Here is a 70,745-nt window from a genome sequence, read left to right as displayed (position 1 = left end):
ACTGCACTCCAGCCTGGGTGATGGAGCGAGACTCTGTCTCAAAAAAAAAAAAAAAAAGCTGGAGAGTATTTTAGGCTTTGTGGGACACTTGTGGTCTCTGTCACATAGTTGCCTTCTTTTTCTTTCTCCCACAACTCTTTAAAAATGTAAAACCATTCTTAGCTCATGGGTCATTAAAAGCAGGTGGTCAGATTTGACCTGCAGGCAATAGTTTATTAACCTCTGAGTTAGAGAACTGGACACAACCAGTATTTCAGAGCCCTTCCAGCAAGCCTCTTCCATCAGCCCAGCTCTAGCTCTACCTTTGTCTAAACACTAGGGTTCTATTTAAGAGAATTCTGCTGCTAAGAAGACAAAAAGCGGAACACTGGCCTACATAGCCTTGAAGAATCCTGCCAGTCTAACCAGATGTGTGATCCAGGAAAAGGCAAAAACTGTTCTGGAGAGGGCTTCCATTTGTACTCCTTCTGGATTCCCACCCTCTTTGGGAAGCTCTCAGGAACTTTGCTCCCTGGCAACTTACCTGTACTACCTTCCACCAGGGGTAGCCAGCTCTTAACCATACTGTCCACCTCCCAGCCAGAAGCCCCTTCTTTGATTTGATATATGCCTTGTGGAGAGAGCACTGGGCTGGGAGTGTGTAGACCAAGGTTCAAGACACAGCTCTGTTGCCTCCCAGCTGGGAGACTTTAGGTAAAACACATCACCTCTGTCTTATTTTTTTTTAATGGGCAAATTTTATTATTTTATTTTATTTTTATTAGAGATGGAGTCTCATTATGTTGCCCAGGCTGGTCTTGAACTCCTGGGCTCAAGTGATCCTCCCACCTCAGCTTCCCAGAGTGCTGGGATTATAGGTGGGAACCACAGCGCCTGGCCTATTTTTTAAAATTTTATTCTTATTTTTATTTTTGAGACAGGGTCTCCCTCTGTTGCCCACGCTGGAGTGCAGTGGCATGATCATAGCTCACTGTAGCCTCAACCTCCACGGCTCAAGTGATCCTCCCACCTCAGCTTCCCAAGTAGCTGGACTACAGGCGTGTGCCACCACACTCGGCTAATTTGTAAATTTTTTTGTAGAGACAGGGTATCCCTATGTTGCCCGGGCTGCTCTTGAACTCCTGGTCTCAAATGATTCTCCTGCCTCGGTGCCCCAAAGTGCTTGGATTATAGGTGTGAGCTATAATCTCACAACAACCTATGAGTTAGACAGTGTTAATTACTGCGCCCAACTCACAGATGAGAAAAATTGAGGCCAAGAGAGGTTAAGTAACTTGTCCAAAGTCACATAGCTGGTAAGTGGATAGGCTGGGATTCAAATCCAGGCCTTCCTCTGTCCTGGAGCAGCACCAGCCTTCCTAGTGAGGCTTTATAAAGCATTAAGTACAATGCACATGTGTGGGGTAGGATGACTACATCCCCAGCTGCTGGATAAAACAGGAGGTTTTCAACAAACATTGATGTAGAAGAGAAAACTAAGGCCGGTCTCTCCCCGAGCCTCCTGTCCCTCTGGACAAGGGACCTACCTGAGGATGCTGTGGGCTCCATGATGCTAGGGTCGGTGCTGCTGCTGGGCTGGGCAGAGTCAGGGCTGGGGCAGAGGGTGGAGGTAGAGGGGAGAGGCTCCTCGGAAGGACTGTCCAGCTCCTGTACCTCCTCTGGGCACAGGTAGACTTCGATGGGCCCTTGGGTGCTCTTGAGATATATCTGCAGGTTGTCCTGGAGGAGGAAGAGAAGCCAGGTCATTGCTCCGGGCAGCTGGACACTTACTTAGTGTGTATGGACAGACGCACGTGGCTGCTGCCATCCATGGGTGCAAATGCAAACCCTGGGCTGGCACTGAGACCAACCCCATCTGGCCTAAGGTGAACTTCCGCTGTTTCTGCTGTCTGGCCCCGAAGCCCACTTATTTTAGGGGGAACACCTTGATTTTCCTGTGGGAAATCACTCTTCCCCCCACTCTCAGGTCATCTAGTTTTGGGGCGGGGGGGGGCAGCACCATTCCCCAATGCCAGTGGGTGAGCTTGTGACGCAGCCAGGAAAGTTAGTGTGACATGATTGGTTCAGGATGGCCCATGGCTCAGGTGGATCCAAGCAGCACTAGGCCCAGGACTTTTGCTGGACTTGTGGGAAATGAAAGCCCCCTTCCCACTGGGGTTGCTGAGCTGGTATCATAAAATCTACCTCTGCCACCACAAGGAAAGAGCCCATCTGGGAATGGAGTCAGCACAGAGAAAAGCAGAGAGACGAAAAGCATGAGACAGACCTGAAGTCATAGTTTGAGCCTTGAAGTCATCCAGCCTTGCCCACAATCTCTGAATCTCCCCCGGGACTTGTCATTTGGTTCCCACCCCTACCCATACCTCCCGCTGAAGCCAGTTGGACTTGGCTTTCTGTTACTTGTAACCAAGAGTCCTAGTATTTGATCTTCCCACCCTGTCTCTTCCCTACCACATAACCGCAACTTAAGCCACAACTGATGACATGCATGCCATCCAGGCACATGTCCAGGTCTCCATGCCTATACTCACACAGAACTGCACCTAGCAAAAACCCTATTCATTCTTTAAGACCTAGTTTAACTGTCCCCACCTGGGATACCCCCTCGAACTACCCTTTCTCTATGCTCTCAAAGCACATCTTCAGTCTATAAATGACAGCGTCTTTTTCCCACTAAGTCCTGAACTCCTCCAAGGGTGGGGGCGGGACCTTAATTGTCTCTGCAGCCCCAGTTCTTCCTTTAAATAAATTATTTCTTGAGTCCTTATAATATGCCAGGCTCTGGGCAAGGGATACAAGGTGAGCAGAACATTCTCTTGTGAAGCTTACACACTAATAGATGAAGCAGAATGCAATCGTGTAATCATGCCAAATATACCTCAGCAAATGGAGATTAAAGGCAGTGGAAAAGCACAGGTGTTTATGAAGTCTGGAGGTAATCAGAGAAGGCTTCCTTGAGGAAGTGACATTTGAGTTGAGACCTGTAGGATGAATAGCAGTAAATCAGGCAGAGAGGGAAGAGCATTTCAGCTCGAGGGGAAGAGCATGTATGAGGGTCTTGCACGGCTAGGTGCGGTGGTTCATGCCTATAATCCCAGCACTTTGGGAGACCAAGGCGGGCAAATCACTTCTATGCCGGAGTTCGAGACCAGCCTGGACAACATGGCAAAACCTCATCTCTACAAAAAAAACAAAAAATTTGCTAGGCATGGTGGCATGCACCTGTGGTCCCAGCTACTCAGGAGGGTGAGGTGGGAGGATGGCTTGAGCCCGGGAGGCAGAGGTTGCAGTGAGCTGAGATCACGCCACTGCACTCCAGCCTGGGTGACAGAGCAAGACCCTGTCTTAAAAAAAATCAAATAGGTTGAGTGTGGTGGCTCATGCCTGTAATCCCAGCACTTTGGGAGGCCAAGGCAGGTGGATCATGAGGTCAGGAGTTCAAGACCAGCCTGACCAACATGGTGAAACCCCATCTCTACTAAAAAAAAATACAAAACTTAGCCGGACGTAGTGGCGGGCGCCTGTAATCCCAGCTACTTGGGAGGCTGAGGCAGGAGAATCGCTTGAACCCGGGAGGTGGAGGTTGCAGTGAGCCAAGATCGTGCCACTGCACTCCAGCCTGGGCGACAGAGTGAGACTCTGTCTCAAAAATAAATAAATAAATAAATAAATAAATAAATAAAACAAAACAGAAGATCTCATACTAGGAATGAGCTTAGTGCAATGGGGAAACTGCAGACAGGTCAGTGTGGCCAAAACAAAGACAGATGGGGCAGCAGGGAAAAGGAGGTTGGCGAGGTCAACTGGGGCCTCAGAGCACCGAAGCCTCATAGGGAGTGTCAGGAATTTTGGTCTTTAACCTGGGAAAGCACGGTCAGCGTGAAAGGATATTCATGAGTACTGACACCGTCATATGTGGGCATGAGTGTGCATGTGTGCAGGAACCCAGGGCTGGTGGGATGCAGAAAGAAACTAGGAACAGAGATTTTCTCAGGCCACTACTCAGTCTCCGTTGCCCTTTCCAGCTTCTGCCATTTCTACCCAAGCTTGAAGGCCACCAATATTGCCATGGACACCAGAATGGGCCTGCAAAGCATGGGGCTAGGCAGTGCCAGGGACAGAATCTGCAGAGCCACCTGGAACCCTCCCTGGCAGGGTCTCAACCCTGCTCTCCACCAAATATTTCCCCTCTCACCTCAGTCCTGTCAGGCACTTCCAGTCTCGTCTGCGGAGGGGCCTTGACGGCAATCACTGTCTGCTCCTTAAAGTTGCCGACAGCACGGATATCCTGGTAAGTCACATAGGCCAGCGTAGGGCAGGAGAGTCAAGAAAAGTGACTGTCTGGTCAAAATTCAAACCCCAAACCTGCCAGGAAGCACCTTCACCCGCCTCTCCTAAGCTTCTGAACATTACTTTCTCACTCCTTGTACAACTTAGAAATAATACAGTCTGTAACCTGTTAATATCATAAGCTACCTTGGATCCCTTTGGAAAGCAAATGGGGATATAAATCATAAAAAATGTTGCCTTACATTATAAATCATATAATGTTGCCTTACGTTATAAATCATAAAAAATGTTGCCTTATGTAAAGGCTTCATCTCTCAAACTAGATCATTAGCTCTGAGAAGGCAGGAAGACGTGTTTTATTTCTTTATATTTCTCACAATGCCCAGTATCCTTCCAAAAATACAAGGTCAGATCCAAAACCAATTAGATATGAAATGATTTTGGAAAATGTATGAAAGAGCCTTAGCAAAGTCCATGCTCTTTGACCTCATCATTTCAATCCTAGGGATCTGACCTAGGAAACAAGTAAAAATATGGGAAAGCATTCTATGTATAAAGATATTCGGCCGAACGCAGCGGCTCATGCCTGTAATCCTAGCACTTTGGGAGGCCGAGGCGGGTGGATAACTTGAGGTCAGGAGTTCAAGACCAGCCTGGCCAACGTGGTGAAACCCCATCTCCACTAAAAATACAAAAATTAGCTGGGTGTGAAGGCCAGGTGCGGTAGCTCACTCCTGTAATACTAGCACTTACGAAGGCTGGGGCGGGTGATCACCTGAGGTCAGGAGTTCGAGACCAGCCTGACCAACATGGTGAAACCCCATCTCTACTTAAAATACAAAAATTAGCCGGGTGTGGTGGCAGGCGCCTGTAATCTCAGCTACTCGGGAGGCTGAGGCAGGAGAATCGCTTGAACCCAGGAGGCAGAGGTTGTGGTGAGCCAAGATCATGGCACTGCACTCCAGCCTGGGCAACAAGAGCGAGACTCCATCTCAAAAAAAAAAAAAAAAATTAGCTGGGCATGGTGGCGGGCATCTGTAATCCCAGCTACTTAGGAGGCCGAGGCAGGAGAATCGCTAAAACCCGGGAGGTGGAGGTTGCAGCGAGCCGAGATTGTGCCACTGCACTCCATCCTGGGCAAGAGTGAGACTCTGTCTCAAAAAAAAAAGCTATGTTCAGCAGGCACACAACTACATTACAACTATATTGAAATAAAACACATTCTGTGTGCAGTTCAGGAACAATGGCTATGTTAAGGTGGCAGCTTGTCATTCTTTTTCTCCATTTTCCAGATTTAAAGAAATGTACTTGGCTTATTTTCAATAATGAAAAAATACCTTTAATAAACTTGAGGCCAGGCACAGTGACTCATGCCTGTAATCTCAGCACTTTGGGAGACTGAGGCGGGAGGATCGACTGAAGCCAAGAGTTAGAGACCAGCCTGGGCAACAAAGCGAGACCCTGACTATACAAAAAATAAAAAATTAGCCAGGCATGGTGGCACATGACTGTAGTTCCAGCTATTCAGAAGGCTGCGGTGGGAGGATCACTTGAACCCAGCAGTGTGAAGCTATAGTGAGCTATGATCATGCCATTGTACTACAGCCTGGATGACAGAATGAGTCCTTGTCTCTAAAAAAATAAATAAATAATTTAAAAAATAGACTTGAGAAGAAAAGCCACCCAGGAAGGACGAAACAGATGCCAGACCCTTAAGGTAAGTTACTGAATCAACTCAGGATAGATATAAACATGCAACAGGTTCCTGCTCCCTGACGCCTTCCCCCAACCAAGGAGGATATCTCTTGTTGGCCTTGTCCTCAGTCAGGTGCTTGAAGCTCAGAGAACAGCTCTGGATGAGCTGGTCCAAGGCCTGCTCCGTGTTCATCAGCTCCTTCAGCTCCTGCCCCAGCTGTTGCTGCTTCCCAGGTCTGGTGGGGTCTTCAAACATTCCCCTGCCTCTGGGAACAGAGCAGCCCCCCAGTGTCAGTCTGTGGGTGAAACTCCAGAACAAGGCCATTCAAAAAATAGTCTGTGAGGGTGCTTCCCTGGGTTGTGCAAATCAGTGGTCATGCCTGTCTCTCAGGGAGCTACCAGGGATTGGAACTAGAGGTTTGGGGGTTGGGCTTGGGAGAACAAACAAGTCAAGGCCTGAACCCCACTTCTGAGGGGCTCTCGACTCTGTTCATCCCTATGCCCCAGCCTCCTCCAACTGGAGTAGCCTCAGTCCTGACTCCCCTGCCTGGGTTCTCTTAGGATTTATGCCAAGGGCTATAGGTCAGCTCTTTAAACCCTGTAGAAATGGAGAGAGGAGGCTGGAGTACTCCTATCCCAGATCTGGAAGGAGTCCGGGATTCCCCTACTCAGCTCCCAGGGGACTGCCCTAAGCTAGAAGAAGTGGATAATGGGATCTCTGACTCAAGAGGAAGAATCTGGGGTTCCCTTTGGCCTTTACACCTTCCAGATGTCATTCTCCACTCTGCCCCGCATCATGTTCTCCGACTATTTCAGCAGGTACACGGCGCTCTTCCTCACCATTCATTGGCTCTACCCCCAGCAATAAGCCTATTGGATGTTGCTCTTGGTCCCCCTCAGCCCTTGTGCCCATTGGATGTTGCTCTCAGCCCAGCCCCTGCCACTCACACCCACTGGCCATTGCCTCTGGCTCCACCCACAGCACAAGTACCCATTGGAGGGTACCACTGGCCACCCAGGCACTCACACCCACTGGATGTTGTTCTTGGCCTTCTTGCGGATGAGCTGGATGCCTTCCAGCACGTTGGTGATGTCATAGATGCGCCGCTTCTGCACGTCCAGCACCTCAGCGGCCCAGTTCAAGTCCAGGACCCCATCCTCTGACTCGCTCAGGAGGTAAATGAACTTCTTGGTGAGCAGCCCCAGCGAGGTGTCATACCGAGTCTTCTCCCCGGGGGATTTGGGGGCTGAGGAAGAAAGGGACCCAGTCACAGCTCGGGAGGGGAGGGGGAGGGGGAGGGGGAGGGGGAGGGCCCGCCCAGGACCCTCGTCCATTGACCTAGGCTCATTAAGTACCATCTTTCACCACCCACTTTCCAGTTTACAAAGCACTGTGAGCCAGGGCATCCATCACCATCACTGTCCAGACAGGGAACCTGATATCTAAGAGGGAAGGTGACTTGCTTAAGGTCTCACAGCCAGTGGGCAGTGTTGGAAGCCTAGTGTCCTGACTCCTGGTTAAATGCACATTTCCACCACAGCTTAGGGCTGCCAGACCACCACCCACAACTACTGTCACTGTTCTAAGTGCTTTCCATATACGAACACATTTAAGCCCTCCAACACCCTGTAAGGTTGCTGTACAATCATCCCCATTTTATAGATGAGAATACTGAGGCACAGTTTAAGTAATTTGCTCAGCTCACTCAGCCAGAAAGTGGCAAAGCTGGAATTCAAATCCAGGCAGTCTGACTCCAGAGTTTTCCTTCTTAACCATTACCCTATCCTGCCACTTAAATGTCTGGAGTTTGGAATTAGAATAGGGTAGAAATGATAAGCCTGGATTTAAGAGCATTTTTATAGACACATACTTGCTTTTTCTTCCCATGTGAATCACAATGATTATCTGAGAAAAATCGGTCCCGTAACATCAAGTCGGGGAGATTCATGAAAAAGGTCCCTTTCTCAATGAGGTTGATGTTGCAAGACCACATCTCAGCTGCAGCATCTTAAACCACGAGGGGACGTTTGTAATCGAGTGACTTCCAAGTCATATAGCAAGCTAGTGGCCAATCTAGTAATTCTGGAACCTGAGTTTTACAGTCTTAGGTTCCTCTGGAGGAGGACCAGTTATCATGAGCCTCAGGATCCTTTAAGACAGTGCTTTGGGCAGCCTTGACCAATCAAATGTAGAGGAAACTTTCTTGCCATTCCTGATCTAGCTGTGTCTTACAGGAGACAACTAAGGTTCATAGGAGTGACCTGTCAGGTCGGGGCAGAGGCCTACCTGGACCCCCAAAACTAGTGTTCCTCCGAAACACAGTTGCTTAAACTCCTGCTTTAACAAGGATTTTTTGTTTTTTTGGAGATGGAGTCACTCTCTCTCCCAGGCTGGAGTGGAGTGCAGTGGCACGATCTTGGCTCACTGCAACCTGCCTCCGAGGTTCGAGCGATTCTCCTGCCTCAGCCTCCTGAATAGCTGGGATTACAGGCATGTGCCACCACACCCGGCTAATTTTTGTATTTTTAGTATAGACGGGGTTTCACCACGTTGGCCAGGCTGGTCTGGAACGCCTGACCTCAGGTTATCTGCCCACCTTGGCCTCCCAAAGTGCTGGGATTATAGGTGTGAGCCACCGCGCTCAGCCTATCTAGGATATTGACTGCAAATATCAAGAGGCAGCAACCCCCTCCAACTTAGCTTTAGGAAGGCACCACCTGGGCAGCCTCTGGATCTTAAAAACCTCTGGGGTGGCAGAGACTGGATAATCTGTGCTTCCCTTCCCTTTGAATCACTTATTCAGCTCCTTGTCTGCATGTGGGAGAAAGACCCTGGTTAGCCCCTGCTCCTCTGATTTAGAAAAATTTACATTGACCTAAACATTAAAACTTTTTAAAAATAATAAATTTCCAAATAAAACACTGGTCATTGCGTTTAGATCATGAGAGCAGTACATGGTGTGGTAGAAGTAGTGTGAGACTGGCCGGGCATGGTGGCTCACGCCTGTAATCCCAGCACTTTGGGAGGCCGAGGCGGGTGGATCATTTGAGGTCAGGAGTTCGAGACCAGCCTGGCCAATATGGTGAAACTTTGTCTCTACTAAATATACAAAAATTAGCCAGGGATGGTGGCATGCACCTGTAGTCCCAGCTACTTGGGAGGCTGAGGTGAGAGAGTTGCTTGAACCCCAGAGGTGGAGGTTGCAGGGAGCCAAGATGGCACCACTGCAATCCACGCTTGGTGACAGAGCGAGACCTGTCTCACAACAACAACAACAAAAAAACAAAAACAAAAACAAAAAACATAGAAGTAGCGCAAGATTTACATGTCCAGGCTCTAGTCCTGACTCCACTCTGAGACTATGGGCAAGTCACTCAAGCTCTCTGAGTCTCAAGTTGTCTGATTAGTAAAGAGAGAGAAGCCTACCTACCTGGCGGGATCAAATAATAAAATGCACGGGAAGCTTTTGTAAACTGGAAAGTGATCCAAATATGACTACCAGTGATTGGGCAGGGCACTGCCCTCTGCCCCTGCCCCACCCCACCCCAGAGGCCCCATCAGCACGGCTTACTTTTGGGGCTGGGGAGGCCATCCACTCTGATGCACTTCCCCTTGGGGGTTGGGAACTCAGGGACGGCGGGCCTCCCAATCCCCTCCAGATCCAGCTTCCTTTTGGCCTTGGAGAGAAGGGGGAGAAAGAGGCAGAGTTTGAGAATCATTCCTCCTTTAGCCTTTCCCTAATGTGGGGCCAAAGCGATGAAGCCACTTAGCAGCCACCTCTGTGCCTCAGTTTACCGCCAGTCCTGGTGAAGCACTGCTGTACTTGATAGGAAAACATCAGTGACCTAAGAAGTGACCTTTCAGGGGAAGTCTTGTTTTCTGAAGGGCAAATAAAACTCCCATCCTCTGAGGCCCAGGCACTTGAGACCCTACCAAAGCCAGTCTGGCCAAGGGCTCAGAGTTCCTTAACCACCGGCCCTAAGCCAGCTCCTATACCCGCTCCTCACCCCACCACACCCAGAGGATGATACCAGGAGGAAGTAGTGGGTGGGGCCTAAACCACATCAGGGTGGGGAAAGGGCCCCCCTACAGAAGCAGCTGGCCCAGCCAGACTGAGTGCCCATCACAGTCCCACAGCTGGTCCTTATCAGGGCGGGGCTGGGCATCCGCCCAGACCCAGGGGACTTCCTGGCTCAGTGCCACAATCGACAGAGGTGCCCACAGTGGGAAGCAGTGCAAACATCCCCACCCCCATGTTTGGGCTCCAGCTTGAGGGCCCCAGGGCCTCCTGAATAGACTGCATTTGCCATTCTTTCTTTGCCGAGAGGGGCAGACAATGAATCCTTCCCGTGTCTTAAGGACAAGCAGCTGAGGCCACCCCCCCCCCACCCCAGCTCCCCCTCTCTGTTCCCGCCAAGCTTGGGAAACACCTGCTAGGGAAATCAAACCACAGACCCATCTGCTCCTCTCCACCCTGTTGCCACCCGGGCCCCAATTAGGCCCAGAGCTGTACTGGCCCGGAAAGGGCCTCTCTCCTGGTTAGGGCTGGGCATGGGCAGGGCAGGAGCAGGGCTGGGGCACTGGGACACTGGGACATAGGTCAGAGACCCATGCTTGAATCTCCAGCTCCTTCGCAGGCTCACTGTACGAGTTGGGGGAAATATTACACATCTAGGAGCCTCAGTTTCTTCCTCTGTAAATGGGGTAAAAATGCCTACCTCAAGGGGCTATTGTAAGGATTCAAGGAAGGCACCACCTGGGCAGCCTCTGCATCTTAAAAACCCTGGAACAGGCTGAATTAATCCCTGCGTCGCTTCCCTTTGAAGCACTTATTTAGCTCCCTGTCTGCATGCGGAAGAAAGACCCTGGTTAGCTCCTGCTCCTTTAACTTCTGTAAAGTTCTCAGCCTGTGTCTCAGCACACAGTAGGTGTTCAGGAAACACAGAGTCCCTTCCCTAAAATCTAATCTCGACCTCTTCCTTCATACATCCTTCTGGGGGTCATTGAGCCCATTTCTTTCCTCTTTCCAACTCTGGATCCCCCAGACACCCCTACCCTGGCTTGGAGAGAGAGGCCTATTTTAACATTTGGTGGCGAGGTCATGCTCAGCAGGGCTGACTTCTAACTGCTGCTGAGCACAGCTGGGCTGACAGGTGTTGGAGGTGGTGACAACTCTTCCTGCTGTCAGTTCCCCTCCCCCCACTCCTGCCCCCTCCAGGAAGTCTTCCTGGGCTGATTTGAGGAGCCCTGCTCCTTGGTTTGAGGAGCCTGGATATAACACTCTTGCTCTCCACCACTACCCAGACCTGGAAACCATCCAAACACTTTACTGCTCATTATTGAATGAGTCTCTTGAATATTCCTTTTCTACTTTCCTAACTGGTGAAGTCCTATATTCTAGAGATTTAGCCCCACGCTGTCACTAAAGAAAGGGCCAGTTACTGGCTGAGACCTTCCACATGCCCTGAACCACGCCCCAACATTCATCACTTCACTGAATCTTCCCACACCACTAATCCCCATTGTACAGCTGAAGTAATTGAGGCTTGGGGAGCTCTGAGGCCTCCATCAATCCTGCCCAAGGCTGCACATCCTAGTATTCGTCATATATCCCCCAGCAGGAGCACCAAGGGCAGGGAGAGGAAGGGAAGCTCAGGTGGAGTTCTACCTGAGGCAGAGGTGGGGCAGCCCAGAGCCTCCCCAGCCACACTTGCCTCCCCCGCCAGAACACACCAGGAAGAACCCCGGGAAGACCTTAAACAGAATATCTATGCTGAGCCTGTTACATGCTCATAACAGTCCTACCACATCAGTATTGGCACTGGCTCTTGGAAGCCAAGAAATGGAGACTTACAGAGGGTAAGCACATGCCCAAGGTCACGCAAAGGCCGGAGCCAGGGTTTGAACCCAGGCCTGTCTGACTCCAAAGCCATGTACCAGGCTGCCTCAGCTACATCCCACACACGCTGCCCCAGGATTTGCTAGAATTTGGGCCAAGGCCTGGGCTACGCCCACCTGCCCCCATCACTGCATGCACGTGCGTGCACACACACATACACACACACACACACACACACACACAGCCTTCTCTCTTTTCTTCTTCACCCTTATTCTGCACTCCTAGGGTCCCAATGCGGCAAGTGTCCCCCTAAGGATACCTCCCTGACACCTTTGGGCAGTGCCCAGAGGAAAGTCAGCCTATGGCTTGGGCTGAACCTGCAGAACACAGGTGGCAGAGGACAAGCCCAGGAGGATCAGGATCAAGGTGAGGCTGAGCACAGGTCTTGGAGTCAGACTGACCTGGCTTTGCATCTAGGCCTTCCCCTTCTTAGATGGGAAATCAGTTGACCTCAAGTCACCTATAAAATGGGCATCATTGTCTCCACCTATGCTGAGGATTCAGTGAGATAGTGCAGCAAAGTGCTTTGCCCATAAGGAGTGCCTCCACCGGGGAGCTGCTAGCACTGATGTATGGGAGCACCAGTGGGAAAAGGGGAAAGTTCAAGGGTGAGCTGAAAAGAGACTGCGATGAGGGGAGGAGAGCAAAGGCTATGGCCACAGCCAGAGGCCAGCTTAGCTCTATCCTGGACGCTCTTAGGCAGCCCCTTTGGCTGGATCTTCAAGGCCTGGTCAGGACTCAAGCCTACCCTGCCAACCCCTATGGAGAAGAGTACAGCTCCTTCCTCAGGCAGCTGCAGAAGTGCAGAGGGTCAGAGATCACCAGGCACAACCCCCTTACGGGCACCATGGTGAGGAAACTGGGACTTGGGGAAGAGGAAGTGACTTGCCCAAGGTCACGCAGAGTGGAGCCTGGTCTCTCCTAAGCCCTAAGTTAGATGGTAGGGGTAGGAGCAAATGTAAGGGGTCGAACCTCGCTTTCAGATCCCAGCTCTGCCACTTGGTAGATGGGCAGCCTGGGATTCACTGTCTTGCCTCTCTGAGCCTACATCTCCTCACCTGACCTGCCTTGTAGAGTTGTGTGTTAAAATGTTTATTTTCTTTCATGCCTCACAAGAGGAAATTTGGAAAATGTAGACAAATTAAAAGAAAAGGAGGACTGGGAGTGGTGGCTCACGCTTGTAATCCCAGCACTTTGGGAGGCCAACGCGGGTGGATCACCTGAGGTCACGAGTTCGAGACTAGCCTGGCCAACATGGTGAAACCCCATCTCTACTAAAAATACAAAAATTAGCCCGGCATGGTGGCAGGCGCCTGTAACCCCAGCTACTTGGGAGGCTGAGGCAGGAGAATCATTTGAACCTGGGAGGCGGAGTTTGCAGTCAGCAGAGATGGCGCTATTGCACGCCAGCCTGGGCAGAGCTTCCTGCAGGGATGAAAGAGAATGATGCCATGCGCCTGGCCAGAGGAGGCATGCGATAAAGGGGCATTCCCTGAGCCTTCCTCAGAGGACTTGGAAAGAGCTCTGGACAGGAAGCCAGGAGATCTGGGTTCTGGCCTTCATTCTGCCATTGAACTTGGTTGCCATCCTTGGACAGTGCCTGAGGTCCCTTTAAACAGAAGCTCCCCAACAAATCCTGCTCACCCTGCACTTTGCAGCCTGGCCACAAAGCAAGCGGCCACACCCAGGGTTGGGTTTGGAGCTGTTCCAGGTCACACCCTCGTAAAATGAGTAAGCAGAGGGCAGGCCTGCCCACGGGGCTGGGCCCCGGGCATCTGGGGATTGACAGGAGCGGGAGCTCTGGGCCTGGCAGGCCCTTAGGGTGGTCTGCTGCAAGGAGACTCCCCTGCTTCTTTGCTTGTGACCCAGGCAAGTGACTTCCTTTCTTTGCTCAGTTTCCTTATCTGCAAGATGCCTCATTCTGGACATCCTGACCAAGATAATGAACGTGAAGAGTGCCAAGCAGTGTCTGGCACACGAGAGGCACTCAGTAAAAGAGAGACCTTCTTGCTAAGATCACTGAGCCCTTCTGGGAGGGAGGTACAGACAGATGTACTTGGGCTCCTCTGGGAGGGTCAAAGCAGTGTAAAACCACAGCTGTTACTGAAACTTCCAGTCTGAAAACAGCTGGCCAGAGGAGAGTAGGCCTGCCGCAAAGCTCCCTTCCCTGGGGGGAACTCAGCTCCTAAGTCAGGCAGTATTAAAGAAAGTCAAGGCTACATAGAGAAGAGCCTGCTGCCTGACCAGGTGCAGTAGAGTAGCTCATGCCTGTAATCCCAGCACTTTGGGAGGCTGAGGCAAGAGGATTGCTTGAGCCCAGGAGTTTGAGACCAGCCTGGGGAACATAGGGAGACCCCTGTCTCTACAAAAAATAAAAAATAAAAGACAGAAGAGCCGACTGCCTTGTGAGTCCCATTACTCTACCCCATCCCCATCTCTGACCTTAGGTCACATCCCGTCTCTGAGCCTCAGTTTCCCCCTGTAACATGGAGCTATTGATGCCATCTATTTCACAAACCACAAAGATGCTTTAGGCTATAAAACACTGAACACAAGATACCCAATCCCAGTTATCCTCGGTTGCTTAACCTGTAAAATGGGGATAATACCATTCCTGCCCACTGCCCTCCTAGTTGGAAATCATGTGCAGGAAGGGTCTCCAGGAAGGTTAACGTTTTGAACATGGGCAAAGCCTGAGTCCACTGGCAGGGAGTGGTGGCTCTGCCTGCATCCAGAGCTGGCTGGGCATCCTTGCTTGCTGACTAGCACAGGTCTGACCAGATGCCTCTGGGGCAGTGGGGGGTGGTCTTATCCCTGTACCCGAACTTATTCACCACACTCACAACTAAGCAAACCTACAACACCCTCTTCCTCTCCCTGGAGCCTGCTTCCAAAACCCAGGACCTGGAGCTGAATGTGGCTGAGAAGAGCTAGCCCCACAGCCACCCTGTGCACACAAGCATTGTGAAGGGGAGGACACTGAGGCCCGGACTGGGGCCAAGACTTGTCCAAGGACACACAGAGAATTAGTGGCAGAGTCACACCAGAAACCAGGCTCCTCAACCACCACCACCTCCACTCCCCCATGCTTTTCCCACTCCACCCCCTACCCTAAAGTTGTTTTGATTCACACGGGCTCCAGGAATTCCACTCCCACAAAACACACCCTGAGCCCAGATCGGCAGGCAGCCTGGTGCCACTACACTTTGGGCCCTCTCTGGCAACGAGCCTGGGAGCTTGAGGAGAGAGCAACCAATCTGAACAGAACCCAAGGGGGCTGCCCACATTTGTATCTGCTTCAGGCTGTCTGGGAGGGAAGACTGGGCCTGGGGGAGGACCTAGGGCAGATACTTGGGGCTATACCAGGAGCTGGCTGGACAATTTGGAGTCTGTCCATGGCAGATTGGACGTGAGAGACCCACTAGACCTATCCCTCTGTCTTACCAAAGTCCCACAGTGTCCCCAGGTCATACTCTTTGCCTGGACAATAGCAGGCACCCAGTACTGGTTTCTGGCCAAACAATGAAGTAATGAATGAATGGCGGCAACGTTGGCTGCATGGACTTCCCCAAGGTCACACAGTGCACTGGGAGTAGTGAGTTGGGTCTCCTCCAGACTCGCAATCCAGTGCTCATTCCACTCCACTAGAATGGATGAGATTATTTCATCCAAAGTCTGAAAATGAAGGGGTCTTCTACTCAGATATTGGGGGCACTGGGTCCTGGAAACTGAAAGCTCATCTTCCCTCTTCCCAAAACTCTACCTGCTCCACTCAAACTGGATCTCAGGCACCCCTCCCTCCTTTCCCACACCTGGAAAAGCATAGGGGGAAGCGGTGGGGGCCCCCAGCATTACCGGCAGCCGGCCTGCCGGCAGGCATCGCACAACTTGGCCCTCGGGTCTGTGAGGAGTGGCGTCGAGACAGGTGCCTGGCGCCGCTGCGGGAGGCGCCGTCTGCGGGTACAGCGGTGTGTAGTAGGTAGCAGTAGCCGGGCAGAGCTGGGGGCTGCTGAGGCCGGATGGCCACAGCTCTGTGGGGCTCATCGCAGGCACCACCTTCGGGGTCTGCCCAGCGGCCGAAGCCAAGGCCCGGGGCCCTTGCAGCATAGCGAGTAAGGCGCCCCCTACCCAAAAGGGCTTGGCGCGCCCGCGGACACCTGCGGGTTTCGGTGCTGCTGCCTTTCACACGGCCCGCGGCATGGCGCTGAGGCCGGGGAAAGCCGCCAATGGACGCCTGCGGGGCAAGGCCGGACCCTCCCCTCCTGGCCCGCGGCCGAGCAGAGCAGCGCTTGGAGATCGCCGCTTGGAGATCTCCCGGCGGCTGCGGTGGTGGCACTGCCACGGGCTGTCTCGTCCCGAGGGCACCGCGACCCGGGACGCCCCGCGCTCCCCAAGGCCTCGGCACCTGGGGTCCGGCCGGCTCTGGGGAGGGGTCCCCGGCGTGCCCTCAAGCTCGGCGGAGATGCGATGCGCTGGGATGGAGAGGGGGGTTTCGACTGCCCCGACTTCCTTGCGGCTCGCTCTCTAGTCCCTGAGTCTTTCTCTGCCTCTTTTTTTTCTTCTTTTTTTTTTTTTTTTAGCGCCAAACGCCGTGCCGCGAAATTCGGATCTCCCGCGGAAAATGCCGCGCTCCGGTTGGCTGCTGCAACAGTACAGTCTCCACCCCCCGGAAAGAACCCGTCCTCGAGGCGGCGATTGCAACACTGGCTTCGCTGCTTAAAGGGGCAGCCACACCTGCTGTCGGTGCCGCCAGCCGCCGGCCGCGCTAGCTAGCAGCCGGCGAGACGGAGACAGAGGGTGGTTCCGGGATGCACAGTGCAGAGGCGGCCAGAGCAGTGCACAGCGCCCCGAGAAATGGGCCCGGATTCCCTGGGATTGAAGGGAAACATTTTGGTGCGGGGTCCCGGCCTGAGTCCAGACCCAGCAGTGTATTCCCCAGGCCACAGGCCCTTTTGTTAGTTTGCATTGTTGCTTAGCTAGCACATGGGCATTCATATCCCCTTTCCTGCTAAAATGAAGGCCAGGAACCTGTTCCCTTTAATGGCAGAGGGGTGAGGGACGGAGGCAAACTAGTCTACTTCTTTGTAGGGAAAACTAACATCTATTCGGTGCCTACAGGATGCCAAGCACCATGCTAGATCCTTACAAGCGTTGTTTTAGTTAATTTATTCCAACAATCCTGGGAAGAGGAATAATGATCCCCATGATAAAGACTGACAGTCTGAAAAGCTGGGTAACTTGCCCAAGGTCATACAGAGAGATTCCCTGATTTGAGAGCTGGCAATAGAATCTGGGACAGGTCCCAGCTCTGGAGCCCTTGTTTTTCCAGTTAAGGGGTTCTTTTACCCTCCCAAGCTGCCTGGGGGCACAGCAGGGTCAGAGTCCCACTGCAGAGCTTTGTCTTGTTCACAGTTGTATTCTTAGGACCCAACACTCAGTAAATGTTTGAACATCTCTAGGTTTCTTTTAAACAATCCTTTTGTCACAAGAGCCTCTCTGCCTCATTCAAAAACCTTCATTGCTGATAATACATTCCTCATCACTCCGGTTTAGAGAGGCTCGGAGAAGCAACCTTGGGTAGTGAGTGGTAAAAAGCTGCTAGAAGCCGCTGCTAGATTTCAGGTCTGATTTCTTGCCTGGTGCTGTATGATTTTTATGCAAGTCTGAGCCTTGGCATTCAAAGCCCTCCAGAGACAGTCCACAGCTTAATTCCTCATTAGATGGTTGAGGCCAAGGTGGCAATAACCCATGATGATTAAGAGCCCAGGCTTCGTAGCCAACACCCCCGAGTGCAAATCCAGGCCCAGACACTTTATTCATTGTGTGACCAAGGCAAATTTTGTAAATTCTCTGATCCTTGATCCTTGATTTTCTCATCCTAATAGCACTTACGTCATATGATCATGAGGAAATCTCATGAGATGATGGACATAAAGCTTTCAGCACAGAACCTGGATCATAAGGAGCCTCAAGAATTGGCAGCTGTTGTTATATCTCTGACTTATTTTTTTTTAGACAGAGTCTCACTCTGTCACCAGGTTGGAGTTCAGCGGTGCAATTCTCCTGCCTTAGGTTCAAGTGAGTCTCCTGCCTCAGCCTCCCGAGTAGCTGGGATTACAGGCGCCAGCCACCATGCCTGGCTAATTTTTGTATTTTCAGTAGAGACAGGGTTTCACCGTGTTGGCCACGCTGGTCTCGAACTCCTGACCTCAGGCGATCCGCCCTACTCAGCCTCCCAAAGTGCTGGGATTACAGGTGTGAGTCACCGCTCCCAGTCACATCTCTGACCTTATCTCCAGTGCATAAGACCCTTTTACTCTAGTCTACTTGTCTCATTGGTCCTTTGAGGGCCAGCTTAAATCTCACCTCCTCCAAGAAGCCTCCCCTGCCTGCTTCCTCTCAGCCAGAATGGCTCTTACCCTCTTGGGACCCTTAGTGTGTTCTACCTCAACAAAACAAGGCATTGTTTTCATACCTTGTTTATCAGTTAGGTTCTATGCTCCTTCAAGAATCTAGGTCAGATCTCTCTAGAATGCCCCTTAGCATCTAGGGCCTGGCTTGGAGTGCAGAAGGCAGGTAATAAATACTGATTATGATTCACTCATCTGCCTGGCTGCAAAGAATAGGAGAAGTTAATGAGATCTGAAGTCAGAAAGTCAGGAGGCCCAGATTAAGTAAGTCCCGCTCTCTACTTCCTAGTTAAGTGACACTGGACAGCTGCTGCTTCACTTCTCTTAACCACAATTTCCTCAACCATCAAATGTGGATAATGCTATCACTCAGTCAATTTCACATTACTTCAGAGACACTACTTAAATGACAGTGGTGGTGATGATCACTGATTTTTATTGAGAACCTACTATACACTGGGCTCTAAGCACCTCGAGCCCCTCCTCTGATCCTCACAACACTGCTCTGAGACGGACACTATTATTATCCCCATTTTACAGATGAGGGAACCTGGAAGGAATTGTGGCAGAGCAGGTTTGGGGAAGGAGCTGGGCCCCAGGGCCAGGGAGGGAAATGGGGGTGGCAGGGTGGAGCTGGGAGAAAAGAAGGGAGCCAGTGAGGGGCTGAGAGCCAGCTCTCTGTGGTTGAGTTTCGGGCAGCTGGGGCTGGCTTTAGAGTTTCACTGTCTGGGAACTAGCTAATTCTTGCAAGAGGTGTGGGGCACAGATCTGAAATCTGCCTCCCTGAGCTTGAATTCCTGCCCCATTCATTCCTAGCATTGTGATCATGGTCAGGTCGCTGGACTATTCTGAGTCTCAGTTTCCTCATCTTTGAAATGGAGGCGGCACAAGTGACCTCTCCATTTACTGTAAGGACTTAGTAAGGTGTTGGTTATAAAGTCCTTAGAGAAATGTCGGGTGCATGGTAGGTACTTAATATATTTTGGCTAAGGTTTATGTGAAATGGACCTGAAGAGGCCCTCACATGGAACCAGACTAAATGCTTGCAGTTTCAGGCCGGGCACAGTGGTTCATGCCTGTAAACCCAGCACTTTGGGAGGCCAAGGTGGACAGATCTCTTGAGCCCAGGAGTTCGAGACCAGCCTGGGCAACATGGCAAAACTCTGTCTCTCCAAAATATAGAAAAATTAGCTGGGCATGGTGGCAAATGCCTATAATCCCAGCTGCTCGGGAGGCTGAGGTGGGCGGATCACCTGAGCCCAGGGAGGTCAAGGCTGCAGTGAGCCATGATCATGTCACTGCACTCCAGCCTGGGCAACACAGTAAGACTGTCTCAAAATAAACGAACAGGCCGGGCGCGGTGGCTCATGCCTGTAATCCCAGCACTTTGGGAGGCCGAGGTGGGTGGATCACTTGAGGCCAGGAGCTCGAGATCAGCCTGGCCAACATGGCAAAAACCTGTCTCTACTAAAAATACAAAAAAAAAAAAAAAATTAGCCAGGCGTGGTGGTGTGTGCTTGTAATCCCAGCTACTCGGGAGGCTGAGGCAGGAGAATAGCTTGAACCCAGGAGGTGGAGGTTGCAATGAGCCAAGATCGTGCCACTGCACTCCAGCCTGGGCCACAGAGCGAGACCCTGTCTCAGAAAAACACACACACACACACACACACACACACAAACCCTCAGAGTTTCTGCCGTATATGCCCTACACTTTCCCATCTCCCAGGCTTTGCTTACCTGGCTCCATATCCTTCTCTTCTCCAGGCCCCTCCTCCCCTCCAGGCCCCGCCTCCCCTCCATCCCCATGTGCCCAAATCTGACTCATCCTTCCAGGTCCAACTCAAATGGAGTGGAAGGAGCAAAGAATCTGAAGTCAGACATCCCTGGGTTCAAACCCAGGCCCTGACACTTTATTAGCTGTGTGACCCAGGCAAATTTCCTAAATTCTCTTATCTTTGATCCTTGATTTTCTAATCCTAATAGCACTTACCTCATAGGATTGTGAGGAAATCTCATGGGATAATGCATATAAAGCTTTCAGCACAGAACCTGGTTCATAAGGAGCCTCAAGAATTGGCAGTTTTCTTACGTCTCTGATCCTATCTCCAGTGCATAAGACCCTTTTACTCTAATCTACCTATCAACAAATCTTCAAACTCCTTGGGGGCAGGACCCAGGCTTTGTTTTCACTTTTGTGCTTTCCTCCCCGGAGATGCCAGGCACAAAGTAGGCCTGAAATAAATGATAATAGTTCACATTTCCTGAGAACTTCCCAGGCGTAAACACCCAGCTAGGTATTTTACATACATTATTTTGTTGAAACCTCCCAACTACACTGTAACACAGGTACATTTTGGACAGATGAGGAAATTGAGGCTGAAATATGTAAAGGAACTTGACAACCATTTAAAGATGAAATCAGGATCTGAACTCAGATCTCTCTCCCAAGGCACTGCGCTGTTGTGAACAATGAATTCAGCCCCAAAACCCCATGTGAAGGAGGGTACATTCTGCTAATGAACCAGGGGTTCCAGTGCTGCACACATTGCTGGAAGTGGAAAGACTGTGTCCCACAACTGGATGAGTTGGGGATGCTTAGTACTATCTTCCAGATGAGGAAGCCATGACTTGCGTGAGGCCACAGAGCAGGTAAGTAAGGAAGTTCCTGTTCCAGGCAACCCCAGATAGTCCTGGAAAAATCCCCAAACTAAAGCAAACTTCCATTCCAGCTGGTGTATCTTCTCCTGAAAAATTCTGCAGATTCCCTGTGCTCAAAGTCCTATTAATCAGAATACAAACTGCTTAACAGACACTTCCTGAAGGTACATATCCCCTGTCCCGGGCTCCTCAGCACATCACCTGTTCACACAAATCCCAAATCACAGAGAAACCAGATTGGAGCTATGGGAAACAAGGGAGAAAAATCCCTGCTCCATCTTCTTTGTGCTTCTCCTATTCTACAATAAACATGTATTACTTTGGTGATTGGAGAAAAACAAGTTATTTTTTAAAAAGAGAAACAAGGTGTTTAAGGAAGTTCTGCTAGTGGTAACCTTTTAACTGGAACATTGTTGGAAGATGGGTTCATGGGCTTTTCTAACAGTAACTGGCATGTAGTAAACACTATATGAATGTTTGTTAAATACAAAAAATTCTAGGTGCAGGCCGGGCACAGTGGCTCACACCTGTAATCCCAGCACTTTGGGAGGCCGAGGCGGGTGGATCACGAGGTCAGGAGATCGAGACCATCCTGGCTAACACGGTGAAACCCCGTCTCTACTAAAAATACAAAAAATTAGCTGGGTGAGGTGGCGGGCACCTGTAGTCCCAGCTACTCGGGAGGCTGAGGCAGGAGAATGGCGTGAACCCAGGAGCAGAGCCTGCAGTAAGACGAGATCTCGCCACTGCACTCCAGCCTGGGCGACAGCGAGACTCCATCTCAAAAAAAAAAAAAAAGAAAAAAATTCTAGGTGCAGTGGTTCATGCCTGTAATCCCAACACTTTGGGAGCCTGAGGTGGGTGGATCAGTTGAGGCCAGGAGTTTGACACCAGCCTGGCCAACATGCAAAACCCTGTCTCTACTAAAAATATAAAAATTAGCCAGGTGTGGTGGCGCACACCTGTAATTCCAGCTACTCGGAAGGCTAAGGCAGGAGAATCGCTTGAACCCAGGAAGCGGAGGTTGCAGTGAGCCAAGATTGCACCACTGCACTCCAGCTTGGGCGACAGAGTGAGAACCCGTCTCAAAAAAATAAAAATAAAGAAAAATAAATTAAAAACCATAAAATTCTAAATCTTGGCACTCTATAAACTATATGCTCTTGGACATATCATTGCATTACTCTGGGCCTCTGTTCCTTCATCTGATAAACAGGGCTAATCACAGCTGTCTCAGGTTTATTGCGTTGAAGTAAATCTGGGATGGGATGTGAATGTGCTGTGTGTGTGTGTGTGTGTGTGTGTGTGTGTGTGTGTGTGTGTGTGTGTGTGTGTGTATACCAAAATTTATTAAGAAGGCAAACAATTTGGCTGGACAACTCTTCAAAAAAAATATACAGAGGCCAGGCCGGGCACAGTGGCTCACACACTTGTAATCCCAGCACTTTGGGAGCCTGAGGCAGGTGGATCACCTGAGGTCAGGCATTCGAGACCAGCCTGGCTAACATGGTGAAACCCTGACTCTACTAAAAATACAAAAATTAGCTGGGCGTGATGGCGGGCGCCTGTAATAACAGCTACTCGGGAGGCTGATGCAGGAGAATCGCTTGAACCCAGGAGGCAAAGGTTGCAGTGGGCTGAGATTGTGCTATTGCACTCCAGCCTGGGAGACAAGAGCCAAAGTCCGTCTCAAAGAAAACAGGAAATATACAGAGGCCAATAAGCACGTGAAAAGATGCTCAACATCATTAGTCATTAGGGAAATGCAAATCAAAACTACAATGAGATGACACTTCACTAACCCACTAGAATGGTTATAATAGAAAAGAGAGATAATAACAAGTGTTGTCCAGGATGTGGAGAACTCTCATACATTGGAACCCTCATTCATTGCTGGTGGGATTGTAAATGGGTATAACTGCTTTGGAAAATAGTTCAGCGGTTTTTAAAAAAGTTATACAGAGTTAACCACGTGACTCAGCAATTCTACTCCCATATACCCAAGAGAATTGAAAACATATGTTCACACAAAAATGTGTACACAGATGTTCATAGCAGCATTATCCATAATAACCAGAAAGCAGAAACAACCCAAATGCCCATTAACTGATGATTGGATAAACAAAATGTGGAGTCCAGGCACAGTGGCACATGCCTGTAATCCCAGCACTTTGGGAGACCAAGGTGGGTGCATCAGTTGAGCCCAAAAGTTTGAGACCAGCTTGGGTAACATAGTGAGACCCCATCTCTACAAAAAAATACAAAAATCAGCTGGGTGTGGTGGCGTGCACCTGTAGTTCCAGCTACTTGGGAGGCTGAAGTGGGAGAATTGCTTGAACCTGGGAGACGGAAGTCATGCCACTGCATCCCAGCCTGGACGACAGAGCAAGACCCTGACTCAAAAAAAAAGTGGTATATTTATATAATAGAATATTATTCAGCCAAAAAAAGGAATACAATTTTTTTTTTTTGGGACGGAGTCTCGCTGTGTCATCCAGGCTGGAGTGCAGTGGTGCGATCTCGGCTCACTGCAAGCTCCGCCTCCCAGGTTCACACCATTCTCCTGCCTCAGCCTCCCAAGTAGCTGGGACTACAGGTGCATGCCACCACGCCCAGCGAATTTTTGTATTTTTGGTAGAGACAGGGTTTCACCATGCTGGCCAGGCTGGTCTCAAACCCCTGACCTCAGGTGATGGTGATCCACCCACCTTGGCCTCCCAAAGTGCTGGGATTACAGGTGTGAGCCACTGTGCCCAGCCTTCTTTTTTTTCTTAATAGTGGTAGGGGGTCTCACTATATCCCGTGGTCTGGTCTTGGACTCCTGGGCTCAAGTAATCCTCCTGCCTCAGCTTCCCAAAGCGTTGGGATTATAGGCATGAGCCACCACGCCTGGCCCCATAAAAAGTAATGAGGTACTGATACATGCTACGACATGGAAGACTCTTCAAGACATTATGCTAAGTGAAAGAAACCAGACACAAAAGGCCATGTTTGTATGATCCCATTTAGTGAAATATCTAGAATAGATAAATCTTTTTTTTTTTTTTTTTTTTTTCTGAGACAGAGTCTTGCTCTGTCACCCAGGCTAGAGTGCAGTGGCATGATTTTGGCTCACTGCAACCTTCACCTCCCAGGTTCAAGGGATTCTCCTGCCTCAGGCTCCCAAGTAGCTGGGACTACAGTTATGCACTACCATGCCTGACTAATTTTTGTATTTTTAGTAGAGATGGGGTTTCACCCTGTTGGCCAGGCTGGTCTTGAACTCTTGACCTCAAGTGATCCGCCCACCTCGGCCTCCCAGAGTACTGGGATTACAGGCTAGAATAGATAAATCTATAGAAACAAAAAGTAGATTAGTGGGGCTGGGCGTGGTGGTTGACACCTGTAATCCCAGCCCTTTGGGAGGCCAAGGCGGGCGGATCACCTAAGGTCAGGAGTTTGAGACTAGCCTGGCCAACATGGTGAAACTCCGTCTCTACTAAAAATACAAAAATTAGCTGGGCGTGGTGGCAGGCACCTGTAATCCCAGCACTTTGGGAGGCTGAGGCAGGAGAATCGCTTGAACCGGGAGGCAGAGGTTGCAGTGAGCCGAGATTGTGCTACTGCACTCCAGCCTGGGTGACAGAGTGAGACTTTGTCTCAAAAAAAAAAAAAAAAAAGAAAAAGGCCAAGCACGGTGGCTCACGCCTGTAATCCCAGCACCTTGGAAGGCTGAGGTGGATGGATCACTTGAGGTCAAGAGTTCGAGACCAGCCTAGCCAACATGGTGAAACCATGTCTCTACTAAAAATACAATAATTAGCCAGGCATGGTAGCACATGCCTGTAATCCCAGCTACTTGGGAGGCTGAGGCAGGAGAATTGTATGAACCCGGGAAGTAGAGGTTGCAGTGAGCCGAGATCATGCCACTGTACTCCAGCCTGGGTGACAGAGCAAGACTCTGTCTCAGAAAAAAAAAAAAAAGTAGATAAGTGATTGCTAGGAATGGGTCAGTCTGCACAGATGACGAACATGAAGCTCAGAGAAGCCAATTGCCACCCATCTGTGTGACTTTGGACCAGTGACTTCACGTCTCTGAGCTGTGACATGGAGAGAATGACATGTGCCCGAGAGGGTGGCTGTGCAGCTCAGTAAATGTGCCTGCGGCGCCTGGTGGGTCCCCCTGCGTCTTCATTAGTTCCTTTTCCTTCTCTCAGACCTTTGGCTGGAAGCTGGTGGGGCTGATAGGTGAAGGCTGCCACCTAGAGGTAAACTCTGGCACCTGCCAAAGCCTGCGAGGCGTCTTATCTTCTCATCAACAAGGTAACTCACCCGCTATGGGCTTCGGGAGGAGAAACAGGATGTGAAAGATGCAGCCCCGCTGAGAAGGACAGGGCTACCAGACTGGCCAGATTATTTCCAGATGTTTATAGGCCCTGGGAATGTTTTTCCCAGATGTTGGGTCCCGTGGAGGTGATCCCATGCGGGAAGAGGGACATCCCATGCGGGAGTCAGGTCCCAGCAGAGCTGCTCAGCGCCTTTTGGGGAAATGCCACCTATAATTCCTTTTTTTTTTTTTTTTTTTTGAGACGGAGTCTCGTTCTGTCGCCCAGGCTGGAGTCCCGTGGCACGATCTCCGCTCACTGCAAGCTCCGCCTCCCGGGTTCACGCCATTCTCCTGCCTCAGCCTCCCGAGTAGCTGGGGCTACAGGCGCCCGCCACCACGCCTGGCTAATTTTTTTGCATTTTTAGTAGAGACAGGGTTTCACCATGTTAGCCAGGATGGTCTCGATCTCCCGACCTCGTGATCCGCCCCTATAATTCCTGTAATTGTCAGTTTATTCCCTCCTTTTCCTGAAGGATCTCTTTAACACACACACCTGACCTTGTCTCTCTCTAGCTCAAGGTCTGGCAAGTAGCTCCCCACCACGGCCCAGCCACCCCCACCACCAGGTCCCTCTGATCTTTAGACCCTTCACACGTGGGCCTTAGGTTGGTTTTCTCGTTTGTTTATTTGTTTGTTTGAGACAGGCTCTCACCCTCTCACCCCGGCTGGAGTGCAGTGGCGCAATCTCTGCTCATTGCAACCTCTGCCTCCCAGGCTCAAGCGATTCTCCTGCCTCAGCCTCCCAAGTAGCTGGGATTACAGGCATGCACCACTACTGCCCAGCTAATTTTATATTTTTAGTAGAGACGAGCTTTTACCATGTTGGCCAGCCTGGTCTCAAACTCCTGACCTCAAATTAGCCACCCGCCTTGGCCTCTCAAAGTGCTGGGATTACAGGTGTGAGCCACGGCACCCGGCTCTCTTACGTTCTAATCCAACACACTCTTCCTAACTCCCCCTCTGACCTCTCAGCTCTCCCTATTGCCCATGCTGTTCTCCCTGCTTGACATGTCTCTCTCCATCTCTTCCACCAGAAAAAACTGTTCTGCTCTCAGATAGAAGTTTCTTCCTTCTTTTCTTTCTTAAACCAGATAAATACATCATTGAGAATGCTGTGTAGCCCCATATCCCCCAGGTGATCTTAAACAGCACTCAATTTTAAAAGGGTGCATTTTTAACTCCTCAGGCTAAGAGAACAGAAACCTGGGACAAAATTAGGAATCCAGCTCACATGCCTGTAATCCTAGCACTTTGGGAGGCCGAGGCAGGCGGATCACGAGGTCAGGAGATCGAGACCATCCTGGCTAACACGGTGAAACCCCGTCTCTACTAAAAATACAAAAAATTAGCTGGGCGTGGTAGCGGGCGCCTGTAGTCCCAGCTACGCGGGAGGCTGAGGCAGGAGAATGGCGTGAACCCGGGAGGTGGAGCTTGCAGTGAGCCGAGATTGTGCCACTGCACTCCAGCCTGGGCGACAGAGCCGGACTCCGTCTCAAAAAAAAAAAAAAAAAAAAAAAAGAAGCCAGCTCAATTGCTAACATTGAAAAATGACTCAGAACTCTTTTTTTTTTTTGAGATGGCGTCTCACTCTGTAGCCCAGGCTGGAGTGCAGCAGTGGCGCGATCTCGGCTCGCTGCAAGCTCTGCCTCCCGGGTTCACTCCATTCTCCTGCCTCAGCCTCCCGAGTAGCTGGGACTACAGGTGCCTGCCACCATGCCCGGCTATTTTTTTTTATTTTTATTTTTTAGTAGAGACGGGGTTTCACTGTGTTAGCCAGGCTGGTCTCGAACTCCTGACCTCAAATGATCCACCCGCCTCGGCCTCCCAAAGTGCTGGGATTACAGGCGTGAGCCACCGGGCACGGCCAGAACTCTTTTTTTTTTTTTTTTTTTTTTTTTTGAGACAGGGTCTTGCTCTGTCGCCCAGGCTGGAATGCAGTGGCATGATCTTGGCTCACTGCAACCCCCACCTGCTGGGTTCAAGCAATTCTCGTGCCTCAGCCTCCCGAGTAGCTGGGACTACAGGCATCCACCACCAGGCCCAGCTAATTTTTGTGTTTTTGTTTTTGTTTTGTTTCTTTTTAGTAGAAACAGGGTTTCACCATGTTGGCCAGGCTGGTCTTGAACTCCTGACCTTAAGTGATCCACCTGCCTCAACCTCCCAACATGCTGAGATTACAGGCGTGAGCCACCACACCCAGCCCAGATCTCTTTTGAAATAAGCAAGACATTCAGTTTTGAAATCGAGGTGGTTTTGGTGTTGGCCACAGTGGGGTGGTGGTAGATTATGCCAGCCATCTTTTGAAGCTGACCCTGAGCCCTGCACCCCACCTCTTGTTAGGAATCTCAATCTATCATCATTTTTGTTTGTATGTTTGTTTGTTTGAGGCAGAGTCTCGCTCTGTCGCCCAGGCTTGAGTGCAGTGGCGTGATCTCAGTTCACTGCAAGCTCCGCCTCCCGGGTTCACGCCATTCTCCTGCCTCAGCCTCCCGAGTAGCTGGGACTACAGGCACCCGCCACCACGCCTGGCTATTTTTTTTGTATTTTTAGTACAGACAGGGTTTCACCGTGTTAGCCAGGATGGTCTCGATCTCCTGAACTCGTGATCTGCCCTCCTCAGCCTCCCAAAGTGCTGGGATTACAGGTGTGAGACACCGCGCCCGGCCTGTTTGTTTTTGTAGAGAAGGGGTTTCACCATGTTGCCCAGACTGGTCTTGAACTCCTGGAATCAAGTGATCTGCCTTGGCCTCCCAAGGCGCTGGGATTACAGGGGTGAGCCACCACGCCGTCTCTCTGTCATCATTTTGCAATTGTAATTACAGTTGTTTTAATGTTCTTCCTCCCCACCCCACCCCCAGATTTAAGCTTCCCCTTGCCTTTTTAATTTTCACACCCCAATATCCAGCATAGTACCCACTGCAGAGTACAAGCACAAGAATTGCTTATTGAACTAAACTCAACAAAAGGTTTTTTTGTTTGTTTTGAGATGGAGTCTTGCTCTGTCGCCCAGACTGGAATGCAATGGCCCAATCTTGGCTCACTGCAACCTCCGCCTCCCACAGGTTCAAGTGATTCTCCTGCTGCAGCCTCCCGAGTAGCTGGGATTACAGTCACGCACCACCACACCTGGCTAATTTTGTATTTTTAGTAGAGATGGGGTTTCTCCATGTTGGTCAGGCTAGTCTCAAACTCCTGATCTCAGGTGATCTGCCCACCTCGGCCTCCCAAAGTGCTGGGATTACAGGCATGAGCCACTGCGCCGGGCTAATTTGTATTTTTAGTAGAGACAGTTTCACCACTTTGGCCAGGCTGGTCTCGAACTCCTGACTTCAGGTGATCCGCCTGCCTCGGCCTTCCAAAGTGCTGGGATTACAGGCGTGAGCCATGCGGCCCGGCCAATGAAAGGTTTTTTGGAATAGGTGCAAGATCACTCACAATCCCTTTCCAAGAGACTTTCCAAGAAGGTCTCTGGCCACTGTCAGAGTCCCTCTGTAACTCTGTTTGGGGGGAAATGGTGAGTTGGGGGCCTTGTGAGGCCAAAGAGGTAGTCACAGGAGCCAGAATTCTCATGTACCTCCTCCAGGATCATGGAGAGAGACATGACTCACTATTTTCCTCCCACTGCCTCCCCCCATCTCTCCCTATTCTCTCTCTTTCCTTTATTTCTCTTTTTTTAGAGATAGAGTCTTGCTATGTTGTCCAGGCTGGTCTCGAACTCCTACATTCAAGCAATCCTCCCACCTCAGCCTCCCAAAATGCTGGGATTACAAGAGTGAGCCACCATACCTAGCCTATAATTCACTTTCTAACCCACCTCCCCGCCCACTGCTCTCCCCCACCCCCTGCCCCGTACACTACCCCACCCCTGTGATTATTCCTCCCCAAACAAGCAGATCAAAAATGATGCTAAGAAGTCGGGCACAGCGGCTCACTCCTATAATCGCTGCACTTTGAGAGGCCAAGGCGGGAGGATGGCTTGAGTCCAGGAGTTCAAGACCAGCCTGGACTACATAGTGAGACTCTGTCTTCACAAAAATATTTAAAAATTAGCTGGGCGTGGTGGTATATGCCTGTAGTCACAGCTCCTCAAGAGGCTGAGACTGGAGGATCTCTTGAGCCCAGGAGGTCACGGCTGCAATGAGCTGTGATTGTGTCACTGCATTCCAGCCTGGATGACAGAGGGAAACCCTGTAAAAAAAAAAAAAAAAAAAAAAGCTAATAGTTGCAAAGCAAGCACATTCATGCCCGATCTGCTTAATTATCACAACAGCCCTATGAGGAAGCCACCATTAGCCCCACAGAACAGATGAAGGAACTGAGCCCAGGAGTAGTTCAATGATTAGGCCTCAAGGACAGCTTGCGTGTCAGGGCCCTGAATTTTTACTATGTGTGGGTCACCTTTCTGAAGGCTCATAAACTTTCACGCATATGATCTTCATATCATCCCCATGAGATGTGTAATATCATCACTCCCATTTTATAGATGAAGAAACTGAGACCCTGAGCATTTACGTAACTTGCCCAAGGCCACAGGGCTGGTGACAGTAGAGGTGGTTTTGAGCCAGGGCTGTCCACGTTCACCCTCTCAACCACTTTGTCATCCTTCCTCTGGATATTCTCTGGACACCTTGGCTTCAGCATGTGCAAGTAGCACAAGAAGACCCCCCCTCACTGAGAGGTGGTAAGGATTAGATGTAATATGTGTGGGTATCTGGACCACAGTAAATACCCAGGAAAAGAGGTCATCATTTTTGTTCCTCTCTGACAATTGCAGCAACTGGCCGCCAGAGGGGAGTCATGCACTGAAGACCTAAGCCCTTCCCAGGTGACTGGTTGACCATTCAATGGTTAAGAATTGTGCTGGGCCCTTTTTTTCTCTGTGCCCAAATGTGGGATCAAGGACATATCTCACCAGTACGGAACTACAAGGATCTTTTGACTCTTGCAAAAGAAATACAGCTTAGGCCTTAAACCCATCTAAGGCCCCTTTACCAACACCAATTCTGGGACTGGGAGGGTGGGGGAGATCCCTGTGGAGGGAGGCCCAGCTGTGTCCCATTTGGTGGTGGCAGTGCTGGGGGAGCAGCAATTATCAGTAATTCCTCTCCTGCTGGAGGCTGGGCTCCTGGAGCCACAGCTGCAGGGTGGGAGGTGGCAAGGAGGGTTTTGGAATTGTCTCCCTAAGGGGTTTCCATGGTTACAGACGGATACAGGCAGCCCACTAGGCTGGGTCCTTTCTCCATATTGTCTCCTGGGGAGACAATGGGCTTTGGGGATGGGGCAGCATGCCATGCAGATCATTGCTAGAGCAGGGGCCATGAGTGCCTGCTCTGTGAACCCCTGGACCCCAGCTGCTGGGACAGAGGGAGTTGGGCACAGGGATCAGCCTTGGTAACCGACTCCTTGCTTTGGGGTACAACACTACTGCTACAGAAACTCAGAGAGGCTGTCCGCTGAGCCACTCAAGCAAATCTGAGGCTCCAAAACAGCCAAACTGCAGAGGCCTCCAGGTATTTAAAAAGCATGCATTTTGGAGTCAGATAGTCATGTCATGATTCTGTCCCTTGCTAGCTGTGTGACTTGGGCAACTTATTTTACCTTCCTGAGTCCCCGTGTCCTTATCGCGAAAGTGGGACAACACCCACTTTATAAAATTGGTGTGAGGAAGCAATGAGCACAAAGCCTAGTGCCAAGAAGGTGCTCAGAGAGTTCCTAAGCTCAGGTGGGTTGATGGGGTCCTGGGATGTGGGACTGGCTCTGTACCCACTCTGTGGCCTTAGACAAGGCCCTTCTTATTTCTGGGTCTCAGCTGCTCCATTTATGACTTGGAGACTTTGAAAGGCTTATAAAGGATGAAAGCTACTCAAGAGGCTGAGGTGGGAGGATCCCTTGAGTCCTGGATTCAAGACCTGCTTGGGCAACATAGTGAGACCCGCCCTGCCTCGAAAGAAAAGGAAGTACCTGGCCAGGCGCGGTGGCTCACGTCTGTAATCCCAGCACTTTGGGAGACCGAGGTGGGCAGATCACGAGGTCAAGAGTTCGAGACCAGCCTGGCCAATGTGGTGAAACCCCGTCTAACTAAAAATACAAAAAACATTACCGGGCATGGCCAGGCGTGGTGGCTCACACCTGTAATCCCAGCACCTTGGGAGGCCAAGGCAGGCAGATCACAAGGTCAGGAGATCGAGACCATCCTGGCTAACACGGTGAAACCCCATCTCTACTAAAAATACAAAAAAAATAGCCAGGCGTGGTGGCGGGTGCCTGTAGTCCCAGCTACTCGGGAGGCTGAGGCAGGAGAATGGTGTGAACCCGGAAGGCAGAGCTTGCAGTGAGCTGAGATCCCACCACTACACTCCAGCCTAGGTAACAGAGAGAGACTCCGTTTAAAAAATAAATAAATAAATTTCCTGGGCGTAGTGGCAGGTGCCTGTAGTCCCAGCTACTCTGGAAGCTGAGGCAGGAGAATTGCTTGAACCTGGGAGGTAGAGGTTGGAGTGAGCTGAGATCACGCCACTGCAGTCTAGCCTGGATAACAGAGCAAGACTCTGTCTCAAAAAAAAAGTACTTGGCCAAGCACAGTGGCTCATACCTGTAATCCAAGCACTGTAGGAGGCTGAGGCAGGAGGATCATAAGGTCAGGAGCTCAAGACCAGCCTGAGTAACACAGCAAGACCTCCCAATCTCTACAAATTTTTTTAAAAAGTAGCTGGGTGTGGTGGTGTGCACCTGCAGTCTCAGACTTAGGAGGCTGAGGTGGGAGGATCTCTTGAGCGCAGGGGTTTGAAGCTACAATAAGCTATGATTGCACCACTGCACTCCAGCCTGGGTGACAGATTGAGACCCTGTCTCAGAAAGAAAAGAGGGGAGGGAAAGGGAGGTGAGGGGAGAAAAGAAAAGAGCGAGCTTGGGAAAACAGAAATCAAAACACTAACACAACAACCCCATCTTCCAGGACTTAAATCCAGTTGGAATATGCAACATGTGATCACAGGGACATGTGGTATTTGTGTAAGTAGACTCTGTGCTGTGGCAATTAAGGGAGATTTTTCTCAGGGAGGCAGGACTTACGCTAGGCCTTTGAGAGTCTCAGAATCAGGAAAATATTCCAGAAAAATCTCCCACGCTATGCCAAGGAGAAACAGAATCCCAGAGGGGCGAAGGGACTCAGCTCTCTGCCACTCAGTTTCAAATCCTTCCTAGTCACTGCCTTTTCCCCAAGGAAGGGTGTGTGTACGTGGGGAGGAAAGGAAGGAGTAAGCAAAAACCATTGTCATTTATGTCCAATTTATGGGATACCTTTACATGAGTCAAATCAATCATTAGCCCCATTTTATAGATAAGTAAACTAAGGATTGCTCTAATTTTTATCCAACTGATTTGGCGAAACAATGTACATGGCCCAAGAATAAACTTTGTCTCCAGTATGGAATACAAAACTTCCCCAAGGGAAATGTAAAACAATTCCTTCATGTTTAAATCAGCAGCAGAGAAAATCAAATCGTTTACATGTCTATTACTTGTCCTTCTATTAAGAGGCACTTAGCATAGAGCCTCGAACATGGTAAGTGTTCAGTAAATGAAAGTTGTTGTCACCGTCACTGCTATTATTAAATGTATTACTACATATTCAATACTGGGGATACAGAGGTCAATAAAACTCTCTCCCTGTAGTCCCAGCTACTCTGGAGGCTGACACGAGAGGGTCAACTGAGCCCTGTTGGTGGAGGTTGCGGTGAGCCGAGATGGTGTCACTGCACTCCAGCCAGAGCGAGACCCTGTCTTAAAAATAATAATAATAATAATAATAATAATAATAATAATAATAACTCCCTTCTGTCTTTGAGAAATTCAGCCTAGTGAGAGAAAAGGGGCTGCAAAAAAAATGATCTCTTACTTCCTGGACACACATATACCATCTCGTTAAATTCTCCAAACAACCTTGTGAGGAAGGTTTTTTCTTTCTCATTTTAGAAATAAGGAAACTGAGGTTCAGTGGGCTTCATTGACTTGCCCAGACATTGTAAAATATGAATAAAATATGAAATAAAATAGTGTTAGGAGACAAACACCTTTATTGGATTAACAGATACATCAAAAAGCAATAAAGTCTATTAATTATGTAAGGCACATACACCATAGCCCCATTTTATTTATTATTATTATTATTTTTTGAGACAGACTCTCACTCTGTCACCCAGGCTGGAGTGCAGTGGTGCTATCTTGGCTCACTGCAAGCTCCGCCTCCTCGGTTCACGCCATTCTCCTGCTTCAGCCTCCCAAGTAGCTGGGACTACAGGTGCCCGCCACCACACCCGGCTAAATTTTTTGTATTTTTTTTTAGTAGAGACGGGGTTTCACCATGTTATCCAGGATGGTCTCGATCTCCTGACCTCGTGATCCACCCGCCTCGGCCTCCCAAAGTGCTGGGATTACAGGCGTGAGCCACCACGCCCGGCCAGCCCCATTTTATTAAAGACTATAAAAGGTAGCTTTTATTGGGCTAAAAAATGAGCCAGACTATTGAGAGCTCTCATTTATGGAGCAACAACGAAGTTCCAGGCACTTTCCATGTGTCTGTCAAATCCTCATAACCCTGAAAGATAGGAACAGTTAGCTCCCTTTCACAAATGACAAAGCTGGGGCTCAGAGAGGTGAAGTTACATGGCCAGGGTTGCACGCAAAGGAGGGCATTGAGCCAGTGCTGGGACCCAGGCTCTGACACTTGGGCTAAGAGCTGGAGCCAGGCCTTTCTCCCAAGTCAGGTTTGCTAAGAGCTATGCTGCTGCTGTGAGCCAATCACCCTTTCCTGCCTCACTCCACGGAGCGTGATGAGTGGGCGGGAGAGGGGACAGGCGGTTCTTCAGGGCAAGAGGACTTGTTTCAGCCCATTTGGGACGCAGCCCGGCGTAGCATGACCTTCTCAAAGTGTGTGTGTCTGCATGCATGTGTGCTCATGCATGCACATATGTGACTGTGTGTGATGTTGGCTGGGTGCCGGGTCTCACAAAGCCATGTGATAAAAATCTGGTACATCTTTCTGAAATGTCCGTTTTACTCAAAAAATAAAAATAAAAGAGAGACATCACAATTTTATATTAAAATACAGATGGCTATAGAATGTAAGAGAACACAAGCTTCACATGGTATATTAAGATAATGAATGACAACTAGCATTTGGGGGCTGTGGTTCTTATTATGTGCCAGGCACTAATCTAAGAATTTTGTATGGTAACTAAGCCTCACAACAACCATCTGTGTAGGGACTGTTAGCAGACACGGAGAAGAGAAGTTAAGTCACTTGTCCAAGTTCACACAGCTAGTACGTGGAAGAGCCTGGGAACACAAAGCATTTCATCAGACAAATCTTAGAACGTCTCTATTATCCATTGTTTGTTCAATTAAAAGTTTGTAACAAGGGTCAGGCGCAGTGGCTCATACTCCTGTAATTCCAGCACTTTGGGAGACCAAGGTGGGTGGATCACTTGAGGTCAGGAGTTCAAGACCAGCCTGGCCAACATGGAGAAACCCTGTCTCTATTAAAAATACAAAACCCCATCTCTACTAAAAATACAAATCATGGTGATGGGTGCCTGTAATCCCAGCTACTTGGGAGGCTGAGGCAGGAGAATTGCTTGAACCTCGGAGGTGGAGGTTGCAGTGAGCCGAGATCGCGCCACTGCACTTCAGCCTGGGCGACAGAGCAAGACACCACCTCAAAAAGAAAAAAAAAGTTTACAAGGACAAGCGAGGTGGCTCATACCTGTAATCCTAGCACTTTGGGAGGCCAAGGCAAGTGGATTGCTTCAGCCCAGGAGTTAGAGACCAGCCTGGGCAATATGGCAAAACCTTGTCTCCATCAAAAATACAAAAATTAGCCGGGTATGATGATGGGTACCTGTAGTCCCAGCTACTTGGGAGGCTGAGGTGGGAGAATCACTTGAGCCTAGAAGGCTGAGGCTGCAGTGAGTTGTGATCATGCCACTGCATTCCAGCCTGGAGGACAGAGAGAGACCCTGTCTCAAATATAAAAAATAAAAATAAAACAAAAAATTGTTTAAAAGTTTACAACAAGATTTATACACAAGAATGAGGATAAGTAGTAGCTGGCTCCAGCCAGGCACGGTGGCTCACACCCATAATCCCAGCACTTTGGGAGGCCGAGGCAGGTGGCTCACGCCTGTAATCCCAGCACTTTGGGAGGCCGAGGCAGGTGGATCACTTGAGGTCAGGAGTTCAAGACCAGCCTGGCCAACATGGTGAAACCCCGTCTCTACTAAAAATACAAAAATTAGCCTGGCATGGTGGTGTCCACCTGTAATCCCAGCTATTCAGGAGGCTTAAGCACAATACTCGCTTGAACCCGGGAGGCAGAGGTTGCAGCAAGCTGAGATCGCACTACCACCCTCCAGCCTGAGTGACAGAAAGAGGCTCTGTCTCAAAAAAAAAAAAAAAAAAAAAAAAAAGGTAGCTGGCTCCCCTTTTGCTTCCTCTTCGTGAAATTTTAAGGGCTGCCAGTTGGGAGCAGGTACTCTACCTCTGTTGTCTTATTTAATTCCTACAACAGCCCTATGGGAGAGGTACCATTGAAAGTTTACAGATGAAAACCTGAGGCTCAGGGAGATGGTGTCATGTAGCTGGTCACACAGCTAAGAAGTGGCAGAGAAGAATTTAAATGCAGGTCTGGCTGATCATGAAGCTGCTGCTCTTACCTACACAGTTACACCAACCCTGGCCTCCAGGTTCTCTGGCCTCTGGGTTATGTTCTTCCTCCCCGCAACTCCTGTTCTCTTCAAGAGAGGGTAGTTTCATGAGTGAGCTGGTTCTGGGTCAGGCTCAGCCAGGGGAGGCTCACAACCTCTGAAGCTGTCCCTCCAGCAGCCAAAAGCACACTTGTCACAAAATAATTACAAATTCCAAGAATGAGAAAGTAGTAATTAGGCACTGACTGGAAGCTTGAAGATCTGGATTTTTATCCCCAGTTCTGTGAGGGAATCTTTGCCTGAGTCACTTTCCCACTCTCGGACTCAGTTTCTCCATGTGTGAAATGAATCTAGTAATGCTTCTTGAGTGCCTGCCACATCCTGGCAGGCTTTTAGGTGCTTTACATTCAGTATATCGGCACACAACTGTGGACAGGGTTCTTACAGTATTACAGGGAGGAGACTGAGGCTCAAAGAGGGGAAGGAGCTTGTCCAGGGTGGCAGAGCTTGGGAGTAGATGTGCTGGACCAGAGCTTTGCTTTTAGTCTCTGCACTGTTTATATTTATTCCTCAAGCCACTGGGCTTCGACGCTGATCAGATGCTGCCAGGCTGAGTGAAAGGGCTCTGCATATAGAGCGCCAATGCTGGACAGGAGTCCTGGGGTACTGTGACTGGGTTATGCCAACCACATTGCCACTCTGGAAAGAAGAAGAAGGAATAAGGCTAGGAATCTGACACCAAGCCCAGCAAACTCTGTGGTGGGGGTCATCTGGAGCCTACCAAGTACCAGATGCTTTACATATGTCATGTAATTTAATCATCAATTCAACCATGTGAGGCTCAGAGATGATAAATAACTTACCTGTGGCCCGGTTTGGTGGTTCAGACCTGTAATCCCAGCACTTTGGGAAGCCAATGTGGGAGGACTGCTTGGGCCCAGGAGTTTCAGACCAGCCTAGGCAACATACAAAAAAAAAAAAAAAAAAAAATTAGCCAGGCATGCTGGCACACACCTGTAGTTCCAGTTACTCAGGAGGCTGAGGTGGAAGGATCACCCGAGCCCGGGAGGTCAGGGCTGCAGTAAGAGCAGCGATCATGCCACTGCACTCCTGCATGGGTAACAGATTAAGACCCTGTCTCAAAAAAACAAAAAGTAAACAAAAAACTTACCTGTGATAGCACAGCTGGTAAATGACAAAGCTGAAGTTTCAACCAGTGTCTGTGTGTTTCCCAGATTCAGAGAGAGAATGTAACAGGATTACTGCTGTGGCTGGAAGAGGCCAATTCTGCAGCACCCATCGGTTTGCATGAAGTTTCAAAACAGCTGCAGACATCCAAAGCACTGGGTAAGGAGGCCATCCTGTAGACTGTGGCTCTGACAGTTACTCCAGGGTGACCTTTAGCAGGTCCCCTAACACCTATGAGCCCTGAGGGAAGTGAAATGGAAGCACCCCTCAACCAGTCCACATTACCACATACACTGTAAAATGCTGCCCACTAGTGAATGGCCTCTTTTGAAACACTTTCTTGCCGCTCTCTTTGTCTATGGAGTTGAACCCGCAGTGGAAAATGTGATTGACAGGGATTAACATCTAGGCCCCTTGAGGCCCACCTGGATGTACCCTCAGTGGAAGCTGGGATCATGAACAGTGGATATGGAACCACTGTAAGATCAGGTGGCCCCTGGCCCTGATGAAGAGAGTCAGGGTGTGTGTGGGGTGGGGAATGGAGCAATATGGTTGTCTGTCCTGATGGTCCTCAATCTCTCATCTCTTCCCTGCATAACCTACAGTGGCATGTCTTGAAATCCTTTTTTTTTTTTTTTTGGAGATGGAATCTCACTCTGTTGCCCAGATGCTCGGCTCACGGTAACCTCCGCCTCCTGGGTTCAAGTGATTCTCCTGCCTCAGCCTTCCCAGTAGCTGGGATTGCAGGCACGTGCCACCATGCCCAGCTAATTTTTGTATTTTTAGTAGAGACGAGGTTTATCATGTTGGCCAGGCTCGTCTTGAACTCCTGACCTCAGGTGATGTGCCCCCCCTTGGCCTCCCAAAGTGCTGGGATTAGGGGTGTGAGCCACCGCGCCCGGCCTTGAAACCCTTTTTTTGATGCTAGAAATGACATAGGCATAGGAGGCCGGGCGCAGTGGCTCACACCTGTAATCCCACCTCTTTGGGAGGCCGAGGCAGGCGGATCACGAGGTCAGGAGATCGAGATCATCCTGGCTAACACGGCGAAACCCTGTCTCTACTAAAAATACAAAAAAAATAGCCAGGCGTGGTGGTGGGTGCCTGTAGTCTCAGCTACTCGGGAGGCTGAGGCAGGAGAATAGCGTGAACCAGGGAGGCGGAGGTTGCAGTGAGCTGAGATCGCGCCACTGCACTACAGCCTGGGCGACAGTACGAGACTCCGTTAAAAAAAAAAAAGAAGAAAAAAAGAAATGACACTGGCATAGGAAACAAAACAATATTCAGAAATAACTTGGATCAGTGAGTGGGGAGGTTATTCTGGGGAGTCTGCCGTGCCTTGGGTACCCTCAGCACCACACAAGGCACATTTTTAGCCCCAAAGGGACCAACTGCCAGCTGGCCAGCGACCACCTCAACTCCGGGTAATGAGTTCCATATGTTTCCATAAGAGCCCAGCTAAGCTTTTCCCCAGCAGTTCTTACAGTGTTCTCTCCCTCCCCGCCTCATCTCGACGCTTGGCCACCCTTGTTCCATTTGCTCCTAACGAAGGTGGCAGGGAGGGGGCTGGGGCAATGCCAAGAGACAATGCTTTGGGAAGTCACCCTTCCCTGACTTCATTTTTGCAGATCCTCAAGCTAAGAGGCAGGCTCTCAGCCTCTCCAGGCTTCTGCTGCCCCATCTCTAAAGTGGGAAAAACAACCCCTACTCAGGGTAGGGAGAGCATCACGAAAAGAGCCCTGGATAGGAAAGTGGGAGGCTGGTGTTCCAATCCCGACTTGAACACTAACTTGCTGTGTGTCCCTGAGCAGGTTCCTGCCCCTCTCTGGGCTACATTTGTGACCTCTAAGGGCCCTTCCTTCCATCCCTGACAGGCTTCAGAATTGTAACAAATGACTCAGACAGCAAGGAAGAACATCAGCTTTCCTGGGTGGCTCCAGTGTAGGGGTCCCCAGGAAGCCTAAGGCCTCCCCACCCTGGCCACCCTCACTCTAAGCCCAGGCTCCCTTTGACAAGTCTGGCCCGGTGAGAGCTTCTGCCTGCAGCATCGGGCACAAAGTAGAAGCAGGGTAGCAGTGAGGAGAGGCGTCCCCCGATGGAAGCACAGCTCCACAGCTCAGAAGGCGGAGGCCGGGGGGCGCCTATGGTCAGCCCCCAGCCACGGCGGGAGGTGAATATGAGTTCAGGGGACTTCAGAGAACTCCTCCCTCCTTAATCTGGTTTGTCAAAGGCAACCCCCAAGTCCCGGTCTCAAGGTGTCTCACTACCCTGATCCCGACTGCCCACCGACCGTACCCAAACACAGACTCACTAACCTTGGCTTCTGACACTGCCTACAGACGGACCCCCACAGCCTGACTACCCACATTTATCCCTAAAGCCCGCCCCAGGCTGGCGAAACCCCAAATCCGGCCACCCTCTGTCCCCTGATCTCAGCCACAAAGAGACTCCGTGACCTTGCCACTGACTGACCCCTAACAGGAGAACTAATCAGAGAACAATTAAATTGCTCGACTCTGAGCGAAGCACCTCATGGAACAGAGGAGCGGAGATAGGTAAGGAGAGTCGAGAGGGCAGAGGCTTCCCGCAGGAGCCCAGCGGGCCTGGGGCCACACTCGGAAGGCCGGGAAGGCCCTGTGCAGGGCACGTCGCAGGCGCTCGAGGAATGCGAGTTGCCTGAAAGAACGAAGGAAGGAAGGAACCGGGTGCGATTCAGGGCGGCCTCGCGGCCGGGGCAGGAAGCGGGTGGGGGTGCGCCGAGGCTGCAGCGGCCCGAGCGCAGCTGGGGGCAGCGGGAGAGGAGTGGGGTCAGCGACTCCGCTGGGTGGGGGGGGCCCCCCAGGCCGCGAGGCTGGGAACCGGGAGGCCGCGCTGCTGGCAGAGCGGCGGGGGCGCCGCGAGGCTCCGGATGGGCTGCGAGCCCCGCCCGCAGGCTGCGGAGGGAGCCGGAGCCAGAGCGGAGCCAGAGCTCAGACATCCGGGCGCCAGCGAACACCTGCGAGCGGCCCCCAGGGCCCGCGGGGGGAGCGTGGGGCGCCGAGAGGGGCGGGGCGGGGCGGAGGCGGGGCCGGCTCGGCTCCGCCCTGCCGGGCTCCGGGCCACGTGGGCCGAGGCTCTGCCCCGGCCCGGGCGCCGCAGCGCCGCTGGTGGGGAGCGGCTGTCTCCAGGGAGGTCCGGGAGTGGGCAGAGGGGAACCTTTGGAAGCAGCGCTGCGGGAAAGAGCGCGGCAGGAGGTTTTCAGGTTTAGCCTGGGGCATGGGGAAGAGTGGTGGCCACGAGGGGTGATGAGGCCGGGAAGACAGATAATTGAAGGTTGTCCGGCGCGTCCACAGCTAGAGAGCTATAACTGGCTTTCTGAAAAGGGCACCATTTCTGGTGTCACAGACATGAGTTTGAATTGTGGCTTCGTTACTTAGAAGCCGTGTGGCCACCGGCAAGTTACTTCGCCTGTTCTGAGCTAGTTTACAAAATAAAGACACCTTTATTTACAAAATAAAGACACCTCCCAAATGTCTGTATTTCACAGCCGATGCGATCAGCTCTGAATCTGATCGCATGCGACAATTTGCACAAGACACTCAGCAGTGAATCTTGTAGTTAAGGAAGCCTCGTGGATACTTTATGCGCCTTATAGTTTATCCGAACAACACACATGGAAGGGAGGTACCGACATCCCCCTTTCACAGATGAGGGGGAGTCCTAGGTCTTTCATTCCACAAGCACTCCCTGGGACAAGCGCTCCCTGGGACAAGCACTCCCTGGGGACCAAGCATGTGCCAGGCTCTGGGAATGGCGAGGGAAAAGAGCCAATCCGAAGAGAAGGCAAGAACATGAGCTTTGAAGCTAGAGGAAGCTGGGGTTCCTAAGAAACCCTGCACTGCCACTTTCTTGCTGTGTGACCTGTTTCTTGCTGTGTGCCACTTTCTTGCTGTGTGATCAAGTTATTCAGCCTGAGTCTTTTTTCTATAAACCAGGGAATGTTACCCATCATGGTGGTTTGTGAGGATTAGAACAAAAATGAAGATAAAAGTCTGGAACCTGGCAGGTACTTCCATAGGTGATTATGACAGAAGACACTATCCTCTCTCTGGGAGTTTTCTGACCTAGGGCCAAATTGCTTTCACTCTCTAATGACTAATGGATTGGCATGCTGGTCTATCTTTTGTCCTGGCCACCTGAACAGCTCAGTCCTGGGAGTCCTGACAGGCAATTTCCTTGGAATTAGCTTAATAATACCTCGTAGGTGTGTGATGCATTTCAAAGAACTTTCCCACCATTATCTTCTGTCCTGGGAGGCAGCAGGGCACAGAAGGAGCATGGCTCAGAGAGGTGGAATGCTTGCTCAAGGTCACTCGGCAGATGACCACCGCAGCCCTTTTTAGCCTTCCAGGGTACCGAAACTTCCGGCAAGCAGGAGGCAACATGCTGTGGCAGAAAAGGGTATAAGACGTTGAGCTCAGTGCCTGGCTCTACTGCAGTTCATGGTGTAATGTGGGGCCTAGGACCTCAGAACCGCTGCCTCAGAATCAGCTTCCTTTACAGATGCAGAAACTGGGGCTCAAGAGAGGCAAAGTCCCTAGCCTGAAGTTATACAGGTAAGAGGTGACAGAGCAGGGATTTATGCCCTTGTATGGCCGTCTCTGAAGCGAGCACAGCACACCTAAAAAACAAGTCAAGATAGACCCAACCCAGGCCTTGTACTTGGTTTGGGGCAAGGGTTCCTCACATGAGGATTGAAGTCTGCTATTGCTGTGCACTGTGTGTCTATCTTTTGAAGAGTGTTCATATCTTCCTTCAGATCAGAGTGACCAGGACACAGAACAGGTTAAGAACCACTGATCAGGCTGGGAGTGTGGTTGGCAATGCCAGAGGTTATCCTCCTCCCCCATGCCCCTGTCCACCCCAGCAAGCTCACCAGGGTTAAAGCACTAAAGGTGATGACGTGACCTGTTTGTTATGAAATATTGAAGTAATTCATGCCAGGGACCAACACACAGATGAGATCATACCATAAACAGGAATCTCTAGTAAGGCCAGGCACCTGGTGAAGCCCACCTGGGGAGCCACCAGGAGTGTGGGGGAAGGCATGGGTTGGGATCTTGCTTTCTGCCCCACTTGCAGGCCTGGCCTCGAGGAATGGCCAGTCCCCAGCCCTGCTCCTGTTCACCACAATCAAGTCACTGAAGTTACGGTTCAAATCCCATCTCTACCTCTCAAGGGTTGTGAAAACCTGGTTCAGAAGCATTACCCACAGAGGTTCCCTTTCCCCATTTCTGAAATAGGGACAGGGATGCTTACAGAATAGGTTCCCAATGGAGGTGGTGTAGAAATACCAGCAGAAATTAGGACTGTGGAGTCTCTGCCTCACATTCCTTGTTCAGGGTTGAACTCTACAACCACCTAGCATTAGAGAAGGTATTAGTATCAGTACTTCCCAACCAGCATCCAAATCTTTATCCATTTCAGGAGACTCTTTTTTTTCCAACTTTGGAAGCCCACAAGGAAGCCAGCCCAGAGAGCAAGAAGGAAGTGAAATCAAGCCCAGTTATCAGTTTATTCATTTTTGGAATTGGTCTATCAACCACTACCCATGTCTGGGCAGCAGGTGAAGCAAACTTGAGGCTCTCCTCTTACCACAATCCCCTGCTAGAAAGGCATAGTCAATAGTAACAATAAAGAGAAAAGCTGCTGCTAGATCTCAAGGGACATGAAAACTCAGTTCTCAAGTTGCCTGAGCCACCAACTTGCTGGGCAAGCTTGCACCAGTCTCTCTGGTTTCTTCATCCGTGAAATAACGGGGCAGAGCCCAGATTTTTTCTCTGCACCCATTCCTCAATGGACATAAGACTCCCATCATGAACCCTTCTCTCTCCACCCCATCCCCTCTCAACTGGGCAGTTTTTCATTTCTCTCTCGTGGGAATAAACAAGTTAACTTTTCCAAAGTTCCCTAAATTCGGCCATGTGCGAGAAAGCATCATTACTACTTAGTGGAGACGGATGTCATCATATACACAAGTGTTTAAAAATTGTTTATTATGCAAAATGTTAACTTTTATAAAAAGTTTAATATACATCGCATTGTTACAGAAAGTCACCTTCCTGTAAAAAAGGTACAAAACCTATATACTCTATTATAGAGTTCATAAATCAGGGCAACAGAACCTTTCTCCAAGAAGACCAGAAGACCAGCTCTGCCGCCGCCTTGCTATAGTTTGGAGAGCAGCCACTCCTTCCACACCTCCACGCTCTGAAAAGACCTTAGAACTTGAGGGTGGGGTGGGGGCAGAGTGACGTCGCCCAGCTGGTGGCCAGAGCTAGCTCTGGCTCTTCCGGCCACAAGTTCACAGTCCTTCGCTCCTGAGCACCAGGTTCAGCCTCCAGGAAGGGGTTTGGTGAAGTCAAGTGGGCAGGGCGAAGTTGGGGCCCATCCCTGCCGTCCGGCTTCCGGCAGGAGAGGTTCCCGGGGTCCCAGGCAGAACGGGCGCCAGCACCTGCGTTCTGGGCGGGGGAGGAAACAAGACCAAGGAGCAGTCAGTTTCCGCCGAGCGCGCCGAGGCGGGGGCCGTCCGCAGACTGGCCGGCGCCAGGGAGGAAACTTGGTCTCTACCTCCAGCTGATAACTCCGCGCCCCACGCTGCCCCCACCCAGTTGGCGCCAAAGACCACAGGCGGAGCTTGCGCTACCCCTCCCACTTGGAACTGACAGTAGCTGGGAGGGGGCTGCCGAAGACACAGCTCCCTATACAACATGGAACAGAAAGACTTGTATTTAGTCGGACCCGTGTCTACTCTCCCAGACCCTCGGCCACTGCGGGAGGGCAGGGGCCACGCGCATTTAAGGCTGAAATGCACATCACAGGGAAACTGACTCTGCCATTCATTTGATGCAACCATGGGCAAGTCACTCGTCCCTCTCTGGCCTGTTTCCCTAAACCGAGGGAGTCGCAATCTTTCAAAACGTCTGCCAACTCCAGGACTTGCCGTTTAAACCTCCCTCTCCAAGAGAGAGGACACTCACCTGGAGGTGTCAGGACACGGCCAGGTCAGTGGCAAAAGCTCCTTTTGTCGTTGGAGATGACAAGTTCCGGAGAGAGCTCGGTTGTCTGGGAAAAGAGGGAAGAGTTACGCGAGGCAATCGGGAGCTCTGAGGGTCCCGCAGCATCCTTGCCTGGGTGTTCAGCCCTGCCCCGACTTTGAGGCTTACCTGGATGGGGAGGTGGGGGCCGTCAGGGGGTCCAGGGGCTGGCTCAGCCAGGACCACCTGCAGGTCGAGAATGTAGTCGATGACGCGCTGGAGGATTTCCACCTGGCTAAGCTGAGTGCCTCTCGGGACTCCGGGTACCAGTTCCCGCAAGCGGGAGTAGCAGTGGTTCATGTCGTCCAGCAAGCTCAGCGGCTCCTCAGCTGCGGGGCCCTTCCCTCGGCCCCGGGCGATGGCCAGACTGCGTTCTGACAGGCAGCACACCGCCTCGTAGCAGCCGCGCACCGGGCTCAGCGCCTTCATGCTGGGGAGTGAGTCCAAACGTGCCCCAAAGAGAAAGAAAACCCAAAAAAGTCCTGCTACAGTGGCCTGCAATGCGCGCACGCTCGCCGCCGCGGGTACTTATAGAGCCTGCCTGGAAGGCACGCCTCTTTATTCAAAATAGCCCGCCTCGGCCCCGCCCCCCCGGCCCTGGGCGTTCACAGCCCGCTTAAATTGCAAACAGGCTTCCTCCGGCTGGTCTGACGCCGAAGACCGCGGAGCCGCGGATTCAAAGAATGAGGAAGCGCTGATACTGGGGAGAGGCGGGCCTCTCCGCCAGCAAGGATTTAAAAATCACTCAAAACCATTAACTTCAAGAATTTGCTTTTTCCTGGCAGCGCCCCAGGTCTTTGAGTTTCCCTGCCCCTTGCCAGTCCGCCTTTAGCCCAACACTGGTTCGAACCCACAGCTCCTCTGAGGTCATAAATCCCTGAACAGCAAAGAAGCTCCCCCCACCCCCCGTTTTTTTTAAGTGAAAGATTTTTCAAGGGAAACTTGTAAGGAATTAGTGCCGCCTTGTTCCCCAATTTGCTGTTCGTCTGACCTCCAGACTCACTGGCGTCAGGAATTATCTTGTGACCAGAGGGAAAAAAAATTAATTGCGGTGAAGCTGAGGTTACAATGAAGAAAACAGATTTGCGCTAGGCGCTGAGACTGCAGAAGGAGGAGGGAAAGAGGGTTTGAGCAAAGAACACTATTTATTTGAGCAACGGGAAAAGAAGAAAGCTTGAGCCCATGCTTTTTGCATGGGAAATAAAGGAGCCTGGACCCTTTGCCCTATAAACTCCATAATGAACCAAATATATGCACAGTTGTGCTTTGTGAGTTAAATTAGAATTTTGGACAAGGTTTTAAATATGGAGGCACAGATGGGACAATCTCTATATAAACCTAAGAGCCCCCCCATTGGGTCAGCAAATTTCTTAACTTTCCCTCTCCTCACTTTCCACACACCTCTGTGCAGAAAACAATGGTAATTTCATTGCTCTATTGTCTGTCCCTTTCTGCTATGGAAGGGCAGGCCACCTGGACTTGATTATTCTTAGCCCTGCTGAAGCAGCTCCAGCTCCATCTGAAAGACCAGGAAAGGAACCAGAGGGCCAGCAAACTAAGTCTTGTATTCCAACAGGACACTGTGCTCAGTATTCTTTGATTCTTTGCTTGCCTTCTTGTCACCTCCCTAGACATTTGGGAACCTGCACTTCCAAGATGCTGCTTTCGATTTTGGAAATGACCAAGTGGGATTCCCCCAATAGTTGCTTTCCTAATGAATCATTGGTGAATATTTATGGAGTCCCTCCGCATAAAACAGTGGCTCCTGCTTTCAAGAATCTCACAATTTGGGGAGACAAGATTAACACAGGAAACAAGAGTTCAATAGTGTGTGGCACTGATTAACAGGACAAGGGGGGCTCAGAGCCAAAGAGAGTCTCAAAACAGGTAAAAAGGACACTGACTGGGAATTGAGAGCCCTGGGTTCATCATGCTAGCCCTGACAATAATTTGTCATGTAATCTTGAACAAGCCCAGGTACCTGGCTTTAATTGCCTTGTGAGTAAAATAGAAGATGGTACTAAGTGATTATTTAAAATCCTTTCCAACTGTAGAAGTCCAAGGCTGTGTGAAATTTGGATATATAGGTGAAGGATGCTGAGGGGCCCAAGGAAGGCATTTAAGACATGTCCAATGTCACACTACAAGTAATAGCAGAGCCAGTCTTGAAGCCTCGTTCTTTTCCATCAAACCACAGGGCTCTGTGGCCCAAGAAAGGTTTCTTCCTGGAATGTTTTTTTCAAGGACAGGCTCTTTAGTATAAGAAAAGAGGAAGAAAATCTGTGAGTGGGCAAGTCAGTCTTTATATGCTACAGCAGTAAAGTGCCAGCTATTTGGTCAGGAAAGGCAAAATAGTGGCTGTAGGAACTTCTGAATAACCAAAGAGAAGATCTTTCTTTTCCTATCTTGCAGACTTCTGTGGCAAAACGGTCAAGTCCAGAGGGTTCTAGAAAAATCATGGGCCAGGCAGATTTCTGTGCAAATGCCTATTTTTTTTTTTAAACTAATTGTGTGAACTTTGACTGAGTTATCCCAGGTGTTTCTATTTTCCCATCTATAAAATGGAACTAATTGGGTCTACTCATTCATTCATTTGATAATTATTGAATGCCTCTTCTCTGCAAAGCACTTGATGTGCTCACTCCATCTGATCTTAGTCTTCTTACTGCCTGGGGTACCCAGCATAGGCCAGTTGTGTGGAAGGTGCTCAGTCTACCCAGATTCTCCTCCCTTCTTTTCCTTCCTCTACTACTACAGCTGATGCCTCAGGCTTGTATAGTGGTTTAGGTTTGCAAAGCACCTTCACATTTATTATTTCCCAGGATGCTTCCAGGCTGAAATGCCCATGGGCTGTGTGACATAAGGCAGAAGGCTGCCGTGGGATTAGCAAGCAAAATTCTGTTCTGTGCATGCCAATAATTTGCAGTGTGCCCTTGGATGAATTTCCTCCCTTCCTGGGCTTCATTTTCTCTTAAAAAAAAAAAAAAAAAAAAATATATATATATATATATATATATAGTGGGTAGGAGGAGGTTGGGAGGAAGCAAGTGACCTTTAAGGGTCCTCTCTAGCCTAAGATTCTCATTCTGAAAGAAGCAGGTTATGGTTAGGAACACTGAATAGAGTTTAAACCCAAGAGACTTCTTTTTCCCCACAGCAGACTGGACAGGCTAGCTCAGGCCTTCTGCAACTTGTTTAGCGGTGGTGGGGCCTCAGCCTCTTATTCCAAATGCCTCTGAACTTTCTGTTCCCAGTTCTGCTCCTTTTACCAGCTTTTTCCCCCCTCTTGCATTTTTTATTTTTATGAAAGGATGTCATTAAGGCTTTTGTCTGCGCTGTTTTTGTTTCAGAACTTTTCTCACAATCCTATTTTTTGTTGAGGAATCCGCTCCTTTGCCCAGCTGTGGGTCCCGGTCCCACAGCTGTGTTGATCTAAGACTCAGCCCCAGACAGCCTGGCGCCAGGGTGGGACGTCATGCGTTCACACAGGGATGCGTGTCCCAGGCAACCTTTCCTCGGGCAGTCACCGGCCGGCGACTGCCTCCCCCACCAATGAGCGCCGGACACCCGAGAAAGGGGTGGGGTCTGCACCGCCCCAACCGCGAGCGGCTTGTGAATTGCAGATGCTGAGAACTTGATAATGTTGCTTCAATTGGGGCCCTTTAAAGTCTTTTTTTTTTCTTTCTCTTTTAGTTCTTTATTTTCTTTTGTCTATTCCCTTTCTTTCCACCTTCTTCCTTTATCTATATATGTGTATAATTTTTCTTCTTTTTTCTAACTATCTCCTCCCAGTGTCAGGAATCATTTTGTAAGCATTTCCAGGAACTGAATGTTACTCTGCCAAAATAAAAAAAAAAAAAGAAAAGAAAATTCAAAAAAAAAAAAAAGAAAAAAATTCAATGTTGTGCTCTCTGATTTTTTTTTTTTTAAAGTTGGTAGAACTCTTTAAGTTATACTGTTTTGTTTTTTAAAAAATTTTAGAATTTTTAAATTTCGTGGTAGTGGGCTCTCTAAATTGTTGATTTCAAAGTCAAAGTAATGATAACAAGGATTGCAGATGTCTTTTTGTCTAAACGGAGCCTCTTTATTATCTATCTATCTATCATCTTTTTCCCATTTATGTTCCAGACATGGGGATCATGGGGACCTCAGAAACTTGCTCACATTTACTTGGGATGTCAGTAGCTGGCCTGTGGCCAGAACCCAGACCTCCTCTCATTTGACTCTCTGTCCACTCTGCCTTCTCCCTCTTTTTTTTTTTTTTTGAGATGGAGTCTCACTCCGTCGCCCAGGGTGGAGTGCAGTGGCGTGATCTCGGCTCACCGCAACCTCCACCTCCTGGGTTCAAACGATTCTTCTGCCTCAGTCTCCTGATTAGCTGGGACTACAGGCGCACACCACCACACCCGGCTAATTTTTGTATTTTTAGTAGAGACAGGGTTTCTTTCACCATATTAGTCAGGCTGGTCTCAAACTCCTGACCTCATGATCCGCCCGACTTGGTCTCCCAAAGTGCTGGGATTACGGGCGTGAGCCACCGTGCCCGGCACTCTTAATAGCATTAGGGTGGTCTGCTGTGGTCTCAGACCATTCCCAAATGCCACATTTCATAATATGTATCTCCTGGCTCATAAGTGCCTAGAAGGTGTGGTGAGGACTTTGCAGTCACACACATAGAACATCCCTTCTCCTTCTCCTCCCCTCAGAGAGTCTGGAGCCCAAAGTATTGCTCGAGATTCAGGTGATACAAGGAAAGCACAGGGGATTCAGAATCAAGACCAGGCTCAATCCTTGCCCAGACTTCTCCTACCTTCACTCTGCCTCAGCTGTCTCTTCTATTAAATTGGGAGGAAAATACCATCCATCTACCTCACAGCTGGGAGAGTCAACAGGGACAAGGGATGGAAAATGGTGTGGGAAACAGTTATTTTTATGTGCTGTAATGTGATGTAGCCCCTGTTGAATGGGATAGGTGGTACCAGCTGAGTTGAATGGTTCCTGCTGAGGCTGTTGTCAGGAATGTGAGGAGCATCAGGATCTAAGGCATGAGTCCTTACAGGGGTGGGGATTTCAAAGGCCTCCAGGATGGGCTACTCTCTAGCTCAGAAGCACTCAGCGCCACCGCCACCATCATCATTCATTGAGTTCTGTTTGCCAAGTCCTGTTTGCCTTCTCACACATTTTCCCACTGATCCCTTTTATAGACAGAGAGACAGTGGCTCAGAAAGGTGAATGTGCTTGCCCAAGGTCACATAGCTAGATAAGTGGCAGGTCCAAGATTTGCACCCAGGTCTGCCTGTCTCCCAAAGCCTGTATCCTCCTGCACCTATGCTTTTCCTTCTACCCTCACAAAGGACCTCCTGGGAAGGTAGCTTGGACCCGAGAGGGTTTTATTCTACCAGATAGGGAAAAGCAAAGGCAAATCCATTAGGTAGGGAGACAGACACTGAAGTGTTGGGATACTAGGGGAAAACATTGTTTTCTATGCAGAGACTCAGAAAGCATTGGAATTTGTTGGAAATCTAAAGCTTTTCCTCCCTCAAAGACCTTCCTATCCATACTTATGTTTTACGAGATGTTTATTCTTTTTTTTTTTTTTTTTGAGACAGAGTCTCACTCTGTCACCCAGGCTGGAGTGCAATGGCATGATCTCGGCTCACTGCAATCTCCGCCTCCTGGGTTCTAAGCTATTCTCCTGCCTCAGCCTCCGGAGTAGCTGGGATTACAGGCATGAGCCACCACGCCCGGGCTAATTCCAGGCTAGTCTCAAATTCCTGACCTCAAGTGATCCACCCACCTAGGCCTCCCAAAGTGCGGGGATTTCAGGTGTCAGGTACTGTGCCCAGCCAGATTATTCTTAAAGCAAGTACACAGTAACTATTCCTGTTTTTAGGAGTCAGCTTTAGAGTTGAGCTCCCTCTTCTAAACCAGAGTCAGCCTAGCTTCAGTCAGCCACACCGCCCTGAAGTTAATTAACCCCTTACTTCAGCAGGTAGGCAGTAAATATAGAATGCCCACGGACCATCTGGGATTGAGGGCTGAGCACCCACAGGGAAGCAGGAAGGGAATTTATTTTCTGAGGAACTGTCATGTGTTCAAAGTTTCATAAATTTTATTTTAATAATTGGCCCTTGAGTTTTTTTGGGGTAGGTATTATCATGATCATTTTCTCCACAAAAATACTTAAATTCAGCTGGGCATGGTGGCTCACATCTGTAATCCCAGCCCTTTGGGAGGCTGAGGTGGGTGGATCACCTGAGGTCAGGAGTTTGGGACCAGCCTGGCCAACATGGTGAAACCCCATCTCTACTACAAATACAAAATTTAGCCGGGTGTGGTGGCAGGTGCCTGTAATCCCAGCTACTCAGGAGGCTGAGGCAGGAGAATCGCTTGAACCCAGGAGGCGGAGGTTGCAGTGAGCCGAGATCATACTACTGCACTCCAGCCTGGGCAACGGAGCGAGACTCCGTCTCAAAAACAAAAAACAAAAAACAAAAACAAAAACAAAACAAAAAAACTGAAGTTCAAAGAGATTTATCCACACAGCTGACGGGGTGAATCCAGGCCTATGGCTCAAACATTGATAAACACAAAGACAGAGATCTTCAAGCTGCTCAGTGTCCAGACAGAAAAGGACTGGTTCCCTCATCCTTGCACTTCTAGGCTAATGAGGACAGAGACAGCCTTTGCCTCATTTCTCTGTTAAGGGAAAAGCTTGAAACTTCTAGACTTTGGAGAGCATCAGTAGGTTATATAGGAATTTAACTCAGACTTAACAAACAGCAAAAGAAAAATAATTATGAACTCTCATAATGCAGAGTTTCACTACTTCCAAAGCAATTTCATTCAGTTTCATTGAACACTCCCCACTACCTTATGGGGCACACAGCTTACCTGCTTCGTAATCAAGTCTTATTTGTCTCCCTGGAGTCAGTATCCTTCACAGTGCCTGGCACCGAGTAGGCACTTAGTAAAGTTGTACTGAATTAAGTTCCACCCATTAATTGCTTTTTGGAGACAACTTAGAAGGGGGATTTGAGACTCAAATGCAGGCTGTGCTGGATGACTCTGATTCTATGACTCCCAGGCATAATGTTCTTTGCTGTAGACAGATGCTGATGGTTGGATTCGGGACCCCACTAATCGGGGTTCAGGAAAGGCCTTAGAATGATAGGGTCCAAGGTAAGAAAAGATGAAGTCCAAAAAAGGCCTTGAAAAGCAATATTCACTTGCCCAAATGTGTTGGCCTAGGTCTCAGCAGTAGTTCAATGGCTGAGAGAGTAGAGAGGTCGGGAAGGGAGGGATGTGGCCTGGGGACAGAGCTGACCCTGCCTGAGAGGAAAGGGCTTCCCTGACCCTAACCAGGCCAGAGCTCTGCAGTGAGCTAGAGATGCGGGGGTGCCAGAAAGCAGAAGTAGGGGCTGCAGCTCAGAGAGAGCCTCCTGCTGGCCACAGCTATCCCTGAGTGTAATCAAGTGGCCCAAGCATCAGCAGGCTTAGGAGGATCTTTTGCAAAGTGCCAGTCATGAACCAGACATTTTACATGTATTATCTCCCTCAATCCTCATATCAGTTGAGGCTCAGAGAGGTTAAGTGACTTGCCCAAGGTCACACAGCAACTGGGAGGCAGAACAGGGTCCAGTTTAGGGTTTGCAGCATGAGCCAGGCCACCAATTGGAGGGAGAAAGGAATCAAATGCTGGAGAATGGGAACTGTCTTAATAAGAAACTGGGGGCTGGGCATGGTGGCTCAGACCTGTAATCCTAGCATTTTGGGAGGCCGAGGTGGGCGGATCACCTGAGGTCAGGAGTTCGAGACCAGCCTGGCCAACATGGTGAAACCCCATCTGTACTAAAAATACATAAGTTCGGCTGGGCGCGGTGGCTCACGCCTCTAATCGCAGCACTTTGGGAGGCCGAGGCGGGTGGATCATGAGGTCAGGAGATAGAGACCATCCAAGCTAACGCGGTGAAACCCCGTCTCTACTAAAAATACAAAAAATTAGCCGTGTGTGGTGGTGGGCGCCTGTAGTCCCAGCTACTCGGGAGGCTGGGGCAGGAGAATGGTGTGAACCCAGGAGGCGGAGCTTGCAGTGAGCCGAGATCGCAAGTCACTGAACTCCAGCCTGGGCGACAGAGCAAGACTCTGTCTCAAAAAAAAAAAACAACAACAACATAAGTTCGCTGGACGTGGTGGCTCATGCCTAAAATCCTAGCTACTCAGGAGACTGAGGCAGGAGAATCGCTTGAACCTGGGCAGCGGAGGTTGCAGTGAGCCGAGATCATACCACTGCACTCCAGCCTGGGTGACAGAGTGACTCCGTCTCAAAAAAAGGAAATACGTATTTGACATGGATTTTGTTTCACAGAACTTTATGGTGTCAGGCAGAGTGTGTGTGTGTGTGTGTGTGTGTGTGTGTGTGTGTGTGTGTGTGTGTGTGTGTGTGTGTGTGTGTGTGTGTGTGTCTCAGTTTCTTTCTTTTTTCTTTTTTTGAGACGAAGTCCCACTGTGCTGCCCAGGCTGGAGTGCAGTGGCGCAATATTTGCTCACTGCAGACTCCAACTTCCGGATTCAAGGGATTCTCCTACCTCAGCCTCCTGAGTAGCTGGGATTACAGGCGTGCGCTACCACGCCCAGCTAATTTTTGTATTTTTTGTAAAGACGGTGTTTCACCATGTTGGCCAGGCTGGTCTCAAAATCCTGACCTCAAGTGATCCGCCCGCCTCAACCTCCCAAAAGTGCTGGGATCACAGGCGTGAGCCACCGCGCCCGGCCTCAGTTTCTGAGTGTATTCCTACCCAAGAATATGCTGTCCACCTTTGTCTGGGTGTGGGGCTCTCCTTGAGGGCTGTGCGCGGGGTGCGCGTATGTGTCTTCCTCCCTTCAGCCTGTTGTGTGTGATGTGTCCCCGGGTCTAGTATAGGATCTTCCCTGGGTGTGCGGCCTTCTATGTGCGTGCTTCAGTGTATGTCCATCTTCTCCCAATCTCCTGGCCAGGTGCAGAACAGGGCCAAGAGGACAATGGGTTCGAGCGCCCGGGTGGCCTTTTCCTCCACTCCCTCACCCACCGCGACCCTCCCCTCCTGCACCCCGCGCCCTGGCTGCCCCCTCTCTGGCCCTGCCCGACCTTCCGCAGCCCTGCCTGCCCGCGCCCCGGCGGCCCCACCCTGGCCCTACCCCGCCCTCCCCGCCCGCGCCCCGCGCCCGGCGGCCCCCACCCCCGGCGGTCCCGGACGCGCAGCTGCGAGGACACACAATCGCCGGCGCCCCCTCTCCGCCCCCCGCGCAGCCCCTCGTCCAACAAAAGCCGCTTTCTTTCCCCACAACAGATTAAAGACCAGGAGGGGGTGAAAAATAGCTTCTCCAGCCACTGGCGGGGGAGGGGCGCGGGAAAAGCTGGGGCTTTGGGGACTCTTTGATAGCGAGTGTGTGGGAAACCCGAAGGAATGTGGCTGTTCGGACCGCCGCGGCGGGGCCAGGCGCCGGGAGGAGGGTCCGCACCTCCCCCGCTGGGACCCCCGGGACCTCCCGGACCCCCGCGGCCCCGGCGTCCCTGCGGCCCCGGCGTCCCCACGCCCCACGCCGCCCGCGCCCTGCACGCCGCCTCCCGCCAGCTGAGCGTCTCCCGCGCGCCCTGCTTTTCCTCTCCTAGTCAATTTCCTCACATTCTAATTTCCTTACTTTCTTCCCACTTTCCCTTCCAATTCTCCTTTTCGCGAGTACCCTTTTCTCGTCCTCCACCTCTTTCTCTATGTCTTTTGCTCAAGTCTGTTCCCCTCGTCTCCCTCCCCGGGTCTTTATCTTGATCTATACATTTTTTTTTTTTTTTTTCTCTTCGTCTGGGATACACTCTGTGCCTCTCTGTTTCCGTGTCTCTTGCTGTTTCTTGGTGGCTTTCCTGGGTTGGGTCCCAGGGATGGTGGATTTAGGACCGTCGCTGTCGCCCTTTCTCCTGCCCATCTGGAAGGGCTGGGAAAAGCAAGCCAGGGTGTGGGCAGTTTGTTTAAATGTCCCTCTCCCACCACACACGTGTGAGTGCAGGTGGGCGCTGGGCGGGGAAATCTGGGGAGCCCAGGAAGACCCAGGGAGGAGCTGTGGGGAGGCCTGGCCAGCTAGACCAGGATGGAGCAGGGATGGGGGACTCGTGGAAGCCTCCAAGGGTTTGGAATTATTTTTGGCCCGGTATAATTCAGTCTCTGAAAGGAATTCCTGGCCCAGGACCGGATGGTGGCCTTGGGACCCTGATGGGAAATGAGTTGGGTCTCCCGGCCCCCTCCTCTCTAGTCCTTGGGACAGGCTAGTGGGAGGAAGGGGGCTGGTTCAAGACAAAGGGCTTCCAGGTGGCTGAGGAAGGAGACCTTCCATGTGAAGACAGCGTGGTACAGTGGGGAACTCAGCCCCGGATCTTGGAATCCCAGCTTTCGCCTGGGCTCTGCCACTCCCTGACAACCTGGGCGAATCCCTTCTTCCTCTCTGGGCGTCAGTTTCCCCACCTGTAAAATGAGGTGTTTGGGCCAGTGGCCCTCAGCCTTTTTTTCCACCCTCAGATTCTAAGATCTGATTTGTTCCAAATGCATTGCTTATATTAATGAATCCGCTTTCATATTTTGTGTTTATGAAAGACATGCCTTCAGTCAGGCTTTCTGATTAGCATGCTTCATTACCATGCAGAACTGGTCTAATTCAAAGAACAAAGACACCCCAGCCAAAGATACCCTAGACAGACTCTCGAACAGAGATACCCCAATTCCAGCTAAAGTCACCCCAGACAGACCCCAAAAGCTCTTGGTGTTTTAGTGGTCTGTGCAGCAAAATCCCATGGAAGAAGAGCACAGGCTTTGCAGTCAGACAGCTTGGGTTTGAATCCTGACTCTGCCAGTGTCCAGCTGCGACCTTGGGGAGGTCACACCCTCCCTCAGTTTTCTTACCTGGAAAAAAGAAATATTCATGATATCTACCCCCACAGAATTGTGGTATTATATCAGATAACAGATATAAAAATTTAAGAAATAGGTGCTCAGTGAGAGTTAGGATGTTGATGGTTTATACCAGTGCTGTCCAGTAGAACAATAATGCAAGCCACAAACGTAATTTTAAATTTTCCAGCAGCTATAGTTAAAAAAGCAAGGACAGTGAAATTAATTTTTTTTTGAGATAGGGTCTTGCTCTGTTGCCCAGGCTAGAGTACAGTGGTGTGATCATGTTCAAACTGCAGCCTCGTCCTGGGTTCAAGTGATCCTCCCACCTCAGCCTCCTGAGTAACTGGGACCACAGATGTGTGCCACCAAGCCCGGCTAATTTTTAAATTATTTGTAGAGACAGGGTCTCACTATGTTGCCCAGGCTGGTCTCGAACTCCTGGACTGAAGCTATCCTCCCACCTCAACCTCTCAAAGTGTTGGGATTATAGGTGTGAGCCACTGTATCTGGCCTTAAAATTAATTTCAGTAATATACTTTACCTAATCCAGTATATTCAAAACATTATTTCAACATGTGATGAACACAGAAAAACTATTATTCCTACATTATTTTTTATACTTAGTCATCAAAATCTGGTGTCTATAATTCAGCACATCTCAGTTGGGACTAGATACATTTCAAATGCTCTGTAGCCACACATAGCTAGCGGCTACCAATTGGAAAACTCTGGGACTCCAGATGTGTGCCGTCACACCTGGCTAATTTTTTAAAAAAATTTGTGTAGAGATGAGGTCTTGCTATGTTGCCCAGGCTGGTCTCAAACTCTTGGCCTCAAGCAATCCTACCATCTCAGCCTCCGAAAGGAATTACAGTCATGAGCCACCATGCCCAGCCCAGATGAGATTTTGGTACGTGAGGACAGGGCAGGAGAAAGACTGGAGGGAAGGGGGCAGAGAATGGTATGAGCAAAGCTGCTCAGGTGCAGATCACTTGATTGGGCAGGAGCGAGGAGGTGGAGAGGTGCAGGCCAGGATTGCAGAAGTAGATGGAGGTGGGGTATCTGGAGAGCTTTGAATGCCAGGCTAAAGAGCACAAATAATGTAAGCATACTTCCAGGGGAAAAAATAATAATTTGGTCAGTTTTTTCAGAGTGACTGTGGTTATGAGATCCACTTTATTCAGGGAAGAAGGCAGCTGTTCTCTGGGTACTGTAACTATTCCTGTTTCTATTGAAACCTGTTAGTGCTAACTGTCATTTACTGAGGATTTACTATGACCAAGTGCTATGCTAAGCACTTTGTGTTAATAATCTTGTTTAATTATCTCAACAAACCCTCATATGCTGCTGATGGGAAGGTAAAACTTTGGAAAACAGCTTGGCCATTTTTAAAAAGTTAAATATCGGCTGGGTGTGGTGGCTCACGCCTGTAATCCCAGCACTTTGGGAGGCCGAGGTGGGCAGATCACCTGAGGACAGGAGTTCGAGACCAGCCTGACCAACATGGAAAAACCTTGTCTCTGCTAAAAATACAAAATTAGCCGGGTGTGGTGGCACATGCTTGTAATCCCACTGTAATCCCAGCTACTCGGGGGGCTGAGGCAGGAGAATCGCTTGAACCTGGGAGGCAGAGGTTGCAGTGAGCTGAGATCGCTCCATTGCACTCCAGCCTGAGCAACAAGAGCAAAACTCCATCTCAAAAAAAAAAAAAAGTTAAACATCAATTTATCATATGACCTAGCAGTTCTCCTCCTAGATCTCTACCCAAGAGAAATGAAAACATGTCTACCCAGAAACTCGTACAGGGATGTTCACAGCAGCATTGTTCATGATAGCCAAAAAGTGGAAATGACTCAAATGGCCATCAACTGATGAATGGATCAACAAAATGTGGTATATTCATACAATGGAATATTATTCAGCTATAAAAAAAGAATGAACTACTAATCTATACAATAAATAGATGGACCTCAAAAATATGCTTACATGAAAGGAGCAAGACACAAAGGACCACATACTGTGCAGTTCCATTTATGTGAAATTTCTAAAAGAGGCAAATTTATAGAGACAGAAAGTAGATTAATGGTTGCCTGGGACTGGGGGACAGAAGGGGAGTGACTGCTAATGGATACAGGGTTTTATGCAGGGGTGATGAAAGTATTCTAGAATTGATGTGATGGTTGCACAACTCTGTAAATGTGCTAAAAATCATTGAATTATATATGTAAAAACTGGTGAATTTTCTAGTATGTAAATTAAACACCAATAAATCTCTTTTTAAAAATTCTCACAGCAACTTTTTTTTTTTTTTGGAGACAGGGTCCTGCTCTGTTGCCCAGGCTGGAGTGCAGTGGCCTGATCATGGCTCACTGCAGCCTCAACCTTCCATACTTAGGCAATCCTCCTGCCTCAGCCTCCCAAGTAGCTGGAACCACAGGTACATGCCACTACAGCTGGCAAATTTTTTTTTTTGAGATGAAGTCTCACTCTGTCGCCCAGGCTGGAGTGCAGTGGTGCGATCTCGGCTCACTACAAGCTCCGCCTCCCAGGTTCACACCATTCTCCTGCCTCAGCCTCCTGAGTAGCTGGGATTACAGGCACCCACCACCATACCCAGCTAATTTTTTTGTATTTTTAGTAGAGACAGGGTTTCACCATGTTAGCCAGGATGGTCTCGATTTCCTGACCTCGTGATCCGCCTGCCTTGGCCTCCCAAGGTGCTGGGATTACAGGCATGAGCCACAGCGCCCGGCCCGATTTTTTTGTAATTATTTGTAGAGACAGGGTCTCTCTATGCGTCCCAGGCTTCCAAACAACTTTTGTGACAGATACTATTATCATCCCATTTCACAGTTGCGGAAGCATCAGAAAGGTGAAGCCACCCGCCTAAGACCGAAGAGCTAGAAGCAAAAGAGCCAGATTTCAAAACTGCAAAGTGTTCCTGGCCTCTGGGCTGTCCTGCTTCCTGGAAATTGCTTGGGCAGTGCGCTCCATCTTCCTGGGGCATTTAACCCACAAGTTTGCTAGCAGCCATGTTTTCAAGCTGCAACAACTACTTCTTGGATGGTGAGAATTGGGAGAGATGGCAGAAGGCCTGGGGAAGAGTGGGGATGCTGGGAAAGCCTCCTGGTGAGAAAGCTCAGGCCACAGCTGGGCCAGGGTCATCCACAGCAGTCTCCAGGCTCTGACACCCCCTCCCCAACCCTGACTCCCTCCCAGGGGAGAGAATAACTTGGCTCCAAAGCTGAGGCCAGAATATAAGCCAGAGACCTGCTGACCTGACCCCCCCACCCTGGAATCTACTGAATCTGGGGCCAGGAGCGGGGAAGGGCTGACCCCAAACTGAACAAATCAAAAAGCCAAGTTCCCCTCTCAGCCCTGCAATTTTTTTTTTTCTTTTGGACCAAATAAGGAAGGAGCACCTGTTACTTTATATTCATACTGTAGGACAGCCTCGAGTTGAAAGCCATGGGATCTGGAGTCTTGAAAACGCGATTTAAGCTCCTATCTTCTCTATTTCCAAACTCAGTGTCCTAGAGCAACTCACTTACTTTCCCCAAGCCTCAGTTTTTCTATCTATGAAATAGACAATGATACTCCTGTTAGAAGGTGCTTGTAAGGATTTGGGGGACCAGAGGTTAAATTCGCTTCATTTTAGTTCATGTACATTACTTATGTTTTGTTACATGTCTTAAGTTATGGTTTTAATAATCCCCCCACTCAAAAATAAACAAGATTAAAAGAATAATGAAAATAGTTAATAATAAGAGTCAACATTTATGGGCACTGATTTTGTGCTGTTTCAAGTGCTTTATACACATTAACTCATTTATCTTCATAACAAGCCTATGAAGCCATATACAGATGAGGAAACAGGCTCAGAGAGGCTAAGCATGTTGTTAAAGGTCACACAGCATAGAAGAGGCAAGCCGACTGACTCCAGAGCCTTAGCTTTGTGCCAGTCAGAATGGAAAAGAACTCCAAAAGACACCAACCTGATTTATTCAAGTGCTGGCATGTAAGGATAAGGAAAAGCAGCCGTCAGTTTGAATGACAGGCGATTGGTCCGGAGTAATTAGCCAAATGTATGAAGATTTCACCATTTCTAAACCATCCTGCTATATGACCACACATACCATCTTCATGGAAGTACAGTAGCGTCACCATGACAACTACTTTTGTGTTTTTACCTCTAATGTAATCGATTGTATTTTAAAATATTTTTAAATGAATAAAAGCTTTTGAATTTAATGTTATAAGTAGGTAATACTTTCACCTGGTTAAAAACTCAAAAAGCTCGAGAAGCATAAAGTGAAAGGCCTCCTTCTCACCCTGGCCCCTGCCATCCTCTTCTCACAGCCAGCCAATGTTGCTAGTTTTGTGGGGAGGGGAAGAACTGATACTTTTTGAAAGTAGAAAGAGTGTGCTTGATTTGTTCCGAGGTCACAAGCCATAAAGCCCACCTTACTCTGGTTGATTTCTTCAGGTCGGCCTCAGCCTGATTTCCTGTACCCTTTGAGGCACTGCTGCTTCCTGCAGGTGATGGTTAGTCCCTTAGGGAGATGGTCAGTCCCTTCTCCCTCTGAACTTTCCCCTGAGGCACCCCCTTCAGTACCCGCTATGCTCCTGACCACATTCTCTCTGGCCTCTAGGCCTGACTGGTTCTCCATCCCCCAGAACCTGCAGAGCCTGTAAATGCCAGAGAAATCTCAATCATCTCACACAGCTGATGTGGTGGAGGTGGACCCAGAGGTCACATCTGGGTGGCTTCAGGCTAAATCTAGCCTATGAGATTTTTTGTTCTTTTTTGGTCTGTACAGTGATGTCAGAACTGGAAATCTTCACCTGAAAGTCCAATTTTCTGATTTCACTTGAAATATTGGCAGACTCAGCCACACTGAACCCATACTGATGCATGATGATGACAGCTGGAGCTGAGCAGCAGTTGCTCCCTTGAGAAGGAGCACGTACTCTCTGGGTTGTATGGTCCCCGCCACTCTGTGTTGGTTAACATGGTAGGCAGGATCGTAGTCACCTCCAAAGATGTCTGTGTCCTAATCCCTATAATTTGTGAATGTGTTGTTACATGGCAAGCGGGAATTAAGTTTGCAGATGGAATGAAGGTTGCTATGCAGGATTATCTAGGTGGGTCCAATGGAATCAGAAGGGTCCTTAAAAGTGGGAGAGGGCAGCAGAAAAGAGTCAGAGAAAGAGAGGCAGCCACGAAAACAGGGTCAGAGAGATGCCGTGTTGCTGGCTTTGAAAATGAAGGAAGGGGTCACAACCCAAGGAATGTTGGCAGCCTCCAGAAGCCGGAAAAGGCAAGGAAATCAATTATCTTCCAGATGCTCCAAAAGGGAAGGCCCTGCCAACACCCTGATTTCAGCCCAGTGAGATCAGGTTGGCTTGAGAGCATAAACTTAAGTTGTTTTAAATGGCTAAGTTTGTAGTCATTTTGTTATAGCAGCAATAGAGAAGTAATACAGTTAATATAGGCCCTTGTACGTCTCCAGGGATGGGGGAGTGGGGCACAGCTGTGAGAGCTGTTGTAAGTGTGCAAGACTCATAGCTTAAAGAGCTCTGTAAATGGCCATGAATGTTCTAATGAATAGACGTAGCAGGCGGGTTCCGGGCAGAGTAGAGATATGGGTGACCCTTGCTTTGGCTTTTTCTCCCTCCACTCTTGTGACACCCTCTGCCCAGTTTCCTTCATAGCCTTGGGCTTGCTGAGAGAGCTGGGCTGATATGTCAGGCCTTCAGCACGGAGTAGGGCAATCACTCAGCAAGTTGGCAGGTCTCAGCAGCCGGTGGAGGAATCTGGGCTCTGACTGAGGACAGGATTAGAGGTCAAAGTGGGAAAGTAGGGAATAGGCCCCAGACTGAGTAAAAAGGCCAGGAGAGCTGAAGGTGGGGAAGGGTCAGGAGCAGGTTCTGAAAGGGGGTGCAAAGCTGGGCAGGGCGCAGACTCGAGGCCTGTTCTAGGTGGTGCTGGCTGGTAGGGGAATGACTGATGGTCTAGGATTGCTGAGGGCAACTGTGCACCTGCCAGCACTGTCCTAAGCCTGCCTCTGAACACTAAGCTGTCAGCCTCTGTTTACCTTCCACTCTCAGTATAATCTGCATTCGGCCTATTTGTTGGGAGGTAACTGAAAAACTAATTTATCCTGAATTATTCTTAGTGACTGATAGTGGCTTACTGTGTCAGATACTTGCCAAGGAGATTCATGTTGAAGTGCGTATCATTTTAACCTAAAAAGATGAAGTTGCATTTAAGGTAGCAGTGTCTGAGAAGGAAAACCTCATGGCTACTGGTGGTGGGGGGTGGCAGGGAACATAGGATGTCACATGGTGGACAGCCTTACCTGCTCACAGGGCCGTACACCCCCAGGAGGTCTCTCATATTCCAGCCCCCATGTCCTTAAGTCTCCTTAGATTTTTTTCACCTGGGCTTTCATTACAATTCTTTTACTTTCTGTGTTTCTGGGTAAGCTTGTTTATATATTTTTAGCAAACATTCATATAACACTATGTGCCAGGCACCGTTCTAAGTGCTTTACAAATATTTATTTAGGTAACAGAGGTACAGTTGCCTCCATTTTACAGATAAGGAAACTGAGACACAGAGTGGCTAATTTGCTCAAGACCATGTGGCTAGCGAGTGGCTACACTTTCTGAGCCTCAGCTTTCTTGGCTGTTAAATTGATATGTATATACAAGCGCCCTCTACATAGCAGGGATTCTCAGCCCCAACACTATTGACATTTTGGGCTGGATAATTCTTTGTTGTGGGGCTGTCCTGTGCATTGCAGGATGTTTAGCGGCATCCCTGGCCTCTACCACATAGGGTAATCACTGGCAAGAGATGCCAGTAGCAACTCCCACTCAAGCTGTGACAAACCAAAATGTCCCCTGATCTTGCCAAGTGTCCTCTGGGGGCAAAATCAACCCTAGTTTAGAACCACTGCCTAATAGGATCCTGGGGAGGATTAAATGAGCTATTTCATATAAAATACCTTCCGGCAATCCCTTCCCCATTCCTTCCATAACTCTATGGTGAGTTCTAAATCCTCAGAACTCTCTTGCTCTTTCTGTTCTTCTACTGTGTGGAAAATGTGCTCACCTATGGAGACTGGGTACTTGAGAGCTTCTTGCAAACACAAAGCTGTTCCAGGAGCTAGACCTGATTCCAGTCCTGTCATTTCCACAGACATGCTGTGGGACCTTGGCTGAAGCCCTTCCCCTCCTTGAGCCTCGGTTTCCCCATATGTACAAGGGGGCTGACTCAGAAGCTTTCCAAAAGATCTTCTCGCTGCAGGAATCAGTGACTGGGTGATTCATACCAAGTGCAAATTCCCCTCACAAAGTCCAAATTCTTCCAGCGACTTAGTCATTCCAGGGTTTGAACTTTCTCGCAAAAACCATTTGAAAAATTCTTTCAGCTTAAAAAAAAAAAAAAAAGCTATTAAAAGAAAGTAAAAGTTTCAAAACCAAATCCTAGGCAAACAACCCTGAAAACAATACACACACATACATATACACACAGCACCCAAGGTAGATCTGAGAACAGGATATGAAACCTTGTAGGCCGGCACTAAGAAATGATTCACAGGCCTTTGAGATGCTTCTATTTCAAGACACAGTCCACCCACTGGATCTGGTGGCTCCAAAAACAAACCTTCAGCTGCTGTTTCTTATCGCAATGTGGTTCGCCTGGCCAGTATCCTTGGGTCTCAAGAGCTCCAAACAGAAGACAAGGTTGAGTCCTGTGAATTCCCTTTCTGTTCTATTTCAAGCCTCAAGCTGCTGGCTTGTTTAAAGAAAGTCTTTTGCATCCACCTTTTGGTTGGCTGACCCGAGTTTAAAGCAACATAGCCTAATGGGTTCATAGCACAGCCTGCGAATTCATAATTTTAGTTTAGCAAGGCCTCTGTATGGCTCCAGCAAGGCCTACTGGATCCTGGGCTGGTCATTCTAGAAGCTGTCTCCATCTAAACAATCCTGCCTAGCTTTCCTTATACATATCAATATTATATTTGCCCTAGGCCAGGATTAAGAATTTTAGCACAAATTCAAAATTTCATGCTTTTATGTAAAATAGAAATATAAAAGTAATTCATTCAATAAAATGCTTACTGAGTGCTCACTATATGCCAAGCACCAGCAATGTACTGGCGATAAAATACAGCCCCTGCCTTCAGGAGCCACATTGAGTAGGAAAAGCAGACAATCTAAATATACATGGTAGAAACACATGGAACTATTCCCTATGGGAAATGCCCTGCATAAAAAGTGATACCAAAGTTGGAGCAAAATTGAAAGAAATGCAAATGCTTGTGATACGCTTAAGTACATTTTTATCTGTACTTACCCTTGATTTTGTTTTAGATTTAGAAAATCTTGAGCTTTCACTGATGCTTCATTTGCCCTCCAAAAATCCAGAATCTTACAGAAAGGGTCACTGTCTGGATCAAACTTATTTTTCTTATCTAATTTCCTCGCCCCAGTTTTTGTTTATGCCATCATTGCTGCATGGAGTCCTCCCTCCTCTCCTTGTATATCCTCCAGGGTCTGATGCAAAGCCCACTTCCTCCAGGAAGCATTCGCAGACCCATCTGGCCACATCCTCGCTGTTCTCTAAACATACATATCTCATACTCTTGACTTGGCCTTTAGCTTGTCCTGCCTTATGCTCTCTCTTGTACTTCTGTCCTGAAGTTTTATCTAACTTATGAATTAGGGGAAAGAGGACAGGCACTGACATTTATTTATTAGGTGTTTTATTGGTGATAGGCATTTTGCTAGCTCTTTACTGTATATAATGTGCCTGGTATGTAGATGTTCAATAAATATTTGTTCAACGAATGCTTCAGTGATTTGGCTTAAACCTAACAATAACCCTATGAGACCAATTCTATTAGTATTCCCATTTTACAGATAAGAGAACTGAGGCACAGACAGGTAAAGTCTGCATTTGAGGGCTTTCTGTCTTAAAAGTTGAAATTCAGACTTTCTCTTTTACTCTGTTGCTTTTTTCTGCAAATAGATTTCCCTGAAGTATCTTGATTAATTAATGGGACATATACTGTGCTCCCTGCTTTATCCCATCTCAGGCAATATTACCTGTTCTCTCCGTTGTGAGCCCATATTTGTATTTCTACAGTTTGTTTAAAAACCACCCTGCATCAGGTGTGGTGGCTCACGCCTATAGTCCCAACACTTTGGGGAGGCTGAGGAGGGTAGATTGCTTGAACTCAGGAGTTGGACATCAGCCTGAGCAACATGGCAAAACCCCATCTCTACAAAAAAATGAAAAATTAGCCAGGCCTGGTAGTGCACATCTGTGGTCTCAGCTACTGGGGAGGCTGAGGTGGGAGGATCGTTTGAGCCCAAAAGGTGGAGATTGCATGGAGCTGAGATTGTGCCACCGTACTCCAGCCTGGGTGACAGAGTGAGACCCCATCTCAAATAAAAAAAATCATCACCCCACCATTACCTGTGCCTTGTCTACCTTTCCCACTAGACCATAGGCAGCACTAATGTAGTATGACTGCTGTGCCCCTGGCTGGCACACTGCTCATGCTCAGTGAAGATGTGCTGAGCCAGGCTGGTAGTGATGGTGGTGGTGGTGATAACAGTAGGTTGAGTAGTGATGTTCCCCAAAAGATATGTGTTAATTTTTTTTTTTTTTTTTTTTTTTTTTAGATGGAGTCTCGCTCTGTTGCCCAGGCTGGAGTGCAGTGGCGCGATCTCGGCTCACTGCAAGCTCCGACTCCCGAGTTCGCTCCATTCTCCTGCCTCAGGCTCCTGAGTAGCTGGGACTACAGGCGCCAGCCACCAGGCCTGGCTAAGTTTTTGTATTTTTTAGTAGAGACGGGGTTTCACCATGTTAGCCAGGATGGTCTAGATCTCCTGACCACGTGATCCACCTGCCTCGGCCTCCCAAAGTGCTGGGATTACAGGCGTGAGCCACTGTGCCCAGCCAGATATGTGTTAAATTTTAACACCCAGTACCTGTGAATGTGACCTTATTTGGAAATAGGGTATCTAAAGATAGAATTAAGGATCTTGAAATGATATCCTGTATTTTTGGTGGGACCTAAATCCAAGGACTGATGTGCTTATAAGAGAAAGGAGACCAGGCACGGTGGCTCACACCTGTAATCACAGCACTTTGGGAGGCCGAGATGGGCGGATCATGAGGTCAGGAGTTTGAGACCAGCCTGGCTAACATGGTGAAACCCCATCTCTGCTAAAAATACAAAAATTAGCCGGGCGTGGTGGTGCATGCCTGTAATCCCAGCTACTCAGGAGGCTGAGGCAGGAGAATTGCTTGAAACCAGGGGGTGGAGGTTGCAGTGAGCCGAGATCGTGCCACTGCACTGCAGCCTGGGTGACAGAGCGAGATTCCATCTCAAAAAAAAAAGAGAGAAAGGAAAGTAAGATTTAAGACACAGAGACACAGTGAGAAGAAGTACAAGTGAAGATGGAGGCCTAAATTGGACTTATGAAGCCTCAAACCGAGGCATGTTAAGGCCACCTGTAGAAGCTAGCAGAGGGGCCTGGAGCAGATTCCCCCCTAGAGCCTTCAGAGGAACCCCACCCTGGTGACACCTGCTTTTGGACCATTGGCCTCTAGAACTGTGAGAGAACAAATTTCTATTGTTTTAAGCCACTGAATTTGTGGTAGTTTGTAACAGCAGCCCTACGAGATCAGCATAGAAGGTGAGCAGGACTTTCCTGCCTATGAAATTCAGGGTTTCGGGGAAACAGCTTCCACTCTGGGGCCTGACAGACCTGGCGTTGGCACCTGCCTGTCCTATGGTCTTGACTTTGCTCCCCTGAGCTTCAGTTTCCTCCTTTGTAAAGGGGAGAGCCAGAGTAAAGCTGCATTTGTAGAGTGCCAGACAGTGTGCTAAGCCCTTTATCGCATCCTAAGACTCCGCTGGGATGATAATAGGCCAGGAACGCCATTAACAAAGAAACTGCGTTTGAAATTGACAGCTTCACATTGCCACGTAAGAAGCAACCTCTACCTCGTGTTTTTGCTTTGAATCTGACCATGTGATAACTTGAGAAAACTCATGAATATTGGAGTCAGACAGGACAAGGTTCAAAGCCTGGCTCTGGTGTTTACCAGCTGGGTGAAACTGTGTAATCTGTCTTGCACTTCTGAGCCTCTCATAGTTTGCAAAATGGGCATGGTACTGGTCCCTACTTGATGTTGATGTTATGATTAAATTAAATGATATTTTTAAAAGCATGCTGTTACGAGCTGTGCCATAGAGGGTAGCACAGTTCCAGCACATAGGGGAGGCTTCTCTCTGAAGATGCTACTGCTGAAGATGCTGGTTCAGGAGGGGACAATCCAGGAAGAGTAAGCCAGTACACAGAGGACGGCAACAGCTGGGGACTGATTTTCCCAGAGGAGGAATGAGGGACAGTGCAGGCCTCTTGGGCAGCTGCTTCCTGGGGTTGTGATGTCACCAGCCCATCCAGGAGGCCACAGTACCAGCGCCTGTTACTGCCTCCCAGCTGGCCGGCTCCACTTCCTGCACCCTGAGCCTGCCCTTGCCTTCTTTCTCATGACCCTCGGGAGGCAGCTGGGCTGCAGCTCAGAAAGCAATGCTCATCTGCAAGTTGGGACAGCAGAGGCCCTTCATTCCTCCCCAGGGCTCCCACACCTTGGGAGGGACCGTGAAGAGTGACTCTTGTCCAGTGGTTTTCAAACTGGGTTCCTCTAAGCCCTGGGGTATTGTGCCCCAGGGACCCCTGAAGGTAAGGAGGTGGCGCATGGTGGAAGCAAGGGGTACCCTAAGCAGGCTCAATTCTTTTTTTTTTTTTGAAATGAAGTCTCTGTCACCCAGGCTGGAGTGCAGTGGCGTGATCTCAGCTCACTGCAAGCTCCGCCTCCCAGGTTCACGCCATTCTCCTGCCTCAGCCTCCCAAGTAGTTGGCATTACAGGTGCGTGCCACCATGCCCAGCTAATTTTTTGTATTTTTTAGTAGAGACGGGGTTTCACCATGTTAGCCAGGATGGTCTCAATCTCCTGACCTCGTGATCCACCCACCTCGGCCTCCCAAAGTGCTGGGATTACAGGCGTGAGCCACCGTGCCCGGCGGCAGGCTCAATTCTAATGCCATTCCCTTCATTCTCCAAAGCAGCTTTTTTTTTTTTTTTTGAGATGGGGTCTTACTCTGTCACTCAGGCTGAAGTACAGTGGCATGATCTGGGTTCATTGCAGCCTCGACCTCCTGGGATCAAGCAATCCTCCAACCTCAGCCTCCTGAGTAGCTGGGACTACAGGTACATGCCACCATGATCAGCTAATTTTTTATTTTTATTTTTCTGTGGATGGGGTCTCCTCATCCAGTGATCTTCCCACCTGGGAACTCCTGGGATCCAGTGATCTTCCCACCTGGGCCTCCCAAAATGCTGGAATTACAGGTGTAAGCCACTGTACCTGCCTAACAGCCCCACCTTTTTTTTTTTTTTTTTTTTTTTTTAGACGAAGTCTTGCTCTATCACCCAGGCTAGAGAGCAGTGGCATGATCTCGGCTCACTGCAAGCTCTGCCTCCCAGGTTGACACCATTCTCCTGCCTCAGCCTCCTGAGTAGATGGGACTACAGGTGCCCACCACCATGCCTGGCAATTTTTTTTTTTTTTTTTTTTTTTTTTAGTAGAGATGGGGTTTCACCGTGTTAGCCAGGATGGTCTAGATCTCCTGACCTCATGATCTGCCCACCTTGGCCTCCCAAAGTGCTGGGATTACAGGCGTGAGCCACTGCGCCCGGCCACAGCCCCACTTTTTATCTTGTTTATAAATTGAGTCTTCATATCAAATTTAATTTGGGAAAAAAGACTGTGACAAAAGAAAGTTCAAAAAACCTCTGATCTTATGGATATGGGAATTAAATCCCAGTTAAAAAAAAACCCTCCAAACTATTCTACTCGTTTCATTTTCTAGATGGGAGACTGAGGCCAAGTGAGGAGGAGGGGCTCATCTGTGGCCACCCAGTGAATCAGTGTCAGAATCAGGAACCAGGCCTCCTGCTATACCAGATTCTGTTTCTACATCATATGGTACCTCCATAGGGTGGAGGGCAGACAACTCTGATTCTCACACCTGGCGATCACCACCTTACTTCTGTCACTCTGGGAGGCACAGCTCAGAGGCAAAGTGAATCCAACTCAGTGACAGAAAACTGAGCCTGAAGCTAAACATGCAATCATCTCACCTCACTGAGCCTCAGTTACCTTCCTCTGTCAAAAGATAATACTGGTACGTAGGCCTGGTGTGGTGGCTGATGCCTGTAATTGCAGCACTTTGGGAGGCTGAGGTGGGCGGATTACTCAAGGTAAGGAGTTTGAGACCAGCCTGGCTAACATGGCAAAGTCCCATCTCTAATAAAAATACAAAAATTAGCCGGTGTGCTACAGGCACGTGCCTGTAACCCCAGCTACTCGGGAGGCCAAGACAGGAGAATCGCTTGAATCTGGGAGGCAGAGGTAGCAGTGAGCTGAGATCGCACCACTGCATTCCAGCCCGGGTAATAGAGACTGTCTCAAAAACAACAACAACAAAAAAAACTGGTGCCTGAAGAGGAGTACTGGGAGGACCTAACTTATTAGTTGTTCTTTCAACAAACATTTTGAAAACAACTACTATGTCCCAGGCAATGTGTGTGGCTTTGGGAACCAAGGCAGAATCAGGATGTCAGGCTCTTGCTCTCATGGAAACCTATATTTTTATGGGAAAGGCCAATAATACACAAGTAATCAAAGAAATCAATAAGAAAATATCAGAGAATAAATTCTATTATTAAAATAAAAAAGGTAATCAGAGTATGTTTCTGATTAGATTGGGCAGTTGGAGAGAATCCTCTAGAGAGGTGATATTTGGGGCCAGGCGCAGTGGCTCATGCTGGTAATCACAGCATGTTGGGATTACTAGGTGGGAGCCGAGGTGGAAGGATCACTTGAGGCCAAGAGTTTGAGACCAGCCTGGGCAACATGGTGAGACCCCATCTCTACAAAAATTAGCCAAGTGTGGTGGTACATGCTTGTAGTTTTACCTACTTGGGAGGCTAGGGCAGGAGGATCACTTGAGTCCAGGAGTTTGAGGTTACAGTGAGCTATGATTGTGCCACTGTACTCCAGCCTGGGTAACAGAGTTAAGACCTTGTCTCTAAAAAAATAGGCAATGTTTGAACTGAGACCTCAGTGAGCAAACACCTAACTTATTAATACTAAATGTTAATGCTAAAATAGCAACAGGTGAAGGACAAAACTGATTACCGTGAGTGTTTATTTGCATTACAATTGAATTATTGGAAATGTATGTAATGTGCATGGATCATATGTCTGTTTCTCCACTTGAGTTTAATGATGGTAATAACTATCAACATTTTTTGCACACCCATAATATGCAGTGTCCTTTTCTAGGCATTTCAATGTTTTGCTTCATTTAATTCTCATAGCAATCTTGTAAGGTAGGCACTGATATTTTTCAATTTTACAATTTTTTTTTCTTTTGAGACAGGGTCTTACTCTGTTACCCAGGCTGGAGTGCAGTGGCACCATCTTGGCTCACTGTAACCTCAGCCTCTCAGGCTCAAGTGATCCTCCCACCTCAGCTTCCGAGTAGCTGGGACTACAGGCGTGTGCCACCAAGCCTGGCTAATTTTTTGTATTTTTGGTAGAGATGGGGTTTTGCCATGTTGCCTAGGCTAGTCTGGAACTCCTGAGCTCATATGACCCATCCACCTTGGCCTCTCAAAGTGCTGGGATTACAGGCATGAGCCACTGTGCCCAGCTTCAATTTTACTTTTTTTTTTTTTTTTTTTTTTTTTTTGAGACGGAGTCTCGCTCTGTCACCCAGGCTGGAGTCCAGTGGCGCTATCTTGGCTCACTGCAAGCTCTGCCTCCCAGGTTCATGCCATTCTCCTGCCTCAGTCTCCTGAGTAGCTGGGACTACAGGTGCCCGCCACCACGCCCGGCTAATTTTTTTGTATTTTTTTTACTAGAGACAGGGTTTCACTGTGTTAGCCAGGATGGTCTCGATCTCCTGACCTTGTGATCTGCCCGCCTCAGCCTCCCAAAGTGCTGGGATTACAGGCGTGAGCCACCACGCCCAGCATCTTTTTTTTTTTTTTTTTTTTTTTTTTGAAACAGAGTCTCCCTCTTTCCCCAGGCTGGAGTGCAGTGGTGTGATCTCGGCTCACTGCAACCTCCGCCTCCCGGGTTCAAGCAATTCTCCTGCTTCAACCTCCCGAGTAGCTGGGACTACCGATGCATGCCACCACGCCCAGCTAATTTTTGTATTTTTAGTAGACAGGGAGTTTTACCATGTTGGCCAGGATGGTCTTGATCTCTTGACCTCGTGATCCACCCGCCTCGGCCTCCCAAAGTGCTAGGATTACAGGCATGAGCCACTGCGCCTGGCTAATTTTACCATTTTTTAAACCATGATTTATTGTTTTACAAATAAGGAAATTGAGATGCAGAGAGGTGAATTGACTTGCCTGAGGTCACACAGCTA

The 70,745-nt window shown here is 49.3% G+C and overlaps 2 protein-coding genes across 4 annotated transcripts in view; both read right to left on the bottom strand.

The window, feature by feature from the left end:
• E2F2 (E2F transcription factor 2) overlaps positions 1-16,462 on the bottom strand; it is a 25,176-nt gene extending 8,714 nt beyond the window's left edge. Inside the window, exons 1-6 of one of the 3 annotated variants that reach the window (XM_054540290.2) lie at positions 15,741-16,462; positions 9,558-9,663; positions 7,013-7,232; positions 6,093-6,251; positions 4,196-4,310; positions 1,527-1,719 (exon numbers count right to left, since the gene is read on the bottom strand). In XM_054540290.2, coding sequence (XP_054396265.1) covers positions 1,527-1,719; positions 4,196-4,310; positions 6,093-6,251; positions 7,013-7,232; positions 9,558-9,663; positions 15,741-15,992 — 1,045 coding nt within the window. In that variant the 5' untranslated portion in view covers positions 15,993-16,462. The remainder of the gene's footprint in view (positions 1-1,526; positions 1,720-4,195; positions 4,311-6,092; positions 6,252-7,012; positions 7,233-9,557; positions 9,664-15,740) is intronic. The other 2 variants (XM_002811307.3, XM_024239188.2) reach the window with 2 other exon arrangements.
• A 26,766-nt stretch (positions 16,463-43,228) lies between these two features.
• ID3 (inhibitor of DNA binding 3) lies at positions 43,229-47,253 on the bottom strand. Its single transcript, XM_002811306.5, has 3 exons — positions 44,416-47,253; positions 44,230-44,314; positions 43,229-43,710 (listed from the first exon to the last, which is right to left on the bottom strand). Exons 1-2 carry the CDS (start codon positions 44,713-44,715, stop codon positions 44,255-44,257), a joined length of 360 nt encoding a protein of 119 aa, XP_002811352.1. The 5' UTR covers positions 44,716-47,253; the 3' UTR covers positions 43,229-43,710; positions 44,230-44,254.
• Positions 47,254-70,745: the final 23,492 nt, after the last annotated feature.

The sequence above is a fragment of the Pongo abelii genome, chromosome 1, assembly GCF_028885655.2.
Source record: "Pongo abelii isolate AG06213 chromosome 1, NHGRI_mPonAbe1-v2.0_pri, whole genome shotgun sequence".
Lineage (NCBI taxonomy): Eukaryota > Metazoa > Chordata > Mammalia > Primates > Hominidae > Pongo > Pongo abelii.
Note: the sequence above shows the minus strand (reverse complement) of the source record. Positions and strands in the feature narration are given on the sequence as shown.

What these genes read in the sequence shown, in the direction of transcription:
- ID3 (XM_002811306.5), bottom strand. Translation starts at nt 44,715, where the DNA reads ATGAAGGCGCTGAGCCCGGTGCGCGGCTGCTACGAGGCGGTGTGCTGC. An exon ending in GCCCCCACCTCCCCATCCAG is followed by an intron (nt 44,315 to 44,415) that starts GTAAGCCTCAAA and finishes CTCTTTTCCCAG; the next exon opens with ACAACCGAGCTCTCTCCGGA.